Source organism: Phoca vitulina, unplaced genomic scaffold, assembly GCF_004348235.1.
Source record: "Phoca vitulina isolate PV1807 unplaced genomic scaffold, GSC_HSeal_1.0 scaffold34, whole genome shotgun sequence".
Classification (NCBI taxonomy): Eukaryota; Metazoa; Chordata; class Mammalia; order Carnivora; family Phocidae; genus Phoca; species Phoca vitulina.
In genome coordinates, this window is record NW_022589737.1 from 1,154,158 (window position 1) to 1,215,105 (window position 60,948).

The window sequence follows — 60,948 nt, forward strand, 5'->3', positions numbered from 1 at the left end:
TCAAAAATGATTTAGCTAACATGGGGGCTAACGGGGTGGTGCAGTCATTTGAGCGTCCGACCCTTGGTTTCGGCTCCGATCACAATCTCGGGCTCGTGGGATCGAGCCCCACTTTGGGCTCCATGCTCGGTGTGGAGTCCGCTTCTCTCCCTCTCTCTCTGCCCCTCCCCCTGCTCTCGCTCCTGCTCTCTTTCTCTTTCAAATAAATAAATAAATCTTTTTAAAAAAATTATTTAGCTAAAACGTAGTAGAGCTGGGATTTGAACCCAAGGCCAAAACCCATGCTCCTCCTATGAGGTAATTTGTCTCCCTAAGCCCCAGCGTGACCAGGGCCGGCCTTCAGGGTCAGAGGCAGAGGCCCTCCTCTTCCCTGCAATCTCAGACGTGCCTGCATCCTTGCACCTGCCTTCCATTCTCTCCTCTAAGGACCCCACATGCAACAGCATTCAAAGATGTGGGATCCAAACCTTAGCCTACTTCCCCCGACCCAGCAGAGCACCTACCCCATAGCCCACCAGCTCCTCGCTTGAGCGACTACATCTGGGGGAGGAGCGGGGGGTGGGGGAGGGACCGGACCTCTGCACACCTTTCTAGGAGCTGTGCTTCGGAAGGGGGGCCCCAGAGCTCATCTTAGAGAAGAGGCTGCTGTTGACCATCCACATACTGGGATAAAGAAGTGGGCAACAGCAAGGCCAACTGGCCTGTGGCTGACGGCTGCTTGGGTGTGTTGTAGAGACCGCGGCGTGAGGTCGGGAACCACTGAGGCCCTGCGATCTGTCGGTGATGACAGCTGACATCCAAGCCTCCTCTCCTACCCGTGAGGTGACTCCTTCCCTCCCATTCAGAGGACAAGGCTAGGCTCTTGGGCTCTTAGGCTTGACTGCCCAGAGTAAGAGCAAAAGCAGGTTGGAAGGGAGATGGCAGAGAATGTGTCCCCAGACAGAGTGGACGGGCCGGCAGCCCAGGGGCACTGTCAGACCGGGCAACCCTCCACAGGGAGAACACCAACGTGACTCTGTTGGAGGAGGAAGGGAGGAGAGGATGGGGTAGAAACGCTCCAGACTGGAGCCCAGACCCCCGCTCTTCCACTAACTTGCTTCTGCGGTCTGCTGCTGTCAGGCAGGTTGTAGGGTGGAAGAGAGAATGAGGAGGGGGACACAAGCGTAGGGGCAAGAGCCAGAGAGAGGGAGGGAGAGAGGAACTAGATGTGCATGTGTCTCTGGGGTTTTTCAGACAAAGCTATTATCAAAATGCCAACCAGCTCCTGCCTGGCCAATTTGCATACTCCATGCTGTGCTCGCTGAAGCAGGATGAATATGCATGAGGGCTTGGGCGGGGTGTGGAGCTGCTGGGCTGTGGGCTAAGGTGGCTCATTGTTCTTTTAACAGAAAGGCATTGATACGAAGCCAAGGCACCTTTCTGGTCAGCAGAGGGGCCTCTGCTTCCCGTCCCTTCGCGAGGGAGGAGGAGAGTGAAGCTGAGGCTCAGACAGAAGGCCTGGAGACTATCCTCTCATCCTCTCAAGGAAATAAATAATCAGGCGCCATCAAGAACGCAAGTCTCTTCTCCAAGAGCAGCATTTAATTACTCTGCCCTCCACGCATGCTAATCACGGAGGCTGGCTCGGTGATGGGACTCACCTCTCCCTATTTTGTGCTCCTGCTGCAAGGCAGGCGGGGCGCCCCGGGGTGCTCCCCGCTCTTGGGCCTTCGGTGAGACCCCCGATGCCACGGTGCCTGGGTGCGGTGGGAGGCAGGACACTGCGGGTGCTTGGAGCAGGCACGGAAGGACTGGGTGCGCATCGGAGCCTGATTTATGGTTCCTTCTGAGACACCTGCAGGATGCACCTCCTCACTGACCATCCACACCTCTTCTCCCCTAGCCACCAGCTAGACAAAGTCGGCCTCCAGACCGTCCAGCAGGCACGAGAAAGCTCTCTTTAATTTGTCAAAGCCAATTTGTCCCACAAACGTTGGGGCCACAACACTCTTCCCTGTTAGCTTTTCCTGCTGAGTTTTCACACCTGTCTCCCTCCTGAAAGAGAGACGAGGCCAGGGAATGTTTGGAAAACGGCTTGTCCCCCCGTGGTTGTTTGTTTCAACCGCATGTAAACGAAGGCTGGTGTCCGGCTCTACCGTGGAGTTTCCTTACCCAGACTTGATCACGTGACACTTGGCAAAAGCCACACTGGGGGCCTTTACCACGTCCCTCAAAGCCCACCTGCTACCTACTGAGGAGGCTGCCTGCAGACCCGGGCTCCCCGGTACCCTCGCTGTGTGCGGCCAGCCGAGACTGGACTGGAGTTTGTCCACGAGGGCCGCCCGCAGTCTGAAGCGTCAGTCCCCCTTGGGGCGCCTCCCCCCGCGCTTCTGTAACCGGAAGGATGAGCAGAGGGGAATGCTGGGGGCGGGGAATCGCGTTCACCTGAGCACCACACTTCGCACTCAGGTTCAGCCTCCATGCAAAGCTTCTCCAAACCTTAACGCAAATACCGATTCCCTGGAGAGCTTGTTAAAATGCAGATTCTGATGTGGGAGGTCTGGGCCGCGGCGTTTTCTCACAGTCAGCTCCCCACGCTGAGGAGCAAGGATAGAGGGAAGGACATGCACAACCATGACAATCAGACCGAACATTCCCCGCTAAGACTGCTGGTGGGGACAAAAGGCGAGACAAGAGGAACCACTGTCCCCACCTTTGCCCGCTCACCTCCTCTAGCTTGAGTGTATCCCTGACACTTGAGATTTATTTTTAACTGCCAGCAACTTTGATTAGCATGTCTCTGCTGCCTCAGACACCTGCTGGCAGGATACGCTGGGGGAAGGAATGGCTGACCCAGATCTGACAAATGCAAGGCAGGAAGAAAAGCTCTGGAGGATTCTCTGCTTCCTTTTTGCTGAGACGGGTGAAAAACCCCAAGGCCGGCAAATGACCTGGCGCCCCCAGTGACCCTTTGCATCCTTAACCACAGTGCCAATGAATGCAGAACTGCAGTCCTCTCCTTCTGTCAAAGCCCTGGGACTCGTCCGTGTTGGCCCCTAAGGATCTGCATGGGTGCCTGTGGTTGCTTGGATTCTCCCATAGCAGCCAGGGCTCTACCCGTGTCGACATTCTGCTCCAGGTGCATGCCTGAGCTAGAGCTGCAGGCCCCGGAGCAGCTTCCCTGGAGGACTAGGGCCCCCTCACCCCAAGCTAAGACGGCTCCTGCTCGGCGGCCCTGCTCCTAGAAAAGCAGAGGCCCAAGAAGTGAGAGGCAGGGCACCAGGGATGCCTTCTACTGTCACCCACGTTGACCCACAGCCTCCCGTGCAGCTGCTGGTGTGCTAAAGTATGGCTTTCTGTTTGGCACGTTCCGTCAAAGCAAACGCCATACGAAGAGCGAGTGGAAGGGGGCAGTCTGACTCTACGCCTTCTGAACGTCGCTGCTGGCTGCTCTCCTCTCCGTAAAACCTGGGCGACACCATTGCCTCCTCCCGATGGGACACTCGGTTACGACGTGATAGGGTCAGGGGCAGGCACATGGCAAGGGCTCCATAAAGGTTTCTGCTTGAAGATGGGGCTGTGGAGGGGCGCCTGGGTGGCTCAGTCGTTAAGCGTCTGCCTTCAGTTCAGGTCATGGTCCCAGGGTCCTGGGATCAAGCCCCGCATCGGGCTCCCTGCTCAGTGGGGAGCCTGCTTCTCCCTCTGCCTTTCCCCTTGCTTGTTCTCTCTCTCTGTGTGTCAAATAAATAAATAAAATCTTAAAAAAAAAAAAAAGATGGGGTTGTGGGAATTCATGGGGCTCTTGTCATTCAAGCCAGAAGATGGAAGCCAAGCGAGTTCCGAGCTCCGGCTATGTTGAAATCAAGGCAGCATCCAGGTGTGAGGACAACAGTCACCTGCTGGTCCCGGGAGCAGCAAAGCACCCAGGAGTCGGACCTCTGGGGCTGCCGGAAGGGCAGGGGAGGGCGCGCACGGCCACAGGACACCATTCCCCAAGGTCACTGGGGCGTTGGGGCAATGGCCACGATCCCCCAAGCTGGGCTTGCTAGCAGAGCTGAATCCCTCCAGCCCCCGAGCCACGGGGTCCCCGTGGAGGGTCTGGCAAGGGCCAGTGTGGCCATCTCAGCGGGAGGCACGGGCTGCACCTCGAGACTCACTTCTCTGCTAACTTCCCCCTCCCCCGCTGGTCTGACACCCCCCATCAGTAGTTCCTAGAACACATTGCGCAGCTCCCTTTACAGTTGCCAAGCAGCGAGATCTTGGGGGTCTGTGGATGGCCTGCTCCTTCTGACTGTACCCCGTGCAGCACCCCCACGGCCCACGGCGGGGGGCCCACGCTCGGGTCCCTCCATGCCCGGCCATCTGCCGTAGGCCCCGGGACGTCTCACAAAGGCAGCTCTGCAGCCTTTCTCTCTCCAGGTATGATAGACCACACTCCAGGGCACATGAAGAATATTAATTAAATGAAGGTTTATTTCAAAATTAGTCTTAGAGGGTAAGCTGTTTTCGAGGGCTGGAGCCAGGCTACATCGTGAGCGGTGAGAGCGCCCGCCTTCCCGCCTTCCCCCCCGGGCGGGGCCGAGAGGCACCTCACCAGCCCTGCCCCTCGGTCATGCATCCAATGATCACTAGGACTAGAAGCCAACAGCAAAGGACCCCGCGCGCTTGCTCATGTTTAATCCAGGTTAAGCTATACACGTTTAAATACACGTCGGAGGTTACGTGGTGTCATGCAGTCCCTGGGATGGAATGACTCTTGCTCTGTGACCTCCGCGGCAAGACTGCCCCTGAGGGCAAGGTTAGGTGGGGCAGAGCACTGCAAAGAGAAGGCGAGAGGAGAGAGGTCAAAGCACAGCGTGGGTCAGGACCTGCCAGCCCAGGGTGGCCCCAGCCGAGAGGCGGTCCTATCCCAAGCAGAGAGCCGCCCCCCAGGACCCAGGAATAACTGCGTCTTCCTTCCGGAAGAAGGATGAGACGATGGGAGGTGGCCCGTCTGGTGCGCTGATTGGGTCTCGGATGCTTGTGTGCCTGGGTTCAAACCCTGGATCCGGCCTGTGCTAATTCTACGACCTTGGGGAAATCGCTCCACCTCTCTGCGCTCGCTCCTCCGTGTGTACAATAGATGGTGCTTCTGCCTACCCCACAGGGTTGTTCAGAAGCAAATAGAAAGCGCTCAGTAAATGTTAACTAGTTTTATGAATTCACTGACATTTCCGTGGATCACGGTGGGGAAAGGGGTCCAGCCCTCGGGCTCCCAGACTTACCGAACCCATTTCCACAGACCTCCTTTGAGAAATTGGCTTTGAAAGCCTTTAAGAGGCAGAAGTTCTTCCCTATGTTTAGCCTGAAGTCCTCCTGCTGAAATTTAAGACTAATCTTTCTGATCCTTATGGAAACAATACCACCCAGAGGTTCTTAACCGAGATCCACAAGCCTACTGGAACCGTACCCAACGTCGTGTGTGCATGTGGGGCAAAGCTGAATGAAATCAAGAAGCCAGACAACGGATGACCAGCAGTGGATATTGTTATGGCCTGAATGTCCGGGGCGCCCCATGTGCAGCTGTATTTGGAGATGGAGCCTCTAAGGAGGTAAGGTTAAATGAGTCATAGCACGGGGCTCTGCTCTGATAGAATTAGTGTCCTTATAAGAGGAGACACCAGAGAGCCCTAGCATTCTCTCCCTTCACGTGCACACAGGAGAGGGAGGCCACGTGAGGACACAGCAAGAAGGTGGCTGTCTACAAGCCAAGAAGAGAGCCCTTGCTAGGAACTGGATTTGCTGGCATCTTGATCATGGACTTCTAGCCTCTGAAACTGTGAGAAAATACCTTTCTGTTGTTGAAGCCCGTACCCTCCCCGCCCCCCCGCCCCGGTATTTTGTTGTAGCAGCCTGAGCAGACTAATACAGATATTGACGTCACAAAAAGAAAGACAACCAGAGAATATGTGTCTCTTAATGGAAGTTTAGCACCACTGATCGTGTAATGCTTATCAAAAGATTTGAGAATGAGTCTGATCCAGTCTCTAGCTCTGCCAGCTAACAAGAAATACAAAAAATGGAAGAACAGGGGCGCCTGGGTGGCTCAGTCGTTAAGCGTCTGCCTTCGGCTCAGGTCATGATCCCAGGGTCCTGGGATTGAGCCCCACATCGGGCTCCCTGCTCTTTGGGAAGCCTGCTTCTCCCTCTCCCACTCCCCCTGCTTGCGTTCCCTCTCTCGCTGTGTCTCTCTCTGTCAAATAAATAAATAAAATCTTTAAAAAAAAAAAATGGAAGAACATATTAAACCATGGGGACACAACTGACTGGTGGAAGCCGAAACAAGGAAATTCTATGGGGCAAACAACCTGGTTTCTCCAAGAAATAAATTTCAAGGAACGAGAGGAAAGGAAAGGGAACATATATATATATATAAAGAGATTTAGGAGACATATTATCCAATTGCAATGTATGGGCTTTCGCTGGATCCTGATTCAAACAGACTGAGAAAATGTAACAGGGAAATGTGAGCACTGATTGGATAGTCAAAGATATTGAGACATTTTTTATTTTTCTAGTTGTGATAACGATATTGTGGTTAGGATTTTTTGTAAAGAGTCCTTATGTTTTAGAAATGTACACTGAAATACTTATAGATTAAGAAAACTGATGGTTGGGATTTGCTTCAAAACAATATGGAGGGGAGAAGCTGGGTAGGGGTGTAAGTGAACAAAGATCAGCCATGAATCAATGATCACTGAAGCAGGATGAGTACATGAGAGTTCATTATTCCAGTCACTCGACTCATATATGTTAACAGTTTCCTTAATAAAAGATAAAACAAAAGTCAGGAAAGGATGTAGCTAGGCATGACTTCAAGCAGCTGAGACTAGTACACGTAGCCCGGGGCTCTGGTTTTTCCCCACGGAATAGCCTGAACTCTCCAGAACTTTCACAATCTGGTTCCACTGCTCTAATGTGGAGGTGCTCTGGTGACTCCAGGGTGAAGGAATCTCCTTCTCCTGCCTCCTGGCAACATGCAAGGACAAAACCCCATTCCTGTGAGGGCCTCACAATCGCCCACCGGCGGCCCCTGGCCCTGTGTGCCCTGCGCGGTCTGGGTGGAAGGACGCTCTGGGAAGGCTGCGGAGCAGAGCGGCCTCCCAGCCCTTCAGCGGCAGGCCTGGGGGAGGGGACCCCGGGAAGCCCCCGCTCCAGGGGCCCCAGGGGCTGCTCTCACCTTTTAAAATGTAGTCCGTTAGCAAAGTGGGCACCTTCTCATTATCCTCCTTCATGGCAAAGAGAACTAGGGAAGGAGAGAAAGAGAGAGATGAGCCGAGATGCCAGCAGGGCATAAAGCTCATTTCTAGGGAGACAACCCACCAACCCAAGAGAAATGATTCGACGAAACCAGACATTCACTGAGTATGGAGCAAACGTCTAGAAGCTTCTGTCAAGCATCAACATTCCACATGCTGATGGAGTAGAATACATCCAAAAAGTCAGAGTGGCCTGTTGGTGACTTTATTTTCTTTTATATTTTACTTTTTTTTTTTTGCTCATCTATAATCTCCACATTATTTCCTAAGTATCTATCTTTAATAAGCATGAAAAGAAATAAAGCAATTTAAAAAAGAATCAGCTTTCAGATGCAATCTAAATGTTAAGAATAACAGTCATCACATTATTGAATCACCAATAAAACTCTTTAAGGACATTCTATTCATGTAAGCAGATATTGGAAAATTTTCTGTAATTATTATAATCATAAATTATTATTCCTATTTATCAATAACAAATAAACTTATTTTAACAAATAATTTATTTTCTATTTTATGCCCACTACAGTGCTAGAATTTGTGGAAATGCAGAAGAATTATGGACCCTCAAGGAGCTCATAGACTTCTCATTGAGACACTTGATGATTTACACACATATAAGGCGAACAAGAGGGAAGTTACAAAAGCGTAAAGGCTTTTTTTATAGAAGTTTTGAAAATAGTTTTTTCTGTTAGTAAACAAGGTAGCGCTTTCTCATATTCATAATTCATATTGTGGAAGTCAGCTTTGTAGAAAATCTTTTAAGAATGTTGTTGGACTTTGTTTACAATATCATAAAATGAGGGGAGGAGAGAATGCACCGACAGTATTCTTCATCACAGATCCCTTAAATAAACCATGGTGTATCTATTCCATGTAGTCTTTTTTTTTTTTAAGATTTTATTTATTTATTTGACATAGAGAGTACAAGTAGGCAGAGAGGCGGGCAGAGGGAGAGGGAGAAGCAGGCTCTCCGCTGAGCAGGGAGCCCGATGCGGGACTCGATCCCAGGACCCTGGGATCATGACCTGAGCCGAAGGCAGCCACTTAACTGACTTAGCCACCCAGGCGCCCCTATCCCATGTAGTCTTATAGAGCTCTATGAAAAACGAGAAACAGATCCATGGGTACAAGACATATTTACCAGTGAAGCAAGAAGGCTGCAGAACATTATGGATTAACTTCTAAATTAATAAATAAATGCTAATATTCATAGAAAAAAATCTGGAAGAATGTGCATGAAAGTGTTAAGACTGGTTATCTCTGGGTGCAAAACCACAGGGGATGTTCCTTTCTACATCCTATTTCTGCAGGGTCTGGCCTTCTTCTTTTTCTTTTAATATTTTATTTATTTATTTGACAGAGAGATATGTGATATTGTATTGACAGAGAGATATTTATGATATTGTAAACAGCGAGAGAGGGAACACAAGCAGGGGGAGTGGGAGAGGGAGAAGCAGGCTTTCCGCCGAGCAGGGAGCCCGATGCGGGGCTCGATCCCAGAACCCCGGATCATGATCTGAGCCGCGAAGGCAGCGGCTTAAAGACTGAGCCACCCAGGTGCCCCGGGTCTGGCCTTCTTCAGTGAGTACGTTTTGCTTTTCTGCGAGCAGGGAAAGCAGTAAAGGTCAGCCGACACGGGTCACCAGGAGGAGGCCGCCTCGACAATATGGGGATGGAGCTCCATCCATTTCCATGGCCTTGCTCTCCATTGTTGACCCTGCCTTGCTTCAGGTCAGGGTCACGAAACTTGACTCCAAAAATTGGGAGTGTGTGATGGACCTGGTGGTGGCATGAGTCAGTGGCCAGGTCCGGAGGAAAGAAAGAGCCTGAAACTGGGGCCCTCCAGATGTTGGTTTCTTTTATTTCTTCTGTAGTTTTGGATGTGTACTCCTGTCAACCTAACAGGCTGGAAGTACTTTACAACTGAATATGGGCACACAAAATGCTGCACCAAGAAGACAGCTGTGGGCAGCACCCGGGTGGCTCAGTGGGTTAAGTGTCTGCCTTCGGCTCAGGTCTTGATCCCAGCGTCCAGGGATCGAGCCTCACCTCCGGCTCCTCGCTCAGTGGGGAATCTGTTTCTGCCCTTCCCCCTGCTTGTGCTCTCTCTCTCTCTCTCTCAAATAAATAAATAAAATCTAAAAAAAAAGAAGAAGACAGCTGTAAAAATGTAATCCTTGCATTCAGCCAATATGTGTCTAAGTTCATTGTCAAAATCCAAAATGTATAGGAGTTGTCCGGTCCCAGAGCTGGTCCAGGACATCCTTGGTTCAGGAGTAAAGAGGAGACATTCACAGATCCATATGAGGACTGGCCAAAAAAAAAGAAAGCTTTTATAACCTGCAGCAGAATTCACATTCAGGGAAGATGGCAGTTTTTTCTTTTAAAAAGAATAAAATACTGGAATGTGGTGTACCCACATGATAGAAGAGAGAGCCATAAAAAGAATGTTAACCAAATGTTAACTGATATGACTAAAATCATGATACAAAATTTTATAGCCAGTATAATCTCGAGTATGTGGAGAAGACATAAAACATTATGGCTGAAAACACCAAAATAGTAACCACAGTGGAGGGGACAATGAATTATTTATTTTCTTTTGTTCACTGTTCTGTATTTCCAAACTATTCTAAATGATGGATACACTCCAATTAAAATGTTTTAAACGAACTTGAAACATGTAAATAAACCCACTGTTTCTTAATTAAAATGAAAGGATTTCGCACTGAATTCCTGAATGGGTATCTGTAATAAATTTATAGCTCTTCCTTTAAAAAAAAAAATGATCGAGTACTTTACATATATCAACCCTCGTAATCTGTCCAAATTATTTTCCAAATGCTTACTACTTGTGAAAACACAAACACCTATAAATGTCAGTTCGTTGCTGTCTGCTCCCTTGAAAAAAAATCTTAGTGCCTATGTATGCAAATAAAGGAGTTTAAAAGGAGTGAAGAGGAGAGATTCTCAAGGACACGGTATCCATGGATGTAGGAAGGGTTTCTGTTTACCAGAACCTTCTGCTTTGGTTCCCCAGATTGATAACAGTGAAAATGTTTGGTCACCTTTATAGCACCGGGGTCGGGGGGAGAAGGGGGCACCAGGTGTCTGTCTTCCTCAGCTGAACAGAAGAAACTCCTCTTGCCCTCCCCTGGGGTAGCAAATGGCCCTGCGCTGGCCCAGCCCGCTGCTCAAGCCATTCCCTACGAGGCAGAGGCGGGGCGCCGATGGGCTGGACGGGCCCGGTGACTATGTCACTCAGCACAGCGCACGGTTGCCAGGGAGATGGACATTCTTGTGATTCACTGAGCCTGCCACCCCATCTTGGCCTCGCATTTTTCTCTTCCTAAAAGAATCAGGCTAACACTGATGGCTAATACTATGCGCCCCCAGCCCTTTGGGGGTTGTTGTGCTTGATGTACGTAAAAAGATTTTGCCTACAAAGGGCTCTTTATCACACACTGGTTTCTCCCATCGCTCAGGATGTTTATTAATATTTGACAATAGAGCCAAAGCAGAGGAGAGGGGGCAGTCATTTCCTGGAAGGAAAACCACCGTTTCCGGTCACCCACTCCTGCCGCACAAGAAACCTTGCTTCTCCTTAAAAATGCAGCCAGCCCCATGGACCAAGCCCCCTGCCGCGGGGCCACAGGTGGGACAAAGCAACCGCAAGTTGCTGCCAAGGGAACAGACAAGGGAGGGGGCGAGTGACGCAGGGACATGGAGCACATTCTGACCCATCTAATGCTGCCCCTCACGGGGAGGGGGGCACGGAGCGAGCGGCCCATCTCTCTGGGGATGAGAGGAACTCACTGTTTGTCAGCATCTGGAGATCTTCCACTGACGGGGGCAAGGCTTTCTTCTCATAAGGGATGACCGTGTTCAGATACTACGAGATAAACATACAAACATGCCAGGCAGGGCTGGAGACACAAGTCTGGTCCCTCCACAAGTGAGACGCGTTGGGGACTCACATGGGGACTGTGATCATCTCTCCCCAACATGCTCCATTGAAGCTGACACTCTCAGCAACCCCCATGACACTCTGCCCACCACTGCCTCGGGACCCTTTCCCCATCTCTGGCGAAAGTCTCATTTTATAAGTCTCTCCCATATCAGCCCTCCATACCATCGAATACATTCTTCTGACACTACAAGCTTTTGGATATTTAGGAATCCTGGTGAGCTTTTTCTCCTTCAGGCTGAGCGCAGAGAACATTTTAAAGGGAGATTATACTTTTGTATGCTTTGCTGTGCAATATGAAATCAAACGGTCTCTCTTTTGTCAAAAATGACAGGGGAGAGAACCTCAACCCCGCCCTTGGTCTCGGACGTTGGGTTTGCTCCCTCTGCTGGATATGAGGTGCTTCTACAACAAGATCATCTTGGCCTGGTGGGGCCCAAGAACAGGGTGCCAGAGAGATCCTGAAGGTTGGGGCGGGAGCCTGGGGCACTGAGCTCCAGCCCAAACGCCAAAAGACTTATATTTTGGTCTTGGTTCTGCCCCTAGCGGTGTGGTCTTGAGAGAAGACCTAATCTCTCCGGATCTTAGTTCTCACCGTTGCAAAATGAGGGGACTGGATTAGATGTTCCCCAAATCCCTTCGCATGCTGCAGTGCCAGAATTCTCACCCTTAGGATTCAGCTACAAAGATGTCTGACATACGTACACAATTACGTGCACTTACTCCAAACTTGTCCATTTACGCACATGCCCTTTCTATCAGATTATGCACTTCGTGAGAGCAGGACCAGGACTGACCCATCTTTGCACCTGAGGGCCCAGCAACAGCTCAAACAAAACAAAACAAAACAAAACAAAACAAAACCCAGTTCACCTTGTAAAAGACCTGCCTGTCCCTTCTTATGAGTGGAAGAAGATGTTAAGACCTCCCTCTGCCCGAGGGCTGGGATAACCCTAGTGAGTCACCACACCCCGGTCTGCAGGGGAGGCCGGGCTGCAAGAGTCCAGGAGGAAAGCTGGGAGCCGGGGAACTGCTTGTACCTGTTTGTCCGTCCCTGAGGAGCCAAAGGTCTGGCGGATGCCACTCTGCAGAATGTTGGAGATGCCTTCCATGCTGAAGCGCTGGGGAGAGAGGGGGAAGGAGATGCCTTCCATGCTTCCTGCTTCATAGTCATCACTCCCCGGGGACTTGGGTGTCCTCCCTAAGCCACCCAGACCCACCGGCCACCACCCTGGCCCAGATAAAACCTGGTCTAAAAAATAGGCTAAAATTTAAGCCTGAGTTTTGCAAGAACCAAGAGTAGAGTCTCAAAGACTCTTAGTAGGTCCCTCGGGGCAACGGGTCGCCCTGCACCCCCCTGGTTTCCTCATTTCAGCCTCCGTGTGGACAGAAAGAATAAAGCAGGACCCTACGCCTGGGGCAGGTGATGATGCAAGCATCTCACAGAGGAAAACAAAATGTCCGGCCACTGGGGAGGGCAGATGTAAAGCTGCTGTCCTCATCTGGGAAGGCTTTTCCAAAATGCACAAGCCGACGCCCAATTCAGGAGGTCTGGGACAGAGCCTCGGCCAAGGTATTTTGGACAATCTCCTTGGAGGATTCTCCTGAGCTTCCCTGATCAAGAACCACTGGTTTGAAGAATCCTGTTAGTCTACAACAAGGCGTCAGAATTTTCAATCCTGACACAACCGCGAGCCCCCTCCCCCGCCCCCGCCATCCTAAAGAGAGCAGTCAGGACAAGTAGCAGGGATGCTGACCCTGAGTCCCAGGGCACAGCGCCCCTCAGTCTTAGCCACCTTCACCCCTCTTTCTAAGGTCTTGCCTCAGGGAACACAGACCACACGCAAGTATTTTCCCATGTCCACGTCCAGTGTCCCCCAGCGAGACCGAGGTCCTCAAGGGGAGGAAAGGAGAAAGGGGTGCCTTCTCTCCCTTTACAGCCCTACTGTCTGCCAAGGGTCCTGCTCACAGTCACTGCTCAATCCCGGTCTGCTCATGGGGCCTGTGCAGGCGTGGTACCGGGCCCCACACGGCCAGGCTCCGAGGCTGGATGCACCTCGTCTTCCCGCGGGCGGTTCACCTACCTTGAGCGGCATCTGGTTTCCCTTCTCTATCCGGCTGCTCTGCAGGCTCAGACCTTTCTCTTTCCGCCTCTTCTTCATCAGTTCTCGCTGCTCCTTCTGCTTATTCTGAACCTCGATAAGCACCGTGATGAAGGAGTTCTTCACTTCCTTCTCGAACTCCAGCTCGTCCCGGCGGGCCAGCTGTTGCACCAGCTCCTCCGAGAAGTCCCGGATGGCGCCCTCCACCTGGTCCAGCAGCTCGGTCAGCTCCGACCCAGACATGTGCCTCAGGCCTGCAGGGGGAGACCGTCCCGCAGGTGACCATCCCTGCAGCCGAGCCAGAGCCCACCGGGCGTGAGGTGGGGCTGCCGCCCCCGAGGGGACCCCTCCCGCCTCCTCACAGGACTGGCAGTTCAGGGGCACGCCAGGAAGGAAGGGACCCATATACGACAGCCAAAGTGCACACCACTCTCAGGATAACAAAAGAGGAAGAAGAAAGAGCCCCCACAGAAGCCCGTGGACTCCGTTCACAAAAATGTGCATGGACGGGGACGCCTGGGTGGCTCAGTCAGTTAAGCGTCTGCCTTCGGCTTCAGGTCATGAACTCAGGGTCCTGGGATCGAGTCCCACATCGGGCTTCTTGCTCCGCAGGGAGCCTGCTTCTCCCTCTGCCGGCTCTGCCTGCCACTCCCCCTGCTTGTGTTCTCTAACAAATAAATAAATAAAATCTTAAAAAAAAAAAAATGTGCATGGACAGACATGTGACTTTTTGATCCCTTCTTCCTCTTCCTATTTTTCCTCTGTGTCTCTGATATTCCTGGTGCGAAATGGGTCAAGGATCGGGGGAGAAAACATTAAGAGGAGGTTTTGGGCATAGGTGCTGCAGACAGGAGAGAGGTGGTGTTTGTCCCAAGAGCTGATCAAGATCTAGCCGGCCAGCAAAATAAGCACAGCGATCTGAGCCCCCTTCACCCCATGGTCCTGCGCGACAGTGCAGATATTCAGAAACACGGGAAACATGCGGCCGACTGGGACCGCAGACTGAAAAGTGCGCCCTGGCTGGCTGGTACCGAGCCTGCTGTCAGAGAAAACGAAAGGGAAGCTGAGATAATGGGGTACAGAAAACTTTGTCTTAAATTCTTTTCCCTTCCAATTTCTTCATTTAAAATAGATTGGGGGGGAAAGTGCATCTGGTGGGCTCAGTCCGTAGAGCACGCCACTCTTGATCCCAAGGTTATGAGTTCAAGCCCCACGGTGGGCAGGGAGCCTACTTAAAATAATAAAAATAATAGATTGCGGGGGGAGCATCTTTTCAAATTTGTCTCTTTCTAACATCTTTTGTTTCTGCCCCAGAATCCATTTTACTTCCCTGTTTCTGCCGTGGCCTGTGGATTTGCTGACTCGGTTCGACCTCCCCCTTTATTCTGCTCTTTGGAGCTGTCCCCCTCCTGCGTTTGCCATTTCACTGTGCACTTCAGCTGTTTTCCTGAGTCTTCCACTGAGCGCGGCTATGTTTGGGGCCTTTGTGTGGCTGAGACCAGCCTGAATGCAGCTCCGCAGCCAAATCTGCCCAATCGGTGCGAGCACATTCCTTCTGCTTTTGCCCTGGCCCGGCCTCTGCTCTTTAGAACCACCGAGTTTCGTTTTCAGGACATGGTTCCTCAGAGCAGGCCTCGATTTTCACCCGTGTTTGGACCTTGACACCTGCCCGGCCGGCCTTCCCTCTGCGGTGTTTCTAAGGCTCTGCCAGCCCACAGGTGCATCTCCGCCCAAGGAGCGCGGACCCTCCTGCAGGGCGGGCACCATTACCCTGCCAGACGGATGGCTTTTATACTCAGTTCTGCCTTCGCTGCGTCATATCCTTCCATTTCACACCCCATCCACCCCTTTCTTTGCGTGATCATAATTACTACGAACCTGTGTCAGAGAGCTAACACGACACACAGATTAAGAGCGTGGATTCTGCGGATGCCTGGGTGGCTCAGTCTGCTAAGCGTCTGCCTTCAGCTCAGGTCGTGATCCCAGGGTCCTGGGATCGAGTCCCGAATCAGACTCCATGCTCAGCAGGGAGCCTGCTTCTCCTTCTGCCTGCCACTCCCCTTGCTTGTGCTCTCTCTCTCTCTCTCTGACAAACAAATAGAATCTTTAAAAAAAAAAAAAAAAGAGAGTGTGGATTCTGGTGTTAACCTGCCTGGCTTTGCTCGTGGGCCCCACCCCTCACCACCTGGATGTGGTGTTGGGGCAGATACAAATGAAAAACAGGAAGCTTGGCTCTCCCTGTTGAAAGTAAGGAAAGAGACTTTCTCTCTCCTTCCCCTGCCTGTTCTCTGCGAATGCCTTCCTCCGCCCTTTGCAGATGGATGCCAATCATTTGAACAGCAAAATAAGCCCCTTGTCAGTCTCAGGACTCAGCAATATTTCCTCAACCACCTGGGAGCCACAGGTTGGAAAAGTCATCATCAAGGAAGATGACAGGGCCCTAACTAGTCGCCCTTCTCCAGACTGTTAAACTGATTTAATGTAATGGGCTGTATCCACTTCGCCAGAGATGAGAGTAGGATTTCTTTCTGGTTTTGCAATCCCTTCAGCGAGTTGCCTGTGAAGGGCGCTCTGTTCTGGCTTCACGCTTATCCAATAATAAAATTGTTGGCTTTCTCTTCTCCTTCTGTGGAGAGGTTTTCTGGGTGGGGAGGAGATTCTGTTTTTCATCATATGTCCCCAGCAGTGGCATCAAACAAGTCACTTAGCCTCTCAGCCTCCTCAATTACCCCAGTCCTAATGGAGTTGGGGTGGGGATGAAATGAGATGATGCACAGAAATTCTTACAACTGGGTCTGGCACATAGAGAGCTTTCCAAAAATATCAGCTATCATGATTATTACCTTTTTCATTGATTTTATGGTAGCATCATTTTGGAGAGTGGATTCCGATTTCTTCTGCTTATTCTGCTCCAGTCTTGTTCTTTGGTTAGTTTTACCATTTTGATTTTGCTCAATTGCCTTTCCCCCTCACCCCCAAAATTTGCTAACTTCTCTCCTGACGCCCAGTAAGAAAGGGATTGCCAACTCCCTGGATTGGAGGTCCTACTAGCTACATGTGAAGCGTGTGCCCATGGCCTGGCCCACAGGCAGGAGGGCTCATCCTCGGCAAGCCCACCCACCAGGCCCCTCACCTTCGTAGGACCAGTTGTTGTTGAAGGTCTGGGTCAAGGCCTGCATCTCCCGCAGGAGGACTGAGTCTGCCTGGGAGGAGGTTTCTCCCTCATCCTCGTCTTCCAGGACCTCCTCTTCTTCCTCAGGGTCTGGGGAGTTCTGCATCATTTCTTCAATCTCTTCAATCACCTGAAGAAGGTACGCAAGAGAGTGCTAACTCTGTTCTCTGCTGGAGGGACATCCCGGCTCGGATTTTGATCAGTTAAGGATGTCTCTAATTTGCTGCCTATAAAATTCTTAAAGCAATATTGTTATTTAATAAATGTTGAATAATAATAAAAATAGATCTGACCAAAGGCTTACACACACTCTTTCGTTAATGTAAAGCACTCTTGAATGTGAAATCTCTTCCAAGAACACCATTTAGATGAGTGCTTTATTGGAAATAAACTCCTCTTTCGGGAAACAAAGCAGAGCTGCCTGGAAGGAACATTTACCTCAATGTGCTGAGCACTTTATTTTTAAGTGGGAAAACACTTTAGCCACCCAACTTTAACACAAGACCCAGTCTGTTAATTGTTACAGTGCTTACGCTGTTCTAGAACAACTCAAAATGGGGAGGCTTTTTTTGTGTTTTTACGTAGAGGAAATTTCTCCAGAATTCACCTGGATAGGAACTTGAGCTGGGCAGCTACAATCGCCAAACAGGAGGTTAACATAACAAAAGGATAGGTAGGGTCTGGAGAGCAGAAAAGAGCTAAGAAACCCAGCTGTAATCTCCACTCTTACTAGGGATCAGCCCCCAGAAGAGAGAGCTAAATCAGAGGATCGCCAGAGGAAGACGGGTGAGCTGCCGCGTTCATTAACTGTTGACACGTAAAGAAAATGGAAGAAGCAAAGACAGTCTGAAAGCCGTCCATGGATGGGTCTGGTCACGACAGGGCACTCTGCATTTGTCTGTCCTCAATTCTGTGATGGATTCAGTCTCCAGGCCCCTGGGCTGTGTTCTCTCTGAGGCAGGTTTCTTCACGTTAGCTGGACCAAGGACAAGGGGACTCACGGGGCCCACACCTTAAGAATAATTCCTATTTTATTCCCACACCTTCTCACCTCCATTCAGCAAATTTAGGGAATACTTAGGCTTTGCTTCCTGAAAGCCGTTTATAAAATGCAAGCAAATGACAAACCCCCTTCAGAATCTTATGGCTGAGTTTCTCCTTCTCCCACAGAGAACTGATCGCTAACCTTGGATCACTGAATTGTATATCCCTTACAGTTCACAAGAAGAACTGTCAGCCCCTCTTCTCTTTTCATCTGGTGCTCTTCAATCTCTTGATCCTTACCTGTTTAATATCCCACCTTTTTGCCACAGACATGAAAGAGTTCCTTTGGCCGAAAAGCACTTTCTGGCCCCAGAGGCTCCTGGTGGAGCTTTTTCGAAACTACTTTGTGAAAAACTTGTATGGTACCTGCTCAAAAAGTCGCCCAGAAATATTTGTTGACCGAAAAGTTGAAAAAAGAATCCAGAGACCCAAGATTATTCCCCGCTAAGTAATAAATGACTAAAGCCAAAATATAATTAATTCAATCAAATGTCAAGCACTACTTTCTTTTTTTAACAAAGACACAACTGTCCATTAAGACTCCTTTTGGAAGGCTCAACATTTTGGGTGTTCTATGAAATATGAGAAAATACCCACCATACAAAAGCCTCAACTGTCACTTCTATTTTTGCGAGAATAGGTATTTGGGACCCTCATTTCGGTGTCTTGACTCTTAATGAGATTACACTCAGAGGCTTAGCAAGAAGTGAAGCCCGTCAACACCAGGCCTATAATCAAACATGAGCCCCGCCCAACCCGAGTGTCAGGAACTATGTTCCAGTTTACTGCAGGCGGGTAAACTGAGGCCTAGAGAGACATGAAATCCCTTATCAAAGACACTCCAAGTCATCGACCCAGGCAACCACGAGACCATATATTTGTCTTCTGCTTTAAACGGACAGACAAGTATGTACTTAGACTTTTTCTTGATCCAAAGAACAAAAAGTCCCAAGAACCAAGAGAAATATTCATACCTGATCTGCTGTGAGTAGAGGCTCCTCATTGATACCAGAATCATGTTCACTCTTCTCATTGAACTCTTCCTCTTCTTTCTCATGGATCTGAAGGGGGGGGGGGGGGTGGAATTCTGATTGATCATCAGCAGAACTAGGGTCCTCTTTACTGTCTGGTCTCTAGAACAGACACGGACTGAGAGGCCCCTCCGGCCATCCACTGTGTAAGGAGGGAATCTGAAGAGATGCCCAGAGTTTCATCCGATTCCAAACACACCCTTTCTGCCCAGCATGCAGCCCTGAGTCCAGCAAGGGATGTCTGACTCGAAGGAAGGAGCACTGTTCTTCAGCCCACAGACAGGTCATCCCTGCATGAACAAGGAACCTTCCCAAGGTGGGTGATACCGCAACCAATTCCAGCAGCGAAGGCTCTCTTATTTAGACAAGGACTTTCAATCTGGGGGTTAGCTTCCAGAGTTTACTGTATGAGGCATTTTAAGGAGTGGGTTGTTCCAGTCCAAAGAGTCAAGCTTTTAGAACTGGATGCAAGGCCACCCTGTGACTGGAATCTAGGCATGGTGTCACGGCCGCTGAAGGGTGCAGCGAATCTACACGAGACGTGCCACGGAACAACCTGATCACGTGAACTGAGGCACAGACAAAACAACAACAACAGCATTGAAACAGGTGCCCCATTCCTCCAAGATTCCATAGTGCCAAGTAAGATTCTGAAGGTTCACAACCATTGAGATTCTAGATGTTGCAATCCAACAAGATATCCACAGCACATCTGGCTTTCCTGACCATATCCCAAACGGCCACAGTCTGGCATTTATGTTCAAATCCTGCACAAAATAAACCACTAAACCACCCAACAATCTGTCTATGTCCGGAAGTCGAATTTGAAAGTCATATAGGGGCTGGGGAGGAGTGCCTCCAGGAAGTCTTTCGGCAGAGACACCTCCCATCCAGGAATCAATTTTTACTTGCTCATCGATAGCTGGCATGCTGATCTGCCTCTTTCCCAGGGATTACACTTCTACTGTTAGAAGAGAAGACACCCAGTTCCATCCCAAGCAATCATGTCAGAGATGGGCTATCCTCAGAAACTTCTCCCCTATTCTTTGAGCGCCACCTTGGGCAGACACCCCTAACAAAACACATCACCTTCTATCTACGTTTGCTTAAAACCAGGACTCTGTCATTAAAAAAATTAATCAAATGTATCTTAAATGCCATCTGCACTCCACCTGGATAGGGGTAGGGCAGGGAGGTAATGGGATCTGCTGAGGGGCTCGTGCACCAGATGGTGACATCTATTTCTGCTGGTGAGCCCATATGCTCCTCTCTCTGCCAAGTCTACCACCTGTGGTAGCCGCCTGGCTTCCGCACTCCCAGAACTCTGCAGAACGAAGCTCCTGGAGCCACAGTTTGTTCATGACTACACTCCTAGGGCAAACTTCCTCGGGGCCAGAAAGGCCTGTGCTGGAAGTGAGAGTTCCTTGCTTTCTGTTTGGATTCTTTTTTATAAGCAAGTGTTAGTCTATAACCGGAATTTTTTTTTTTTTTTGACAGTAAGTGTATTCTAAAGATGGAAGGTTTATGTCTTCTGAGATATGGCCAATTTTCACTGACTGTTAATACTGCATCATTGAGCTAAACCGTCCCCCCTCACGAGGTCTTCCCTCTGAGTTCCTGGTGGAAGGCAGGGAGGGAGCTTCTAGGGATAGACTCTTCTTGTTGTTTAAATGTTAGCGAAACTGAGCAGTGGCGTGGATGTCTCTTAGAGCTTTCTCTCCTCTCCCTGTCCCTGGCACAAAGCCTACAGGTCTGACTTGTCAGGCTTGTGAAAAAAGACCTGAGAATCACCTATAATCACTGACAAGTTGCCCTGAGTTCCTAGGATTGTGGGAGCTGCACCTACCCCACATTTTCTCAGACCTCAGAAGTCTGCCACTAAAAACTAAAATAAAAGGAGAAGCAAACACAAGGTACTTAAAGAAAGCCCCGGCTCCTTCCCTTTCCCTGTGTGGATTATTCCCAGCCTGCTTCACCACATCCACCCTGTCCCTGACCTTTCCTCCACCCTCTCTAACTTTCGGTCTCCGGTCTCCAGGTCTTGGGTCTGAGGCTCTCATCCTTCTGCACCCCCTCTAGTGCTCCTCCCACATTTCCTCCAGTCCTAGCAGACTCTCTTCCACCCCAACCGCTTCTGTCACTTCTCAATGAGCCCTCTTGCCTTACAAATGCCACTTAACAGAATCCCTACCTGCCCTTCGTTACCGGGACAATATCTAGTGCAGAGAGTGTAAAGCTGGATGGGGACTAACAGGGGGAAAAAAGAAGGAATTTTGAAAAATGATGGCAGTTGTGTATATGGATAGGATTATATGATTTACACACACACACACACACACACACTTATGCAGGTGGACAAGTATATGGATCCTCCTATTCTTAACATATGCCAGAGACCTAGAAATCACCATAGGGAGTTTCTTTAGCCTCTCGTGTGACAATGGGAAGGCTAGAGCCACAAACAACCTTCAGGCCAGGTCATTCAGGGCTGAATTTCTGTGTAAGCTGAAACTCAAGTTGGTTCCACACCGTAGAAGTGAACTATGACTCTTCCAAGAAAAATCATCCTTCCAAGTGACTTCTTTCCCGAACGGAGGAAAGAAGACCAAGAGCCAGAACAGGTCTGGCCATCCTCCTCGGCAAGCTGTTTCTGCCTTCTGCTTTCCCTAAAGGGTGTGCCTTTAAGGCTGTGATGTGGTCGCTTAAAGCTTGGCAATAAGTGAGGGAACCTTCCCTGGGGCCTACCATGCTGCTAAATCTTGCGGAACAGCAGTCTGAGTGAGGACTAAAATGACACTGAGTCCTTGTGTTCGAAAGTGACTATTAACCAGCGTCTCTTGTCAGAGCAATCCAGATGATTCTATTCACGAGAAAGGGAGTCTCTACCCCATTGTATTTCCCTCCCCTTATCACAATTGTTCCACATAGGTGGTTGCCTTCCTGACCAAAATTAAGAGAACGAAGATCCATTTTCACCTTCAGTCAACAAGTTAAAAAAAAAAAAAAATCCACGACATGCACCCAGCCCGGGGAAAGGATAACAATATCCCTCCATGCTTGTGAACAACCAGGAAACATCTGTGTGGGGTTAAGTCAGCGCCTCTGAATCCCCACAGGGAGACGCACCAGAGCACAGCAAACAGCATGTAGACGACAGACGTTTCGTGAAAGACTTAATGAACAAATGAAAGAGGGAGGAATGGTCGCACCATGCCCTCCTACGGTCAGTCCACCTCCACAGTCAACTTAGCTGCTCAGTGACCTGGAAAACAGAAGCGTTGAACTCACTGTCCTGGACTTTTTTTCCTCTTGTCCAAGACAACCACCACCTGCTGTTAATTACAGTTGCAGGGATAAAAGAGACTATCTTTTATATAAGTCAGGAACAGAATATTGATTAATTGAAAAACCCAATAAATGTGGAGAGTTGTAAATAATAATACTACATAGCTTGAGCATATTATTTTGACCTAAAAATAAAAGAATATACTGATTTTTCCCCCAACCTCCTAATGTAAGGTCAATGCCTTTTTCTCCACAATGGGCCTCTGAATAGAGGTTCCACACTGTCTTCTACCATCCACATCAGAACACCCTTTTTTAAATGGGCCCCGTTTCCATCTTTTTAAAAAGATTTTATTTATTTATCTGAGAGACAGCAAGAGCAAGAAAGAGAGAGAGAGGGAGAGCACACAGGGAGAGGGAGAAGCCTGGAGCTGGATGTGGGACTCGATCCCAGGACCCTGGGATCATGACCTGAACCGGAGGCAGATTCTTAACCAACTGAGCCACCCAGGTGCCCTCCATTTTTTTAATAGCAGAAGGAAAATACATAGGTGATTGAGCACACATTTATCTCCTCTTCCTTCTGAAACCCTACTAAAGTGAGAGCAAAAGGACCGAAAGAGAATATCCTGCAAGGACAAAACAAACCCGAGGAAAGACAACAGCGAACAAGATGCTAGAAAGCAGATGCTGAGCTAGCAGGCTAGAGGGTTAAGCCCTATGGGAGAAAGCTTCCCAAAGTATGTGTTTTCACCCCCAAAAATGCTGAAAGACTCTAGAATTGGAGACTTCGGGGGCACTGGGAGGTGGGGCTGCAAAAGGAAGGATCTGCCAGGATTCTTCATAGGAGCAGTGAGACCCCAAGTCTCTTCTCCTCTCCCATGAAGAAAGACAACTACTACCCTCTCACCATGAAAAGAGGTGGAGGTTTCACTTCGGAAAGGCTGAGCGAAGGAGGACTTGGACCTAAGAGACACCAGCCCACCTGAAAGCAGGGGTGAGGGATCTTGCCGAAAACAGAGGGATTAAGTGAAAGTCTACCCAAGACCCTCAGCCTCCTGCCCTGATTAGGCTCCAAGGATGCTGGCAGTCAAGCTTATCCTCCTCAAGCAAAACACTGGAGGACTCCACTTAGTGGTCAATACATTTCTGTTTCACTGTGCAAATAAAAGACGTACAGATACATGCCAATATTTGGGGTCTCCTAACAAAATGACCAGGTCCTTCCTGATCATTACAGTGGGGGGCAATAGGAGACAAGCCCTGTCCCCACAGGAAGATCTCTGTGAGTCTAGCCTCACTTTTAAATATGCCCAAGGATTGTCAAACATTTGCAGACAATCCCCGACATGAAAAACAGGGACTAAAACAAATACGTAGGAAAGGTAAATCAAAAGCTATACAGAGGGCAGGAGAGACTCCTTCCTATCATTACTGCACTCAGAGGGATACCAAGAAAACATTGCTTCCTTGAAACATGGCCTGTTTAGTAGAATTAATTTTAAAAAACAACAAGAAAGAGCTCTTAGAAATCAAAATTATGGTAGCAAAATTTGTATTTTCAGTAGAAGAGCTGAAGATAAGGCTGGGAAAATCACCTAGAGAGTAAAAGAAAATAAGTAGATAGAGAATGGGAGGGGAGAAAAAGCAAAAGATCAGTTTAAGTCCAACACTTGAATAAAGGAATTCTGAAAAGCAAAAACAGAAGAGATGGCCTCTTTCAGCCACAAAAGAGTAGCTAGTACTGGACTTTCCCTGCCACATACAACTATAAATCTAAGAGCCGATTGTTTTGAGGCACTGGGCACAGACAGTGCAAGGCTGTGATCATTGAAAGAAGGGAAAACATGAAATAAATGAAAGCTGAGAATCTGTCACCTGTGAACTAACACTATAAGAAATATTATAGAGTTTTTTGGCCTGAAAAAAAATGCTTAAAAATCAGATTTACAGGAAGAAATAAATAACACCAGAAATGGTAAATATAAAAAAATTATGTTTTTTCCTTCTCCTAATTTCTTTAAAAGACAACTAACTGTCTAGAGCAAAAATAATAATTTGTGTTGTGGGGTACGAATGTGGATTGATGTAAATTATATGACAACAATAGCACAAAGGATGACGGGAATACACTTACACTGTTGAAAGTGTTTTACATTTTATGTGAAGTAGCATAATATGAATCCTAAATAGACTATGATAACTTAATAATGCAGAGTGTAATTCTTAGAGCAGTCAGTAAAAAATGAAAACAAAACAAGCAAAAAACAAGCACACAAAGAGGTATAGCTAAAATCCAATGGAAGAGGGAGTGCCTGGGTGGTTCAGTCTGTTAAGTGTCTGCCATGGCCTCAAGTCATGATCCCAGGGTCGCGAGATCGAGCCCCACATCTGGCTCCCTGCTCTGTGGGGAATCTGCTTCTCCCTCTCCCTCTGCCCTGCCACTCCCCCTGCTTGTGCTTGCTCTCTCTCTCTGTCAAATAAATAAACAAAATCTTTAAAAAATAAAAATAATAAAATCCAATGGAAGAAAGAAAATGGAATACCAAGAAAATTTGATTAACACAAAAGAAGGCAAGGAAGTTGGGACAGAGGAACAACAACAACAAAAAACCCAGACAGGACAAATAGAAATGCAAGATCATACCCCTAAACACAAATTATTAAAGTTACTTTAAATGCTAATGAACTGAATACTATGCAGATGAACTAAACTCAATAAACAAAAAGCATAGATCATCATTGTCAGACTAAACATAAAAGATTTAACTGTATGCAATCTATAAAAGACACACATTAAACATAAAGACAGGGGTGCCTGGGTGGCTCAGTCATTAATCATCTGCCTTCGCTCAGGTCATGATCCCAGGGTCCTGGGATCGAGCCCCACATTTGGCTCCCTGCTCAGCGGGAAGCCTGCTTCTCCCTCTCCCACTCCCCCTGCTTGTGTTCCCTCTCTCGCTGTGTCTCTCTCTGTCAAATAAATAAATTTTTAAAATCTTAGAAAAAATAAACAAAGACACAGGTGAAAAGTAAAAGGATTGATAGAAACATGATACAATCTAGTAATTACACTACCGGGTATTTACCCAAAGAAAATGAAAACATTAATTCAAAAAAAAATATGCACCCCTACATTTATTGCAGCATTATTTACAATAGCCAAGATATGAAAGCAGCCCAAGTGTCCATTGATAGATGAATGGATAAAGAAGATGTGACATATATATCTATATATAATGGAATATTATTCAACCATAAAAAAGAATGAGATTTTGCCATTTGTGACACCATGAATGGACCCAGAGGGTATTATGCTAAGTGAAATAAACCAGACAGAGAAAGGCAAATACCATGATTTCACGTATATGTGTAATCTAAAAGACAAAACAAACAAAAATAGAAATACTTATAAATACAGAGAACAAACTAGTGATTGCCAGAGGGAAGGGTGGTGGGGAGAGGCATGGGCAAAACAGCTGAAGAGGGTTAAGAGGTACAAACTTTCAGTTATAAAATAAATAAATCAAGGGGCACCTGGCTGGTTCAGTTGGTACAGCATGTGACTCTTGATCTCAGGGTCGTGAGTTCAAGCCCCATGTTGGGTGTAGAGCTTACTTAAAATTAATCAATCAATCAATCATGGAGATTTAAAGTATAGCAAAGGGAATATAGTCGATAATATCGTAATAATATTGTTTGACGACAGATGGTAACTACACTTATCATGGTTAAGCATTGCATAATGTATAGAATTGTCAACTCACTATGTTGTGCACCTGAAAAGAGAATTAATTTAACATTGTACATCAACTATACTTCAATAATAAAACTTAAAACAAAAAAATAAATTGTAATGGATAAACAGACAAAAAAATCAGTTAAGAGCTAGGAGAATTCAACAATACTATAAACCAACTTAATCTAGTTGACCTTTACAGAACATTACAACCAATAATTACAGATTATACATGCTTTTCAATGGCACATAATGCATTCCTAAGATACAACATATGCTGGGCTATATATCAATCCCAATATAAAAGATTGAATTTGTACAGATTGTGTTCTCTGATAAGATTAAATCAGAAATCAATACAAAATGATAACTATAAAATCCCCAAACATTTTGAAATTAAGTAACATACATCTAAATAACCCATAGGTCAAAGAAGAAATTACAAGAGAAATTAGAAAATATTTCAAACTGAGGTTAGTAAAAACATACCATCTTAAAATTGTGGGATTCAGGTAAAGCAATGCTTAAAGGAAATTTTATTATTTTAAGGTGCTTAATGTTGTTGCTGGTCTGAATGCTTGTGTCCTCCCAAAATTCATTTGTTGATATCTTAATGCCCAACGTGATGGTATTAAGAGGTGGGGCCTCAGGGATTTGCTTAGGTCATAAAGGTAGAGCCCTCATGAATGGGATTGGTACTTTATAAAAGAGGCTCCACAGAGCTCCTGAGATTCCTTGTACCATGTAAGAACACAGCCAGAAACTGGCAGTCTGCAAGCCAGAAGAGCACCTTTTCCAGAACCTAATCATGCTGGCACCCTGATCTTGGATGTCCAGGCTCCTTAACTGTGAGAAATAAATTTCTGTTGTTTATAAGCCACCCTGTCTGTAGTATTTTGTTACAGCAGCCTGGGTGGACAAAGACAATTATTTTTAAAGTTTAAAATCTGATCTAAGCTCCCACCTTAAAAGGCTTAGTAAGACCCTAGTAAGTATAAGGAAGGAAATAATAAAGTTAAGGAAAGAAATCAACAGATGAGAAAATGAACAAACAACAGAGGAAAAAAAGAAACCAAGAGTGGTTCTCTGGAGAGATTAATAAAAGTGATAACCCCCCCTCCACAAAAAAAAGTGATAAACCCATAACTAGACTGAAGAGAGAAGAGGGGAAGGAGAGGGAGAGAAGGAGAAGAAAACACAAATTAGCAGATCAGAAATAAAAAGGAGAATATCACTATAGTAAGGCCTGTAGATCTTACTAACATTAAAATAATAAGAGCATATCATAAACAACTTTGTGGTCAATACTTCAATTAATTAGATTACATGAAAAAATTTCCTGAAAAACACTACCAAAATCAACTGGAGGAACAGAAGGTCAATACTTCAATTACTTAGATTAAAAGAAAAAATTCCATGAAAAACACTATTTACCAAAATCAACTGAAGGAAGAAACAGAAAATCTGAACACTCCTATATTTATTTAAGAAATTGAATGCATCATCAAAAACCTTCCACAGAGAAAACCCCTGGTCCAGATGGTTTCGCTGGTGTAGTCTACCAAACATGTAAGGGAGAAATAATACGAATCTAAGACAAACTCTTTCAGAAACTAGAGAAAGAAAAATTCCCAATTCATGTTGTGACATTACAAGAAAATTACAGAAAAAGATTCCTTGTGAACAGAGACACAAAAATCTTTAATAAAATATTAGCAAATCAAATCCCACATTATATAAAATGGATACTATATCATGACTAAGTGGGGTTTATCTTAAGAATGAAAGGTTGGTTTAATATTTGAAAATCAATTCATGTAATTCACCACATTAACATATAAATTGATCTACATATATAAATTGATCTATGGATTTAACACATCACAAGTTGAATTTCCAGCAACTTAGAGGAATTAATTAGCTGATTCCAAAATTTATATGGAAATGCAAAGGACCAAAAATAGCCAAAACAACTTCAAAAAAAAAAGAACAAAGTTGAAAGACATATACTAGTTGACCCTAGAACAATGACCCTCGGGGTGCGGATGCCCGGCGCTGTCAAAAATCCACATATAACTTCTGACTCCACCAAAACTTAACTACTGGTTACGTTGACAGAAACCTTACTGATAGTATAGACAGCTGATTAACACATATTTGGTATTTTATATGTATTATATACTGTATTCTTACAATAAAGTAAGCTTGAGAGAAAAAAAATGTTATGAAGAAAATGATAAGGAAGAGAAAACACATTTATAGTACAGTACTGTTTTTCCCCCAAAATATCCACATGTAAGTGGGCTCACACAGTTTAAACCCGTGTTGTTCAAGGGTCAGCAGCTGTACTACTTTATGTCAAGACTTGTCACAAAGCTATAGTAATGATGACAGCATGGTATCGGCATAGAGATAGACATACATCAACGAAACAGAATAAAGAATTCAGAAATAGATCCACACATATATGGTCAATTGATTTTCGACAAAGGTGCCAAGACAATTTAATAGGGAAAGAACAATATTTCCAATTAGTAGTACCAGAACAATTGGATAGACACACACACACACACACACACACACACACACACACAAATGAACTTTGACCCTTACCTTACACCATATACAGAAACTAACTTGAAATGAATCATAAGCCACAGACGAGCTAAAACTATACAACTTCTAGACGACTTCTAAAAAAATATGAATGACTACTTAAATACTGCACACAAAGCACAAACTATAAAAAGAAAAAAGGAACAAATTGGGCTTCATCACATTTAAAAAACACTTGACCTTCAAAATAGGTTTAAAAAGTTAAAAGGCAATCCACAGACAAAAAGATGTGCATAAAGCATATATCAGACAGGGGCGCCTGGGTGGCTCAGTCGTTAAGCGTCTGCCTTCGGCTCAGGTCATGATCCCAGGGTCCTGGGATCGAGCCCCGCATCGGGCTCCCTGCTCCGCGGGAAGCCTGCTTCTCCTTCTCCCACTACCCCTGCTTGTGTTCCCTCTCTCGCTCTCTCTCTCTCTGTCAAATAAATAAATAAAATCTTTAAAAAAAAAAAAAACATATATCAGACAAAGGACTATATCTAGAATGTATGTGTTAATTAAACAAGGAAGCCATTAGACTGAGGTGGTTTTAATGCCTTAATAGCCTACCAAGCAAACCAAAACCTAAGCCTCTAATGCCTCAAGGGTAAGAATTCAAATCAAAGAACAACCAGTCACAAACAGCCAGCTAGGCTTTCCCAAATAATATAACTATTTAAGCTATAGCCAATCAAATAATTTTCTTCCTTTGCTTCCACCTTTTCTATATAAAAGTTGTTCCTCTAGTTCCCGTTGGTGGAGCACTCCTAAGCACTTTGGGTTTGGGGCTGTCCAATTTGATCTTACTTAAATAAACTCTTAAAATTTTAGTATGCCTATTTTATCTTTTAATATAAGGAACAATAGCAACTTAACAAGAATACACAGTGGGCAAAGGATTCACTGAAGAAGATACACAGATTATAACTAAGCACATGAAAAGATGTTCAATATCATGTTACTAAGGAAGTGCAAATTTAACCAAAACAAGGTACTCTATATACCTACTCCAATGTCTAAAATGTTAAAGGCTGTCCATAACAGGTGTTGGTGAGGATGTGGACTAACTGGAGTTCTCAAATTGGAAAACAGTTTGGCAGATTCTTAAAAATGTCATACATTTACCATAAGACCCCAACATTCCACTCATAGGTTTTTTTTACCCAAGAGAAATGGAGACATAGGTCTACAAACAGACTTAGGCAAGAATATTCATAATAGCTTTATTTACAATATTCACAAACAACCCAAATATTCATCAACAGGTGAATGAATAAGCCAATTATGGTATATCTCTATAATGGGAACACCCCTCAGCAATAAAAAGGAGTGAACTGTTGATATAAGCAAAATATGGATGAATATCTAAATAACTATACTGAGTTTTTAAAAGCCAGACCAAAAAAAAAAGAGTATCTGCTGCATGATTCCATTTATACAAAATTCTAGAAAATGCAAACTAACCTATAGTGACAGAAATGAGTTGCCTGGAGATTGGGGGGTGAAAGGGAGCGGTTAATGGATATGCTTGATATCTTGATTGTGGTGATAGTTTCACGGATGTATACATATGGTCAAAACTTATCAAATTGAAAACTTTAAAATGTGCCATTTATTGTATGCCAATCATCCTTCAGTAAAGCTATGAGAAAAAAAAGAAAACCACACAATGAAATAAAAGAAAAGAATAATACACCACGACCAAGTTGGGTTTATCTCAATAATGCAAGGTTGACTTAATATTTGAGAATCAATTCATGTCATTTATCCCATTAACATCATAAAGGAGAGAACTCCATACATAATCATCTCAATAGAGGCAGAAAACAGAAATAATTCATCTTCAGAGAAATAACACAAGAAAACATGCCACAATTTAGTCATGAGCTTCCAGGCTGAAAGGGCCCACGAAGTATAATGCAGAATGAATGGGGGGCGGGAATCTCACTATAAGGCACATCAATGGAAAATTTCAAATGAGAAAGAAAAAAGAAGATCCTAAACACTTTCAGAAAGAACCAAAAGAGAGTCACATATAAAAGGAGAATCAGAATGGATTTGAGGGCTTCTCAACAGCAAGGGAAAGCTGGAAGATAAGAGAACAATGCCTTCAGAATTCCAGGTAAAAAAAAATTTGCAATCTAAAATAATTATCAAATCAAACTCTCAATCAAGTATATGACAGGAAAATAAAGACATTCTACTATAGTCTAAAAAACATATTCCTCTATACCCTTTCTCAAGAATATAGTGAATTTTTTTTCCCACCAAAACAAGGGAATATACCCAGAAAGATAAAAAAATACAGCAATCAGGCAGGAAGAACCCCGGGGCTGAAAGTGAAGGAAAGTCCCACGACAATAGCCGTGTACTAGATCTAGAATACAACCAGACTAGTTTATAGTAGAAAGATGGAGGTACTCATTTGGATGTTTTCAAGACAAAAAAAAAAAAAAAAAAGAATTGATAGAATGTCTGATTTTTGTTTTTAAGATTTTATTTATTTATTTGACAGAGAGAGAGAGAGCACAAGGGAGGTGCGGGGAGGGGCAGACGCAGAGGGAGAAGCATACTGCCCGCTGAGCAGGGAGCCTGATGCGGATGCAGGGCTCCATCCCAGGACCCTGAGATCACTACCTGAGCTGAAGGCAGACGTCCAACCAACTAAGCCACCCAGGCACCCCTGAATGTCTGGGGTTTTTTTAACCATATTGTGAGATTTAAATTTCACTCAGAGTTTGGGGTTGAACTACTGATAGATAGGTATACAGAAAATTAAACAAATAAAAAACAAGGTAATTCTTTACTCCAAGTTAAACAAAAGGTTGTATAAGATAAGAAATATTCTTATACAACACTATATGATTCAGTAAGAAATAGTATTTACATAGCTATGATAGTTTATATATTTAATATTGATTTCACTATAAATTGGTGACAACCCTCTATTAGAAGGGGGAAGGCTAAGTGTGAATATTTGAGGTGGTGTGAAAATCTTAAATCTTATCTTCTATAGTATAAAGTTAATAGATAACAGCCCAAACTGTTGATTTTAATCATCAAGCGAACAGCAATATAAATGTGTTACTTAGAAAATTTGAGGTATATGCCAAAAGAAATAAAAGTGGTTGCCTCTATGGAGTAAGGAAAGACAATTCAGGAGCTGCTGGTGGCAGGGGAGGGGGGGGAGGCTTTAGGTCTTATAATATTTTTAAAGTATTATTTGACTTTCAAGACTATGTACATGTGTGGGGCGCCTGGGTGGTTCAGTCGGTTAAGCGTCTGCCTTCAGCTCAGGTCATGATCTCAGCGTCCTGGGATTGAGCCCCACATCGGGCTCCCTGCTCAGTGGAGAGCCTGCATCTCCCTCTCCCTCTATCCCTTCCCCTCCCAGCCCCCCGCCCACGTTCATGTTTTCTCTCGCTCTATCTCAAATAAATAAATAAAATATTTTTTAAGAAAAAGACTATGTACATGTGTTACTTTGATTTAAAAGAGCAAAACACGACTCTCTTTGCTGTCATAATCCAACAGCTTCTATAATGTTTGATTACATTTCTTAGAGTCACAAGGACAAGCATAAAGAGGTTTGGGAACAAACACAACTGATTCTTGGCGATGAACCACTTAAGTAGAAGAAGAGCTATGAGGGCTTGCTCAAAGAAGCCTACCAGCTGTGTGCATTCAGCAAGTCAAGGGCACTGGGTTGGCCGCTCTCTTACAGGAATACAGAGCGCTGGTTAATCTAGCAAATCATTTAAACTGAGGTCAGTTAAAAGAGCTTCTACTGTAATGAATCCCGATAATAAAGGAGATGAAATAAAACAGCCTTAATCCATCCACTTTTGCTACCCTGTCATTTTCCCATGGGTTGGATGGAAGAAATTTCACAAGGAGTGGAACTCAAGATCATCCTTCTCAGGGTCATTTAATTTGCCCTGAAATATTAAACCTCTTGAGGGAAATCTGCAAATGAGGATAAATTAGAGACCTTATGAAGGGCAGGCTATCTTATACATCCTTTGGCTTAATCTACAAAATGAGTTGGAAAGGTGGCCAAAGAGATAACAAAGCAAAATCTGCCTTTTGCACCATGATGGACCTGATTTTATTTCAGTAATTAGATTTATTCCATGGTTGCCTCCTTGTCCTTTGCATCTGGGGTAAGGATATACATTAGCACCTGAAGAGAAAACAAGCAGTCGGGAGCCAGAACAGGACTTGGGACACAGCGTCCTGTATTCACACTGAGTAGGCTTGTCCCAAATCTCCTAGTGTCAAAGTCGCCACCTGACCTACCCCATCAGTGAAACCTTGAGGTTTTGAGAATTTTGGATTGCTAATTATTAAAAGAGTTAAGGATGTACAGCCACCTTTTCAACAAATCAGCCAACTGCTGATCTCTTTGCTGTGTTATTTGGGGCAATGATCTGCAGAAATATCGCCCAGTAAGGGAAATGTGTCTCTTGCTCTTTTACTTGGACTCAATTCTGGAGGACCTAGGAAGATGAGATCCACCTCCCTTTCCCTCATTTGCTGAGCCCACAGGGCGTAACAGCCCTTCCTGATAAGAAATTGTCAAATTTCCTGTACAGCTGAAACTAGAAAACCAAGCAAGGCAGAAATCGGCTTTTAGGAAGGACAGAGCTATTAAATGATTTTACTTTTCTATACGTAGATTCAGCTAGGAAGGGCCATTTGGATCTTCTGAAAGGTCACTCCTTAGCCCATGCAAATCAACTCAAAACAAGTATTCTCTTTATTCAGAAGCCTTTAGGCTACTTTCTTCTTTGGCATCAGTAAGCACAGAATGTGACTCAGGTTCAGCTGCTAAACGTCTTCTTGGTTGAGTCTATAACCGTCTCATTGGCCACTCTCCACTGAGTGGCCACCTCACTAATGTCTAGGCCCCAGCTTTGGTCATTTGCCAGGCTTTGACCTTGCCACAAATCTATCAGTATTTGCCATCTTGTTTTTGGTGGTACTGAACAGTTCATTTTAGATAGAAAAACTTGATTTTTTTTTTTTAATCATTATTATTTGAACACAAGAGAAGCCTGTTATGGTCACTCTCCTCCTCTTACTTCAGACCACCTTATTTTGCACGTTGCAGGACACAGATCAACCACAGAGTAATTTGCATTTACACTTTTTACGGATAGCCATTTGGATCACCTCGTATACACTGGATGTCCCCTCATCTTATTCTTCACCTCCTCCACAACTCCTGCCTTCCCAGCAAGGTTTTAGAGCTGTTGCTGAGCTTCATTACCTAATGGGGAAGACTGCTGAATTACTGAATGATTTTCTAACTGGAATCCACATCTTCTCAAGCCTTATTAAGTAAGGGGCCCCAGAGAGGTACCTCAATATCAGAGCTGTTGCCATTCAGAGCCTCCATGTTTGGGTCCCTCCAGTCTTCTGAGAGTGAAGGGATGTAATTCTCTGTCAGAGCATCCCAAACCCTGTAAACAAAGAGAAGCTCTTATTAGCGCACATCTGTGGCCTGGCCCCGCCTGGAGGAAGGAAGAGCTGGGCCAGTGGAGGAGAGAGGCTTCTGTGTGTGCCAGGCTGAGATCATCTGCCTTCCAGCATGCAAGAGCAAAGCAGCTTGGAAATGGAATTAGAGGCACTACCAGAAGAGAAAGAGCCAAGAGAATGGACCCTGGCCAGGGGTTTCAGCATGAAAGGTGCTTGCTTAAGAGAAGAGGGCTTTCTCCCCATTGAGGTATAAATGGTAGAGTCTACAATCAAATCACCTCTGGCAAAAAATAAATTGCCCCTGAAAATAAATCTGCCCCTCAACCAAATAGTTGATGTGTCATGAACCTAAGAAATGCCCATGTTGGAGGCGACTGGGTGGCTTAGTCGGTTAAGTGTCTGCCTTCGGCTCAGGTCATGATCCCAGGGTCCTGGGATCGAGTCCCCCATCAGGCTCCCTGCTCAGCAGGGGGTCTGCTTCTCTCTCTGCCTGCCGCTTCCCTGCTTGTGCTCTCTCTGTGTCAAATAGATAAATAAAATCTTTAAAAAAAGAAGAGAAAAGAAAGAAATGCCCATGTTGGAGGCACCTGGGTGGCTCAGTCATTAAGCGTCTGCCTTTGGCTTCAGGTCATGATCCCAGGGTCCTGGGATAGAATCCCACATTGGGCTCCCTGCTCAGTGGGAAGCCTGCTTCTCCCTCTTCCACTCCCCCTGCTTGTGTTCCCTCTCTCGCTTTGTCTCTGTCAAATAAATAAATAAAATCTTAAAAAAAAATACCCATGTTTCCTTTCCTTTCCTATGGGCAAAGAAGATTGAGAGAGAAGGAGGAAGACCATGATAGATAGATAGATAGATAGATAGATAGATAGATAGATAGATTAGATAGATAGAGGCAGGTGGATATCGGGGTAGATTTTCTGGCTGAATCTCATTAAGATCAGGGCCATCATAGAGTTTAGATGCATTTCAATTTCAGAGGCCTGCAATCTAAATGGTCAAGAATTAACTCCTTGACATGTAATGTAGCTAAGGGGATAATGCCAATGCTATTCCTGCTTACTTATTACCCAAAATGCTCTATTGAGCCCACAGGTGGCACAATGCCTCCCTCTAGCAATATAAGTCTCCGTCGTGGACACTCTAAGGCAAATATATGAAAGGAATCAATCAATACCCTCTAACAGGGGCGCCTGGGTGGCTCAGCCGGTTAAGCAGCTGCCTCCGGCTCAGGTCATGATCCCGGGGTCCTGGGATCGAGCCCCGCATCGGGCTCCCTGCTCAGCGGGGAACCTGCTTCTCCCTCTCCCTCTGCCTGTCTCTCTGCCTACTTGTTCTCTCTCTCTCTGTCAGATAAACAAATAAAATCTTAAAAAAAAAAAAAATACCCTCTAACAGTTGGTTTTTAGTGAGGGAAGATGGGGTTCCCTTTATTACATTTCTTTTAAAAATTCCGATATGTGCATTATAAGAAACCCTTTTCTACAATTCAGGTCATTTAACTCACTTATCTCAGAAAGAGTTCTTGGGGGTTAGGGGAAATTACCTAAAGTCACAAACTCTCACACACAGGAAAATAAACAAATGAGTCAACACTGAGAGATTAATGTAAATCAGTAAACCAAATTCCTAAAATAATGCCATCCAAGGTAGCCAGTGACGCTTGAGTTAATATTACCTAATGATAAATGAGGGCTCTATGCAATCTCCCTCAGGTGCCTACGCATGTCAAACATGAGCGATACCTATGAAAACAAGGTCTAAGAAAGTAAACTTTATTTAGATTGACTAATATAAAGAAACAGCCATTTAAAAATAAGCAACTACGTATACATATGGATCAAATTCAAAACATGACAAAATCCAGGGTAAGATGCTGAAAAGGTAAGTGCAGGATGGACAAGAGCACAGACACTCGAAATCTGGACAGGGGAGTGCTCTTAACACACGTAAAATCCAGAATGATATATGATTTATGGGCATAGAAGCAAAGAGATTTTTCGTAGTTGCGCAAGGTGTACAATCGGTCATGAAGCACATTGAAGGAACTCAAGAAAACACAATTTCATAGCCGTGCTTGGGTGATCCGCTTATTCGTTATTTTCCTACAATTACAAGAAAGCACTTTGAGAGGACTCATCAAGTGTTCATTAGACATCCATTCAGCAGGATTTCAGAGTCTGCTTCTTAAACATGGGTGATAATCCAATCTCCATCAGGCACCATTAGAGCTTCATTAATCCAGCCTAATGCTAAACGCCAAGTCTCAGTAGCATTCTAAAGCCAAGAGGCAAACATGATTTGCTGTCTCCAAGACAAAACTCCAAGCACCACACCCACGGGGAAGGCCAGCGGACCACTCCTTGCATCGCTGCGTTACATTCTCTGCTGCAAGAATCAACAACAAGCATGCGGGCATTGACCTTCGGATTTGTCCCCGCATCAAGTGCCTGGGAAAATGAAATTCAGCAAAGCCCAAAATAGCCAGGAGCCTTTTGTGCCTCTCCTAGGCTGGATAGAAGCTGGGAACTTTAATGAACTGCACACTTGCCAATGACCTTGAAACTGTGTGCATTCTTAAAATGACAAGTAGGGACTCTGTGAAATCACGTAGGGAGGGGCAACTTTTCTCATGTGAGCCTTCACTGACATGCTCTGGATTTCATCTTCTAATTCTAGATTTTTAGGGATGATTCCGTACACACTTGTCTCCTCAGGATTTCAAACGATCCTCATTCTTCCCTGTTTTGTCCGAATTTTCTTCTTCTTTTCTGAAGTACTCGTTCCCCTTTGAGGTTCATAAAGAACCTTTAAGATGGAGTGACTCTGTCTCCCTGTAATTGCTCACATACCTTCCCACACTCCCACATCCATTCAGTGCCCACGTAACAATAACAACACTAGCAGCCAACACTTCACGGGCATTGACTATAAGCCAGATACTCTTCTAAACCTTTCTGTGGATCAATTCATTCATGCCTCACAACTCTGTAAGGCAGATCCTAAGGAGAAAAAAACTGAAACAGAGAAGTCCGTTAACTTGTCCAAGTTCACACAGCCAGTGATTGCAGAGGTGGGATTTGAAACTGGGCAATATGGCTACAGAGCCTATATTCCTAGCCACATAACTATTCCGATTCTTTATAATTTTGTGATGGGCACTGGCACGGGCATGAGAATAATATACCAAGTTCCCAATCACAAGCTAGAACAGCAGTTCAGAAACCGGCTCTGCGTGAAAGATCTCTAACTACATTATCCTTGGACAGGATGCTTTCATCGGTCTACAAAAGGAGGAACGGTGAGGGCAGCGGGGGCCATGAGGGCTTCCGGTCTAGCTCTCCTGCCCCAGCGACGGTTAAATGGAAGCCAAAGGCAGAACACTCGCGGCAGGCGGCCAGCCATGGGAGCGAAGAGCCAGTGGTGGGAGGGAAAAACACAAAGCTTTTGTGAGGAAGAGAATGGGAAGGGCTTTCTTCCCGAGAGAGGCTATCTGTTCTCCCACAGCAGGGGCCTTGGGAATGAATATACTCCCTTTCATAGGCACCCTGAGGGGGACCGTGAAATTCTACTTCCCTGAGAAGCACCCCGCTACTTACTCTTATCTTGGGGAAGGGAGACTCTGAATGTTACCTCCTAGATCTGTTATCAAAGAGCCAAGATTAAACAGGTTGCCTCAATTCCTGTCATTATGCTGCCATGGCACCCGCGATTCAATTTGCTCTCTCAGTCCCTGTAATGACAGAAGAGGCTCTTCATGTGCGTGGTTTAGGGCCTGGGCTTAGTTAGGTGCCTATGGAACGGACTAAACTCTCTTTCACCATACAGGGCTGGGGATTCGGAAACGGACACTGGCAGAGTGAACGGACTGAGCAGGATGGGTTGTGACAGGACCCGAATACAAAGATCTGGGTCTACTGGCAACATGGCCACCAAGGCTCCGTGAGTCCTGCCCAGCCCCCAACACACACACACACACACACACGCACGCACACACATACACACACACGCACACGCACACACACGCACACGCACGCACCCCTCTTTGTACCTATTCTTGACAATATGGCAGGGAGCTAGCCTAGAGGGCTTACTAGAATTCCAATTTGATAACATTTCCCTTAATACCCTCAAGGCTGGCTCCTGCCCTCAGCCAGTGTTTTGTGTCCAGTCAAGCCGATAGCCACACTTGGCTGTGTGTTCACGTGAGTTTGTTAATACTTGTTTCGCAGTTAAGACTTAGGAATTATTATTAGCACATAATGGCTTTGAACAACTTTTTAGATTCTTTCAAGGACTTAACTGGAATCAATACTACCTCTGCCCTCTGGGGAAACCACCTCGGAGAAGAGAAATAACTTTCTTAAAAATCACTTATCCATCGGCTTTCCCTATCCTGAGTATTTGGTATTTACTTGTCTTCACCTTCAAGTATGGCTGACTACGGGGTATTTATTTACCGTGTGGATTTTATTTGATTTTAAGTTTTTACTTATTTAAGTCATCTCTACACCCAGTGTGGGGCTAGAACTCACAACCCCAAGATCAATAGTTTCATGCTCTTCCGACCGAGCCAGACAGGCGCAACCCCGTGTAGACTTTATTTTTAACACCTTTAACCCAATAATTCTATCTAAAGAACAGGAAACTGTGATTGTTCTCACATGTTTGGCCCCTCTGCATCCAGGGCCTATCACAACCCCAGTGAGGCAGGCGGTGGGCTGAGGTCCCTAAAGGGTCTCTGGCCTCCATATTCAATCTCTTATGACAAAGGAAAGGATGATCACACATGTGCAAAGAACAGATTCTGGAAGTTTCTAAACTTACAACCAGGAAATAGCTATTCAAATTTGACTCTCTTGTAGTATCTAGAACTTCCACGCCCTGACAAATCAGAGTTGACATCTCAGCCAATTCCCTATTGGCCAAATAGTTCCACATGAGAAGGAAAGAAATCCAAACTTTAAAGGGAATTACTGCACTCGCTTTATGACTTGTGCTATCTTTAAGGAGGTCAGTTTGACTAAGAATTTCACAGTTTTTGTTGTTTGTTGGTTTTTTTTAAAGATTTTGTTTATTTATTTGTCAGAGAGAGAGAGAGCAAGAGAGAACACAAGCAGGGGAATGACAGAGGCAGAGGGAGAAGCAGGCTTCCCGCCGAGCAGGGAGCCTGATGCGGGGCTCGATCCCAGGACCCCGGGATCATGACCTGAGCCGAAGGCAGACGCTTAACCGACTGAGCCAACCAGGTGCCCCCACAGCTTTTGTTTTATGTTTCTATTATTTAGCTCTAACCCAGCCAAAACACTTTCAGTCCATTTGTGGATGAAATACCCATCCCAATATCAAACCTAGGCAAGTTTATCACAAGCTATGCTCAGGAGAATCATAACCAGATTAGATATTAAATTATCTTTTTCCTTACTCCATCATAATTTTATAGTTTATAATTTTACTGTGTCTGGATAGGTATCTATAGGCAAAATGTGCAATTTAACTCTGATTTTTATTTTAAGTTGGAAAGGTTTAGATACATTGACCGCCTAGAAAGCGCAGTGTTAATTTCTCTGTTCCCGGCTTCCTCCCTCTATGCTATCCCCAAACTGTACCTTATCTCTAAGGAAATATTCAACCTTTGATCTTTTAGCTGAGGCAGTCAATGAGGCAGGCAAGTCAGAAAAATCAGGGTGAGCGGACCAATAACCCCATGTGATGGTAATTAACATTGAGTGGCCTCTGCTAATGTGCTAGAAGAGAGTAAGAACCTGCTCACTGGGCCTTCATCTTTAATGAGGCAGTGGGGAGCAGCGGCGGGCGGGGGAGGGTGGTTAGATAGGGAAGAAATGATTTGTTGGAAGCAAAAGGAATGGGACGCATCTTAAAATGTCATTTTCAGGGGCGCCTGGGTGGCTCAGTCGTTAAGCGTCTGCCTTCGGCTCAGGTCATGATCCCAGGGTCCTGGAATCAAGCCCCGCATCGGGCTCCCTGCTCCGCAGGAAGCCTGCTTCTCCCTCTCCCACTCCTCCTGCTTGTGTTCCCTCTCTTGCTGTCTCTCTCTATCAAATAAATAAAATCTTAAAAAAAAAATCAAAAGAAGAATAATATTTAAAAAAATAAATAAAATGTCATTTGCAGAGCACAGCCTGGGTGAGGTAAGGAACTAGGTTCTTTCCAAGTCCTTAGCCCCGCTTCATCAAGATTGAACTCTGGAGGTTTCCAAAATGAGGACCCACACAGTCGACTAGAGTTAAGTGACTAGCACAAGGTCACACAGTGAGTTAGCAAGAGTATGAAAATTATAATTCACAGTCTTTGTGTTTCTAGTTCATTGCACCAGGAATGAAAAAAATACTCTGTATAATAAAGCCCCAGAGCCATTCTTTTTAGACTTACAGAAGTTGAAAAAATTATAACAGGCTCAGAATTTAAGAATCAGTTTCAAACTTAAAATTGAATTAAAACACATGGCTCACAGTTACAGTACTGGTCACCAGAGTAAAATGTTCTCTCTGATCATGACTTCAGGCCAACATTAATTAAAAAGGAGAGAAGGAAATGGTGTGGATCTGGAAATGCATTACCTTCACCTACAAGGCCAGCCATAATGGCTCACCCAATTCATTCGACATTCAGTATTTCATTCAAAAAATATTCCTGGATTACTTAACACACAACCAAGCCCTATATTAGACATGGGGATATAATAGTGAATGAGACAGACAGACACAGAGCCCGGGTACACTCACAGGGTCATCAAGTCAGCAACTGCCTCCCACACAGGTCAGGCTCCCTTGTCTTGGACACGCCCTTTTACCCCACTTATTTATGGGCAACACTCCCCCCTCCCCCGGCTCAAGTTCAAGAGAAACCAAAAGCCCAATTGCTCCAGGGTTGCATTACAACTACTTGACGTTTCTTGTGTGATTCCTTAAGAACGACTGAGGCAGGGGCGCCTGGGTGGCTCAGCCGTTAAGCGTCTGCCTTCGGCTCAGGCCATGATCCCAGGGTCCTGGGATCGAGCCCTGCATCGAGCCCCGCATCGAGCCCCGCATCGAGCCCCGCATCGAGCCCCGCATCGAGCCCCGCATCAAGCCCCGCATCGGGCTCCCTGCTCCGCGGGAAGCCTGCTTCTCCCTCTCCCACTCCCCCTGCTTGTGTTCCCTCTCTCGCTGTGTCTCTCTCCGTCAAATAAATTAAAAATCTTAAAAAAAAAAATTGATGCATATTTTCTCTCTATAGGGAATTCAGGCCTGTTTTTATTAAGTGCCCAAAACACCCTTCTTTAATTTATGTACCAAATTAACCCCTTCTTGTTTTTCTAGTCATTCCTCAAACAGCACTTTTCTCAAAGCCCTTTTCTTGACTACAGTTAAGACCCCAGGAGGTGGCTAGTAAGTGACACAGGGACCCTGCCCCCTCAAAAGCCAGGTCACCTAATTATCACCTTTATTGTGCCCAAAGTAATTCCCTGGGCTCTCAGTTCAGTTTGTATGCTTTCTTGTTTGGACATATCTTAACATTTGTAGACGACTTTCCAGTCCTGAGGAGGGTTTGTAAACGGATGATTTTCATAATTCTGCTGTTTCTTGAAGCAAACTGTTCCAGTGACAGATTCCTCTGTCACAGTTAAATAATTTTTTCCTGGTCCTTATTTCTAGTATCTGGGTGGATTACTACTGATATAAAGAAAACTGAAGGGGTACCTGGGTGGCTCAGTTGGTTAAGTGTCTGCCTTCGGCTCAGGTCATGATTTCGGGGGTCCTGGGATGGAGCCCTGCATCAGGCTCCCTGCTCAGTGGGGGATCTGCTTCTCCCTCTCCCTCTGCCCCTCCCCACTGCTTGTGCTCTCTCTCATGCTCCCTCTCTCAAATAAATAAAATCTTTAAAAAAGGAGGGGCAACCCTCTCGGGTCCCCTCCTTCTTCGGGAGCTTTGTACTATCACTCAATAAACCTTGCTTTGCTGCCCACCAGTCTGCCCCATCTACCTCTTCATTCTTCGAAGCGGTGTGACCAAGAACAGTGGGCACCGAAGGAAAAAGTCCTGTAACATGTGCTTCTAGAAATTATTAAATGTATCCCTAAATTAGCCAGTCTGAAGAATGCTGTTATAACAAACAGTTCACCATTGTTTACCTCTTCGTTTTCCCCAGAAAGCAAGCATTCTAAGGGTTAAGAATTCTAATTAATGTATGTAATTAAAGGTACTAGAAATAATAAGGGAAACAGCTCCACATGCAAGCAAAGTAAAATGTGTGCTTTAATGAGGAAAAAGAAAGCCGTAGAAGGCTTGTGCAAAATAAATCTTTGGAAAGGAAAAAAAAAAGAAAACTGAAGATAGCAGACCCTAAAATGGATCATGCTCCTAAAATTCCATTTCGTATAAAAGAAAACCTATTTTCTAAAAATCTTTCATTCCGTTAAGGTTTCCATTTTAAGAAAGCTCTTCAGGTCACCGTTCAGGGACACAACAGTATAATGTCAGCAATTACCGGGGCCCTGCCCCACCACAGAGAAGTCTAAGTGATATGCCACGAGCCCACGGACAGAAACCAGTTCTATGTCAAGGAGCCCCAGACTACGGGGCTCGCGTCTGAAGCAACAGAGGGCAATTAAGACTTCTTACTCCTCGTCCTGCAGGGTCTCCTCCTCCTCCTGGATCTGGAACTGGTTCTTCACGGGAGCGAGTGTCTCCGTCTTGGCGTTGTAGTTCCGAAAGCAGACATTGAGCTTCTCGTCGAATTCGTTCACGAGGTCCTCCATGGACTTGAAGCTGATTATTTCGGAAGAAAAATTCTCCAGCTCAGAGAGGGAGGGGTCCTCTAGATGGTGGGGAGATGAGCCATAGAAACACTGTGGTTTCTCCTCCCGGTCCTCTGAGCAGCAGGGCCGAAGGTCCTCGAACTCTTCATCCAGACTCACCAGGGGGGCCTCCATTCTTGCCCAGCGATAGGACAAGGGCAACTCTCAGGACTCGTTTATCTAGGAGAAATAAACAAGGTAACGTGAGCTGGGACTGGGCTTTTGTGCCAGCCCTGCTGAGGAGCCATAACCAGGTAGTCCCTGACTCTGGATCCCTCTGAAAACGAAGATTCCACTTTCCAGGTATCCATCACTGCTGCTCACTGTTATACACGTGAAGCGTTCAAACACTGTCGTCAGTGTGAATAACCTAAGAGGAGTAAACTTTGGAGACATGCCTGCTTCCAGTTCCCTGCTCCAAAAGACAAAGCACAGTGGTTTAAGATGCAGCCCCTGGACCAGACTGCCTAGGTTTGCATCCTGTTCGGACCCTTACCAGTTGCAACCTGACAACTTACTTAACTCTCTGTGCTTCCTTTTATTTTTTTCTCAAGACAGAAATAATAATCTGCAAGGGATCATCTTAAGGGTTAAGGGAGTAAACCCAGGTAAGTGCTTAGAACAGTGTCTGGAAGATAATAAACATCATTGTTGTTCCATACGTTCTCCGTTTAATATTATTATTATTATCATTATCATTATTATTATTATTACCATAGGTCCACATCCTTAACCACATGCTCTGAAAACCAGAAGTCTTTCATAACTTATTTGGTGGCAAAACCTGACCTGACCTCACTTGGCAACTAAAGCTGATCTACATGAATATAAAGTTGCTTATGGTTTTAATTTATCCCATTTAGTGTGTTTTGCTGCAGAAATATTAATGTTTTTAATTATGGTGATTGCTGCCCCAATCCCCAGGAGGTGATATGCAGAATATGCACTCTATTACTGCTTTCTAAAATGCCTGGCCCCAAGGGTTTTGGAGAGGGATTCATGGACCTGGGTATTACTATCAATAAATACATCATAGACCAATAGAGACTTTCAAACAAGCACCTGAGCTTTTCTAAGATACAGAGCTTCTGTCTGGGGCTAAAGGAATGGATCAAATGATTGGTTATCCTGACAGAGAGAGACCCAAATACCCATGCGCTGCAAGGCCAGCCTCCATAACCATCTCGGGCACCCCCCGCTGAAAGGCTGCATACTCGGGCCTGCTTTCTTTTCCATGGCTCTCGGTCCTCCTCATACACTGCCTTCAACTGTGATTTATCCAACCATGTGGATATCCAAGCCCTTCCTCAGTTTTAATGTAAATTCCTCAGGGGGCACAGACGTCCTCTGGACATCACGCATGGCTCCTAGCAACCTCTGGCATGCAGCTAGGCAATCAATTAATATGCGCTCATTGAAAAATGATCATCTGTCCCCCACATACATTTTCTCATTTTTCCATTTCAGCAGCCCAGCATTATTGTCTATCATACCCTTCCTTACATACCCCACTTTCTTCCCTGTAAAATGCAAAGGTAACCAAACTTTTCTCTCCTGTCTGTGTGATTACTGGTCCAGTTAGATGCTGAAATTGGAACCACCACCTGAGGAGAACCGGACAGACAGCAAAAACCAGGGGTTTTGCCCTGCAAGTGCCGTTCTCCCTCTCTGTCTATAAAACTTAAACTCTAAATAAGTGAGGCAAAGGTCATGCCAGGCGAGGACCTAGCCAGCTCTTACTGGGATTCTCCTGGAATTAAGCCAATTACCATCACATCCCATCAAAACATATTCTAAGTATTTATGGCTCGCAAAGGCAACATGATAAGATATCAAGATAAAGAGATATAAAAGCAGATGATATCTTGGCAAGAACATATGCTCAAGAGCCAAACAGACCTGCCAATGTGTGGCTAAGTGACAAGCATCATGAGTCCTGTTTTTCTCATCTGTTAAAATATGAAGGTGTTGGTGTAGAGCTAATAGCTTGCAAGTTAATTTTAATAACTTATTAATGATCTTAATTTTAATAATATATTTTAATAATGTATTTCATTTAATCCAATATATCTAAAAGGTTGCCTTTCAAAATGTAATCTATATTTTAAAATATTAATGAAACAATTTACATTCTTTTTTCATACTAAGTCTTTGAAATCCAGTGTGTATTCACCGTACATTTCCATTTAGACTAGCCACAGGTGGCCTATGGCTACCATATTGGACAATGCAGCTATAAAACAATACACAACTAATTGCCAATTATTGACTACAGTTAAGACCCCAGGAGGTGGCTAGTAAGTGACACAGGGACACTGCCTTCTCCTGAGGATTCTTCATCTAGGGTCTATAGACCCCTAAAAGGGCTCTTTGAATATAACTATATTTCATGCACTTAAAAACATATTTGGAGGAGAATCCCATAGGTTTCTCTACATTGCCAAAAGGGCCAATAGCACAAAAAAGATTGAGAATCCCTGAGTGCCAAAGTAAGTTGAGAAAAGATCACAGAGTATAACAGGGAGCAAGAAAAGGCTTTACAGGTGAGGGATTTGTGTGGGCTAGAGCGGGACTCTGATGGTTAAGAGCCTGGACTCCAGGTTCCCCTCCTGATCCTATCACTTCTTAGGTGTGAGACTTGAGCAAATTATCAGCCTCTGATAAATTTGTGCCTCAGTTTCCTCATCCATAAAATGAAGTTTAAAATAGTATTTAGGGGCGCCTGGGTGGCTCAGTCAGTTAAGCATCCCACTCTTGGTTTGGGCTCCGGTCATGATCTCAGGGTCATGAGATGGAGTCCCACATCGGGCTCCATGCTCAGTGGCGAGTCTGCTTAAGATTCTCTCTCTCCCTCTCCCTCTGCTCCTTTCCCTGCTCATGCTCTCTCTCTCTCTCTCTCTCTCAAATAAATAAATAAATCTTTAAAAAAAATAAAATAGTATTTAAGTTGAAGGTTATTTTGTAGAATAATGAAGATAATCTTTGGAAGTGCTAAGCACAATGTACGGCATATGTAGTGGCCAATAAATGTCAATGAATTTAGGAAAATGAGGATAACTCAGTTTCATGGAAATGTAGGGGGAGGGTGTTTCAAGTAAAAAAAAAGAAAAAAATTCCCCCTGCCATGACAGTCTATGTGCAATGCTCCAAATGTTGATCAAATGGGAGAACTATTGCTGAATAAACTTTATCACCTTTTTTTCGATTTTATTTGGTCAGTTTCTTGGAACACTGGCCCCATTTCAGAGAGACATGAAAGCTAACCAGCTGATGTTCCAGATATTTACACTTCCTTTAAATCTGTACTCTTCTCTAAAACAGAAGGGGGAGCCGGAAAGAGTAAGCAATACCAGTGGGGTGCTAGTTTGAAATGGCACAGTCTATACTATTAACCAGCAACAAGAGAGCAATCTATCCAGAATCTAAGACAAAGATTGAGATTTGGGTGTTGGCAACAGGAGGATTATGCGGAAAGCACCTATCCTCAGCCCAGGCAGCCTCTGGAGAAAATGGATTCACCTAGATGATTATAAAAGAAGAACGGGATATCACAGCTCCAGAGTTCAGAAACATGGTCATCTCAACAATCCACAATGTAGCCTGATTTCTTTTCATTGACTCACAACCCAGGAGCCAAGCAGCTCTGGATGAATGACCACCTGGAGATGAAACAAAAACTAAAAGCCTGCACTGGAAACTGAAAGTTACTCAACACCCAAGCTGAGCCAGGTATTTGTAGAAAGACCCCAGGCTGTGGCAGAGGCCATGAGAGCCTGACTCAAGGAAGGGCCTCTGGGTTGGCGCTGGCCACCCTTCTGGAACCGGTGCGCCTTCTGTCCTTCATTTAGCTCACTTTCTTTGGCTCTTCTCCCTTGGTGAGGTGCCTTTGCACCCCCACTGAAATGTCCTACTCTTGCATCCTGACAGGCTCGGCCCTGTCTTCACTCCCAACTCATCTCAGAGTCCTCCTCCCTGAAAAGCTAGGGTTAATACAATTCAGAGCTTATCCTCTGTCTCTACGCTTCCCAAACCAACTTTTAAAAAAAGGCAGGCAGGAAGAATGGCAGGGAAAGGGAACCGCAGAAGGGTCACCTTGCCTTTTTCTCTGTATCCTAGAACACAGTGCAAGGCTATAGTTTATGTCCTATAATCTATTCCATTTACTTTGGCTCCCGATAGATGGTATAATTTGGAAAAGAAAAGACGGCTCTGAGCTTAACAGAGACCGGGTAGGAGACACAGAAGCCTCTCCCTTGCAGCGTAATGATGCAGCTTGGGGCTGCAGTAACAAATTTTCTCTCCCTGCTTTGCTGAGCTGAGCAGAGTGAAGCGGGAGCAGAGGAGAATTCACCATGCCTCCCCCTGCTGGGCCTCTGCACCTCCACAGAGGCCCCATTCCATCTCCCCCTTCTTCCTATTACCTGTCCCATAGATCAGTTGATTTCTAGCCCCTCACCCGCCTCATCCCTAAAATCTGCCCTGCACTGATCCACCGCAGTTGTCCCACTGCTGCTCAGCAAAACCAGCCAGGACACAGGACTGTGCCAGCTTCCCATTTCCGCAGAAAGAGTATTTCGTTGCATATAAGTCAGCAATCCCTTTGCGGTTCTGCTTCCCCCTCTTTCCCCTCCTCCTGCTGCTCCGTTCACCCTCATTTCACATCCCCCTCTCCACCCCCACCCCCCCGCCCGGGTCTGTTGGGGTAAAGAAAGGCTTTTCCAAGCAGCACAATGGCTGGCGCTCCAAGAAAGCTGGGCTCACCCCGCGCAGGCCGCACACATACTCCACGGCCCTTTGGCCAAACAAGAGCGGGACACGGGAGTGGCAGGGAGCTCCGGGGGTGTCGAGCGGCGAGAAGGGAAGGGATAGGCAAAAAAGAAGAGAGGGCTGGAATAACACGCCCGTCCTGGGGCTCTGTCAAGCCTCGCGCCCCAGAGCCCCAGAGGCCCTGGGCCCACCGGAGGGCAGCGCCCCCACAGCCACCACCACCCTCGTCCTTTCTCCGACCTGGTCCGTAGTAAAACAATCGTTCCCGCAGCGTCTGCGGCAGCTGAGAGAGGTTCTGACACTGCAGGAATGCATGGTCCTGGGGACAGGCTCGGCACCCCAGGGAGGGGCACGGGCGGGTGCGGGCTCAGGCTCTTAGGCGCATAGATGACTCTGGGGCGTTGAAGAGTAGCCGGACCAGATAACGGTCCAGGGAGGAGGTACAGACCCACTGCCCCACACCATCGGGCAGCGTTCCCGGTTCCCCCGGCCCCCAGACCGCGCCGCGCCTCCCTTTTCTCTCTCTCTCTCTCTCTCTCTCTCACACACACACACACACACTCGCACGCACACGCACGCCAGGCCTGGCTGGGGGGCCGAGGCTCTGATCTGATGATGCTTGAAGTGCCCATCATCCCACAGCTCCCGACCCGGGCGCTGCGCTCCCGTGAAGGGCTGGGCAGGAGGGCGACGGCCTCGGGGCTCTTCCGTTCCGATTCCAGGATGGGACGGGCTGCGGGCGCGGGGCTTCGGCACCCCCCGACCTGCTGGCCGAGAAGCCGGAGTCGCGGGGCCCCTCCTTCTCCACCCCCGTCCAACCCCCACCCACGGCAGTGGGTCAGCCGGGCTAAGGTCGCCCCCCGCGACGGCACCTGTCCGGGTCCTGGCGGAGGGAGGCGGATCGCGGGGCTCAGCGGGACACCCCCATCCACGGGCCGCGGGGAGCGGCCGGAGCACAGCGCGGCGGCGGCGGCGGCGGCGGCAGCGGCAGCGGCGAGCCAGCGAGCGCTCCCCCCGCAGCTCGGCCGGCGCCCGGCTCCGCTCCCCTCCTCCACCCCGCCCCCTCCGCCCCCTCCCCGCGCTCGTGCCCGGGCGCTCGGGGGCGCGCCCGCGCTCGGGCACCGGCCCGCTGGCACGCGCCGGGCCGGACGTCATCTCCTCATTAGCATTCCGAGGCTTCCCTGCAGCATGTGGCCTGCCTTTATTAATATTTATGACTTACTATTTCTCCCCCCTCTAACATTGGACGTTCTGCTTCCCTCATGAATATTCAGAAGCTCCAAGATGTGTGCGTGCAGTAACTCTCAACACGGATACCTCACAGCGCCTGACACTGTAGATTCTCCATAAATACACAGGCAGGTGGCTGAGTGGATGGGCAGGCGGATGCCCTCAAACACACCAAAGACTCCCTTGGACTTTTTTGGGCTCTGACTCACTCTACTCTAATGGAGACCGAGGTGGGCAAGCTGAGCGATGCCTGCCAGCCCAAACCCAGTTCAAACCTCAAGCCAAAAGTGATAAAGGCGTTTACCGCCCCAAGATGCAGGATGAGAGCTGGATCCAGGCTGATAAAGCTGAGTGAGGTTTCTGGCACAGGAGGACTTGAGGTAATAGAGGATAATTCACCAGGGGATTATAAGGAAGGACCCTGGGGTCTTATGAAAATTAACTCCTCATTCATTTATCTTGTCCACTATGCATAAGTCTGTCCTTATGGATGCTGTCAATGCAAAGTAATTCATGAAAGCAGCTAACTAAAAACACAGGCTCTGCAGATATCAATGGAAGGCACCTGATGAGCATGTCTGCTTGGAGAACCCAAATACTTTGGTCAAGTTAGAGATGAAGTCAGATCAACTGGCTGAAGTGTGGTGAAGGACCCCTGGGCAACGCTGAGAGGTTCAGCTGAAAGCAGCTGGAGCCCTTTTTTTGGCTCATTTATGCATTCATTCCACAGACATTTCAATCATGAGACAAAGGTGGAGCAAGGGAATAAGGTCCCACTGAGAGGAAAGGAAGAGTTGGTCACTTTGCCCTTCAGGCGGCATCAACCAGATAGAGTGGGGAAAAAAGAAGGTGGTTAGGGGCACCTGGGTGGCTCAGTCCGTTAAGCATCTGCCTTTGGCTCAGGTCATGATCCCGGGGTCCTGGGATCAAGTCCTGCACCAGGCTCCTTGCTCAGAGGGAAGCCTGCTTCTCCCTCTGCCCCTCCCCCTGCTCATTCTCTCTCTTTCTCTTTCTCTCTCTCAAATAAATAAATAAATAAATATCTTTAAAAAAAAAAAAGGAGGTAGGTAAAAGGTCCCTGAGTCGGGGCACCTGAGTGGCCCAGTCAGTTAAGGGTGAGACTCTTGATTTCAGCTCAGGTCATGATCTCAGGGTCGTGGGATGGAGCCCTGGGTTGGGCTCCTCGCTGGGCATGGAGTCTGCTTGAGATTCTCTCTCTCCCTCTCCTTCTGCCCTTCCCCCACTCTCTCTAAAATAATTTTTTTAAAGATTTTATTTATTTATTTGACAGAGAGAGACACAGCGAGAGAGGGAACACAAGCAGGGGGAGTGGGAGAGGGAGAAGCAGGCTTCTGGCTGAGCAGGGAGCCTGAGGTGGGGCTAGATCCCAGGACCCTGGGATCATGACATGAGCCGAAGCCAGGTGCCTAACGACTGTGCCACGCAGGTGCCCCCCTAAAATAAATCTTTAAAGAAAAGGGGGGGAGGTTGAGTGGCTCAGTCGGTTAAGCGTCTGCCTTCAGCTCAGGTTGTGATCCCAGGGTCCTGGGATCGAGTCCTGCCACATCGAGCTCCTTGCTCAGCAGGGAGCCTGCTTTTCCCTCTGCCCGCCACTCTCCCTGCTCGTGCTCTCTCTCTCTCACACACAAATAAATAAATAAAATCTTTAAAAAAATAAAAATAAAATAAAATAAAATAAAATAAATTTTTTTTAAAAGGGTCCCCTGAGTCTACTTTGTTGGGATGATAACTCAGTTCTGTGACTTAGGCGAGTTAACCTTCTTGTGCCTCATTTCCTCATCAGTAAAATGAGGATAAATAAATAGCACCCACCTCTGAGGCCTGTCGTAGGATTAGAGTTAATATATGTAAAGTACTTTCAGGCACAATAGAAGGCACTATGTAAGTCTTGGCCATTATCCTCTTTAGGAGAAGCTTGGGGACACTGTACCAGAGGCCACCTTCTGTCCTGATCTTCAAAGCATGGGACTCACAGGTTTGAGAGAGGTTTTCGAGGAAGCACAGCAAAGTGATAAAGAGCTTGGGCTTTGCAGAAAATTTAGGGTCAAACCCCAGTGTTCTGTGTATCAGCTGGTGACCCTGTACAAGGTACTTACCAGCTTTGAGCCTCAGTTTCCTCATCTGTAAAGTGGGGATTCCAATATCTCCTACAAGGTTGTTGTGCAGATTAAATAAAATAATGCACGCAAAATGCTTAACATAGTACCTGACATATAGTAAGTATTCAATAAGGGAATTCTGTTGTTCTTATTTTTGTGAGGATTTAAAGGAACTAGAAGCTGACGACTGATACTCTAAGCATCTGGAATGAGATTGTCCTAAAACACAAGCAAAGTTATTCTTCCAGCAAATATTTCTTTCATTTAATTGTGGTAAAAAACACACAACATAAAATTTACCATTTTAACCATTTTTAAATGCACAATCCAGTGGCATTAAGTACCTTCACATTATTATTGCCGTCATCACCTCTATCATCCCAAACTGAAACTCTGTATTGATTAAATAATAAATCTCCATTCCTTCTTCCCTGCACACCCTGAAACCACCACGCAACTTTCTGTCTCTATGAATTCGACTATTCTAAGTTTGTCCTTTTGTGTCTGGGTTATTTCACGTAGCATATGTTTTCAAGGTTCATCCATGTTGTAGCATGGGTCAGAATTTCATTCTTTTTTAAAATGGAATGATGTTCCATGGTGTGGATATACCACATTCTGTTTTGTTGTGTTTTAAGATTTTATTTATTTAATTGACAAAGAGAGACACAGTGAGAGAGGGAACACAAGTGGGGGAGTGGGAGAGGGAAAAGCAGGCTTCCCGGGAGCAGGGAGCCCAATGAGGGGCTCGATCCCAGAACCCTGAGATTAGAACCTGAGGCGAAGGCAGTCGCTTAACGACTGAGCCACCCAGGCGCCCCTGTTTATTTTTTTTTTGTAAAGATTTATTTATTTATCTGAGAGAGAGAGAGAGAGAAAGTGAGTGCGTGAGTAGGGGGAAGGCCAGAGGGAGAAGGAGAGAGAGAATCTCAGACTCCCCGCTGAGCAGGGAGCCCAACTCAGGGCTCGATCCCAGGACCTTGAGATCATGACCAGAGCCAAAATCAAGAGTCGGACGCTTAACTGACTAAGCCACCCAGGCACCCCTAGCTGAGGAGATTTTTAAAGGGTGAAAAATGTGGCCCAGCATCTCCTTGCTAAGCTTAGGGTAAAATGCAATGAGGAATGGTGGCCTGGACCCCCTGCACTCCTATGCATTGTGTTGCACATAAGGTTTCTGAGAATTTTATCCCAACAGAAACACTGCCAGCCTGGGCCAAAAAGATCAGGGATGGGATGAAATGAAGGAAGACTGTTCGACTTCTGAAATCCACAGTCAGGAAACAGGCTGATTGAGGCACTCGGCTGCCAACACCCGGTATCCTCCAAGAAGAAGGAAGAACAACTCTGAAGGCAGCGTGGCTGCCCTGGACCTGCACGATGGCGCTCTGAGGCACAGAGGATCATTCTCAGGCCTTGAAACCTCATGGAATTTGCCCTGCTGGGTTTCAAGCTTGCTTTAAATCACTGGTCCTTTTCCTCCTACCACTTTCTCCCTGTCCCTGTCTGTCCTACCCTTGTATTTTAGAAGCCAACCAGTTCCACTGGTCCATAAAGGGAGGGCAAGTTTGCTCCAGGGGGTATCACACCCACTATCTCACCCATACCTGATTTAAGGATCACATTTGGAACTTTTTGAGTGGATGACATTTTGATGAGATCTAGAGTTAATGTTGAAATGGGTCAAGACTTGGGAATGTTGGAATGGAATGAATGTATTTCGCACAAGAGGACCAGAGGGCAGACTGTAGTGGGTTGGGTAGTGTCCCCCCAAAACTCATGTCCATCCATGTCTTAGTCCATTCAGGCTGCTATAACCAAGTACCACAGTCTGGGTGGCTTATAAACAACAGAAATTTATTTTTAGTGCTTATGGAGGCTGGAAGTCCAAGAGCATGGTGCCAGAATGGTTTCCAGGGAAGGTTCTCTTCCGGGTTGCAGATGGCCATTTTCTGACAAAGTAGAAGGAGCTAGGGATCTCCCTTGGGCCTTTATAAAGGCACTGATCCCATTCATGAGGGCTTCACTTCACCCATGAGGTTCCCAAAGGCCCCACCTCCGAGTACCATCACAGTGGCCATTAGGTTTCCAACCTGTGACTTTGAGGAGGACACAAAAATTCAGACCCTAACAACCCCAAACTGTAGAATGTGACCTTACTTGGAAATAGGGTCTTTGCATATGTAATTAATTAAGATGAGATCATACTGGATTAGGGTAAGCCTGAAATCCAATAACTTGGTGACATTGTTAAGGCCGTCCCAAGAAACTAATACAGAATCCCAGAAGAAATATATGAGATAATTCAACATTCAACTCATATTAAAACCTCCTATGTGCAATCCATGTAAAGCTTTGGCACAGGACCTAGCAAATTGTAAGTGCTCAATAAGTGCTGCTTATATGTTATTGTTAAAAGTTTCAAAAATCTTCCTTAGGGTAGATAGGTAGAGCTATTCCCACCTCCCAACCTCTCCAGAGTTAGTCCAATTTTATTTATACATACTAAGAGCTTTTAGAACTTAACGAGAGTTTCCAAGCAAATGACACTCCCATTAGACAAAGTGATCAGTGCTTTAAAGAAGATATAAAGTGCAGAGTTTTAAGGGATTTTATTCGGGTGCCTGGGTGGCTCAGTTGGTTGAGTGACTGCCTTTGGCTCAGGTCATGATCCTAGAGTCCCGGAATCGAGTCCCGCATCGGGCTCCCCGCTTAGCGGGGAGTCTGCTTCTCCCTCTCCCACTCCCCCGTCTTGTGCTCTTTCTCTCTCTCTCATTCTCTCTCTCAAATAAATAAATAAAAACTTTTATTTTAAAGATTTTATTTATTTATTTGAGAGAGAAACCTCACGTGGGGGCATGAGCACAAGCGGGGGGGAGGGGCAGAGGGAGGGGGAAAAGCAGACTGCTCGCTGAGCAGGGAGCCCCACCAGGACTTGGGACTCGGGACTCGGAACTCAGGACCCCTGGATCATGACCTGAGTGCAAGGCAGGCGTTTAACCGACTGAGCCACCCAGGCGCCCCAGATATAAAGTGTTTTAAACAAAGTTCTACGGGGCGCCTGGGTGGCTCAGTCGTTAAGCGTCTGCCTTCGGCTCAGGTCATGATCCCAGGGTCCTGGGATCGAGTCCCACATCGGGCTCCCTGCTCGGCAGGAAGCCTGCTTCTCCCTCTCCCATTCCCCCTGCTTGTGTTCCTGCTCTCGCTGTGTCTCTCTCTGTCAAATAAATAAATAAAATCTTACAAAAAATAAAAATAAAAATAAATAAACAAAGTTCTATGATTGCTATGTGATGGTGGGGAAAAGAGCAGGGTGTATGTCGGAAACCCTCAGGGCAGGTTTGCTCAAGCTCAGCACTGTTGATATTTGGGCGATTGCTGTTGGAGGCTGTGCTGTGTGTTGCAGGAGGCTTAGCAGCATCCCTGGCCACTAGGTGGCAGTAGTACCCCCCCAGTTGTAACCAACCAAAAATGCTTCTGGATTTCAAGTGACCCCTGGAGGGGAAAATCACAAAATCACCAGAGTCAAGAACCGCCGCCTTAGACATAGGTCTTTCAGGGGTAAGTGAATGTTCTGCTAGCTCAGGGCTGCGTTTCCTACAGAGAGAACTAGCAGAGCCAAAGCTTGGGTTATTTGGAAAGGTATACATGTGCCTTTTAAGTAAGAAAAACTTGAGGCTGATCATAGGTTCAAACTGCTGGTTGTGGGAAATACAGGGTAAATAATAATGCTGGAATCACACTAATACTATTCTAGGGGCTGATTTTAGTCCCTGAACTGAACTTATTTTAGTCCCTAGTTTACTTGATATAATCAAAGAATCTTGGAGAATATAGAGCATTTAAAGGTCATCTAATCTAACCTCCCACCTGACTCAGAAACCAATATCCCTCTTGGGTGATGTTAGATGCCTCCTGTGATGAGAAACCTGACCTTGCAGGGTAGCACATTCCTTTTTGATTTTTGTTTTTTTGTGTGTGTTTTTAATGGCTTTCAAGGCTAGAAACAGCTTGTTATTGTTAGAAATTCAGTGACAGCATGATATGGATTGTGCTCGTTCTATCTGATTTTCCTTAGAAGGATCCCTCTTGAAGAAGCCAGTTTTCCATGGCATTCTGGAAATGAGCTGCTGAATCTTTTTTGAAAACCTACATCAATCACAGCCCAGCAAATAAAGATGAGCTCATAGCTGTGAACATTTTAAGGCTGCTTGATTTTTTCAATCACTGGTAGCTCTCAAACACCAACATTCATTTTCAGCCCATATTCATCTCCATCCTCAATCTCCAGGGTTGATTAAACTCCCTGATTTGTTTCTACAAGGGAAGTGGAATATTCCCCAAGATTCAAAATCTATTCATAGCCATCTAGTCAGTAGGTAATTACTCTCCACCACAAAGCACAAGCACCAAGAACAAGAGCACATTACTTTCAAAAAGAATAAGCAGCACTATAAAAACTGACAATAAATCAACCCCAAGAATAATTACAAATTCCAGAATAGTCACCTCCGTTACCTGATGAAAAATGACAAAATACATGAACTAATGGGCAAATAAAGAATGAGATCCCTAAAGATACTGGAAATTCCATTAAGTGTAATATGATGACAATTTCTTTTCTATAAAGATAATACTTGGCAATTTCAGGAAAGGAGAACCACAGATTTTAATTGGAAAAGGAAAATGAGGTCCCCAGTGTGGGGGAAGCTTTTAGATCTACAGTGGTCAAAAAAGAAAGGTCGTTAACCTTCCCCTCTCTGTAGCTACCAAGTGATTTATCAGCGCGGGTCAGCATGTGCCTGGGTGAATGGGGACAGAATAGGCTTATTGTTGTCTCCTACTCTCGATAGGAAATAAAGCCTCAACCACAGTGTCATGAGGGGAGGCCACTCATGAGATGGTTCAGGTCCATGAGCTCACTTTTAGATTAATTTTTGGTTCTTCATACGTCCACCAGGCCAAGCAGACACATCATTTATATAAACCCCTGAGGATTGACTCCCCCTGCCCTCTATCTCAGATAATCTCTATTTTATGCTACTCCAGGATGCCCTGGTATTCAGAAATGTGATGATTCAGAAATGAACTTGAGGAGGTGAAAATGCCAATTAACATTGTCATTTCATTGCACTCGTCTGGCCATATAAAAATCACTTCACCAGCAAACCCCCAAAGCCCCGCATGTTCTGCAAATGCTGCCCCAGGCCACAGCTGTCCTCCTTAAGACCCGACTCTGAGTCACAACAGCATTTTCCACCCTGTAGAAATGATGAGCAAAGAACCCCCAAAGTCTCCCTTTCAGCAGTTAAGCTTTTTTCACAAAGTCATTGTCGCCAGGATTTAAATAAACCAGTCTCTTCTAGTTGTCACATCCTACAACGTGAGAGCTTCACAATGTTGAACAACAAGCCCCAAAGAAGAGTTATGGTTGGTGATGAGCAAGATGGCTCCCCAAAAATATACAGACCAAATGACATCCTGCAAAATTTTTGATGTAGCATGGCATTGCAATTGGGTCTTGGGGAGCTATGAGAGGAAAAATCCAGTGTTAGATATTGATCAGATCCCTGGGACGTGAGAAAAGAAGTCGATGAGGCAAATACTGACTTAGAAACACACAGAGCAGTTAGATATAGAACGAATATAAACACAAAAACTTCAAGAAGCTTGGCAACCTATAATCATTCAAAAGCTGCTGATTTTGTAGGGTTGCATATTCAAAAAAAATCCAGATTCTTTCCAGGTTAGGAATGTGTTCATTGGGTCCAATGGACATGAACAAAATGGAAAATGTATACATCAAAGGAAGCTCTCTCGTTACCTATCAGAAGAGAAAACATTACCCCATAATCTAATGATGATTATTCTTTAATACTTTTTTTTTTAAAGGTTTTTTATTTATTTATTTGACAGCGAGAGAGGGAACACAAGCAGGGGGAGTGGGAAAGGGAGAAGCAGGCTTCCTGCCGAGCAGGGAGCCTGACACGGGGCTCAATCCCAGGACCCTGAGATCATGACCCGAGCCGAAGGCAGTCGCTTAACCAACTGAGCCACCCAGGTGCCCCTATTCTTTAATCCTTTTGTAAACCTTGTTTAGAACAGAAAAATATTTAATCCATATTGAATAATCCAGCTCTTTATACTTGCAAGATCTAGGAAAAATTCTCAGTCTAGTGTTTCATTTTTTTTTTAAAGATTTTTATTTATTTATTTGACAGAGAGAGAGAGACAGCAAGAGAGGGAACACAAGCAGGGGGAGTGGGAGAGAGAGAAGCAGGCCTCCGGCTGAGCAGGGAGCCTGATGTGGGACTCAATCCCAGGACCCTGGGATCACGACCTGAGCCGAAGGCAGACGCTTAATGACTGAGCCACCCAGGCGCCCCAGTCCAGTGTTTCATATAACTGTATGATTATGGCTGATCTGATTATCTAGACCACATTACAAGAAAAGAAAATTAAAGGGAAGGGAGGAGAAGCAGAAGGGTGTGTGGTGTTGGCAAACTGGGAAAGCTGCATAAACTAGGAGTCAGGAGTTTTGGATTTCAGTGTCAACTTAACCATTAGCTAGCTCTGTGACTTAGGGAGAATTACTTAGGTTTTCTGACCTCGGTTGGCTCATCTACAATATAAAGGGTTTCAAGTAAGATCTTTTCCTTCTCTTAAATTTAATCAATCTAAACTTTATGTTTTCCTTCCAAAACCAATCGCAACATTTTGTTTAAATTGACTCCAAACTCTGAGGGATCTTGGAATGTCTTTAAATTCCCTTGCCTTTGCATGTCCATTTGTAGACTCCTAAGTATTCCGCAGAGGTGTTAGGAGAAAACAAGATGGCACAATGCTTAGTTATACAAAGCCCTAGGGAGAGAGCCAAGTGAATTAAATCTACAAACTAACTCCAAATTGCATTTTATTCAGGGATTTCCTCTAACCCAACTTCAGCTGCTACTCAGTCATAAGAATGATTTATACCCAATGGATGTTCTTTAATATCCCCTTCTAGTATTGCCAGATTTACCAAACAAAAATATAAGACACCCAGTTAAATTTGAATTTCAGATAAATAATGAATAGTTTTTTCTAAATAAGTATGTCACAAATATTGCATAGAATAGACTTGTACTAAAAATGTGTTCATTGTTTGCCTGAAATTCAAATTTAACTGGACACTCTGTATCTCCATATTGTATCTGGCAACCCTACATCTACCCTTACTTTGGTGGAGATAGGCAAATCCTAAATGATTGTGTGTGTGTGTGTGCATGTGCGTGTGTGCACACATGCATACATATTAAATTGAGTTTCATACTTTTGTATAGCTTCTCTCAATAAAAAAAGTTAAAAACAATATTTCTAAATGATATTTTAATTATCCTTGAGTAATAAGTCTGGCCTATATATCATTGTTCCTCTCTCTCTCTCTCCCCTTTCCACACCTATAGAATATCTTTTGGCCGGGGGGGAAATTATCTTTCATGAGCCTCTCAGAGTGCCTTATCTGGATATTTGCAAAAGACTGACTAGACCACTCAACAAGGAGAGATGAGTGTAAGAGTAAGGAGAATAGGTGTAAAGGAAGGTCAGTAAGGAGGAAATTTTAAAAGATGTAATGCCATCAGCCTCTCACATTTACCGTTTTTTTATCTGATCATAGTAGACCACGGGGCCTGATAAACCATAAACTAAGACTTGGTCAGTACATATACACAAAAACTTGTATGTGAATGTTCATAGTGACTTTATTCATAAGAGCCAAGACAGTGGGAACAACCCGAATGTCCATCTGCCGATGATGGATAAACAAATTGTGGTACATCCATACAGTGGAATATTATTCAGCCATAAAAAGGAACAGAGTTCTGACACAGGCTGTAACATGGATGAACCTTGAAAACATGCTAAATGAAAGAAGTCAGACGTGGAAAGCCAAAAATTGCATGATTTCATTTATATAAAATGTCTAGATAAATCCATAGAGAAAGAAAGTAGATAAGTGGTTTCCAGGGGCCGTATGGAAGGGCAATGGTGAGTAACTGCTAATGAATGTGTAGTTTCTTATTTTTTTAAAGATTTTATTTCTTTATTTGAGAGAGAGAATGAGTTAGCGAGAGCATGAGAGGAGGGAGGGTCAGAGGGAGAAGCAGTCTCCCTGCTGAGCAGGGAGCCCGATGCGGGACTCGATCCTGGGACTCCAGGATCATGACCTGAGCCGAAGGCAGTCGTTTAACCAACTGAGCCACCCAGGCGCCCCTGAATGTGTAGCTTCTTTACTCTCATTTGGGGAGATGAAAATGTACTAAAAATGGATAATGTGATGGTTGTACAAGTCTATGACTATACTGAAATCCACTGAATTGTATACTATAAAAGGGAGACTTCTATGACATGTGATTATATCTCAATAAAGCTATTATTTTTTTAAAAGTCAACGCATTAGAGAAAACCTTGCTCAGATCTCAGGTGATGTTACAGAACTACCCAAACAGAGTCATTTCTAAAGAGCCAAGAGAGTAACAAGACTTGCAACTATTATTTGGGTGCTTTTCATGCAAGGAGCTCTAATACTACTTCTTAATTAACCTTTTTTTATATTATTTAATTTTCACAATGTCCGAAAAAGTAGGTGCCGTTACCCTCTGTCTTGGGAGAAGAGGAAATGGACTCTGAGAAACAGAGTAATTTGTTTGAGGCGGGCACAGGTAGGTAAGGTGCAGGGCAGAGGTTCTACCCCAGGGCCATCTGACTCCTAAGCCTGGGATAGCCCCAGTTCACGCCCTGTCCATCAGAGAAACCAGGAACCATAGGGATTCTAGCTAAGCCTAGGAAAAGGACAGGCAGGGCATTGCCAGTGGCCCCGCTGTTCACTCCTTCCTCTTCAAAAGTTCCGTCTCCCCAATGGATCTCGGTGGTTTTGTTTTTACTACCTTCTTAGCCTTCCTCAACCTCATTGCATGGTTAGCTCTTGCCTTAGATGCTGCTTGGAAATTTCCTCACCCCTAGACATCTTTAATAAAAGATGCTTGGACTCTCAGAGCCCTACAAAAGCTCTGCGTGGTATTTTGCCTGCAATCAAAACTTAATGTCAGAATTTGCCCACATGTTGTGAGATGTTTTAGTCTGTGTCTCCCAGCCCTTATTCCTTTCTTGGTGCTGCTGAGGCACACTTGAGTACAGAAAAATATTAAGAGGTCTAGCTCCTGGTGTCCAGTTTGGCATAGAGTCCTAACCCAAGCCCCCTGAACTGGATTATAGAGTGAGCTTTGCATTGATCAGGGACTTCTCCTTGAAGCCATTCAGAGAGCTGGGCATTTTCCTCCCCCTTTTCCCTCCTCAGCAGGAAGGAAGGCTGCTTTCCCCTCCCCTCTTCCGCAGGACTACCTCCCACCACTTCCATCCCTCCACCCTTTGCTGACTTTCACTGTGGCTGCCAGGTTGCCATGCCAATAAGGTTCCCATGGTTACTAAGAAGAGCTGCTGCATTCCCATAGGCAGGGACAGTCTACCCAAAGAGAAAGGGAGACCATTATGCCCCCAGGGCAAAAACAAGGACTGAAGGGGTCTCAGCTCAGGGAATGTTAGAGGACAGATCTTTTTTCTCTCTGATGTCTCCAGGCTGGACCCTGGACCAATTCCCATTGCCTTCTTACAAATTCTCTCTTCCCTAAACCTGGAGAGAGAGGTGCCTGGCACTAGTTCAAGTCCATTGTTTTGCCTAGTGTGGGGACTGAATAGACACCGCATTGTGAAGAACAAGTTAATATGTAAATATACTAATACATCTGGGCTCTTTGTCGAGCTAGGAAAATGGCAAAATGCAAAACATGCTTTACTCTCTCTTCAGCTGGATGTCTTGCCTGGAAATCTGCTTTTTTTTTTTTTTAAAGATTTTATTTATTTATTTGACACAGAGATAGAGAGCACAAGTAGGCAGAGAGAGAGGGAGAAGCAGACTCTCCACCGAGCAGGGAGCCCGATGCGGGGCTCGATCCCAGGACCCTGGGACCATGACCCGAGCCGAAGGCAGCCACTCAACTGACTGAGCCACCCAGGTGCCCCGAAATCTGCTTTTCTCCTTATGGTGTTCCTCCCTGGATTGACTATCTTAGGTCACGCCACGTTTTGGGTTTTTTTTTAATCAAAGTTTGTTTTCTCTCAAATATAAAGAAATGCATTTTAATATAAAATTCAGTAATAAAGAAAATAAGACAAAGTGATTTACAGTTCCAAAACAAAAATATTTATTTCTTTTTAAAATATACATTTTGCAGGGAGAGGGGGCACCTGGCTGGCTCAGTTGGTAAAGTGTGCAACTCTTGATCTTGGGGCTGTTTGTTC

The 60,948-nt window shown here is 45.6% G+C and overlaps 1 protein-coding gene across 3 annotated transcripts; it reads right to left on the reverse strand.

Annotated features, from left to right (window-relative positions):
- Nucleotides 1–4,430: 4,430 nt before the first annotated feature.
- On the reverse strand, nucleotides 4,431–48,287 carry FEZ1 (fasciculation and elongation protein zeta 1). Of its 3 annotated transcripts, none has more exons than XM_032426221.1 (10): nucleotides 48,133–48,287; nucleotides 42,318–42,673; nucleotides 33,581–33,680; nucleotides 18,540–18,626; nucleotides 16,483–16,651; nucleotides 13,332–13,603; nucleotides 12,288–12,368; nucleotides 11,097–11,172; nucleotides 7,199–7,264; nucleotides 4,431–4,795 (listed from the first exon to the last, which is right to left on the reverse strand). In XM_032426221.1, the coding sequence occupies exons 2-10, from the start codon at nucleotides 42,626–42,628 to the stop codon at nucleotides 4,779–4,781; spliced, it is 1,179 nt and encodes a 392-aa protein (XP_032282112.1). In that variant the 5' UTR covers nucleotides 42,629–42,673; nucleotides 48,133–48,287; the 3' UTR covers nucleotides 4,431–4,778. The 3 variants fall into 3 exon arrangements, with proteins under 3 accessions (XP_032282112.1, XP_032282113.1, XP_032282114.1); XM_032426222.1 differs by lacking the exon at nucleotides 48,133–48,287 and adding an exon at nucleotides 47,501–47,784; XM_032426223.1 differs by lacking the exon at nucleotides 18,540–18,626.
- Between the last annotated feature and the right edge of the window lie 12,661 nt (nucleotides 48,288–60,948).

Excerpts from the sequence above, each read along its gene's own strand:
- FEZ1 (XM_032426221.1), bottom strand. The coding sequence starts at position 42,628 with ATGGAGGCCCCCCTGGTGAGTCTGGATGAAGAGTTCGAGGACCTTCGG. Across the intron at positions 16,652-18,539 it reads CTCTACTCACAGCAGATCAG|GTGATTGAAGAGATTGAAGA; the intron begins GTATGAATATTT and ends TACCTTCTTCAG. Across the intron at positions 13,604-16,482 it reads CAACAACTGGTCCTACGAAG|GCCTGAGGCACATGTCTGGG; the intron begins GTGAGGGGCCTG and ends CTCCCCCTGCAG.